The sequence below is a fragment of the Ostrea edulis genome, chromosome 5 (assembly GCF_947568905.1).
Source record: "Ostrea edulis chromosome 5, xbOstEdul1.1, whole genome shotgun sequence".
Taxonomy (NCBI): domain Eukaryota; kingdom Metazoa; phylum Mollusca; class Bivalvia; order Ostreida; family Ostreidae; genus Ostrea; species Ostrea edulis.
In genome coordinates, this window is record NC_079168.1 from 1,486,816 (window position 1) to 1,548,369 (window position 61,554).

Consider the following 61,554-nt stretch of genomic DNA (forward strand, 5'->3'; position numbering starts at 1 on the left):
ACGTTTGATTTTGTCTCTAAACGTTAACAATGTTTCGCTTTAATGTTTTGGGATAAATTAACATTACCATGATTTCCCGAGTATAGAATCTGATAAACTGTTTACTGGCTACATTTACTAAATGATTTAAATCTCAGTACCGCGTCAAATCTAAACTGTTTAATATATAGGTAGTGATTGTTCCTTAACTAAGCGCTCATTGGGACTTTGTTTATTTCTGTGAAAGTCGCACATCACTCACATACATGTAAGTTTATTTGGAATTTTACACGAGATAATAGCGAGAAGAAATTTACAACGTCGCGCCAGCATAGTCTTTGGCACGATAAACAACCCTCAATGCAAACTAGTCTTTGGCACGATAAACAACCCTCAATGCAAACTAGTCTTTGGCACGATAAACAACCCTCAATGCAAACTAGTCTTTGGCACGATAAACAACCCTCAATGCAAACTAGTCTTTGGCACGATAAACAACTCTCAATGCAAACTAGTCTTTGGCACGATAAAAAACCCTCAATGCTACGTCCGTAAGTGCTTCACCTAAATCAAGTGTTGTCTCTATATAAAACTGTCCAGACTGATACAGTAGTAGTGATTACTGTGTGTATTTCTGACTGTTTTGCATTAGGATACACGGTGGTACTGTTGTGAATTACGTGGTATAAATATAATAAAGAGTGCCCAGTTAGTGTAGTAACTACATAAGTCGTTCACCATAGGCTGAGTTGTATAGATCTCCGAGATGATGGTCTCTAAAGGTCTGGTCTGGTCTGTGACTTGAATACAACTAACCTGACAGCTGATCAGTATGGGGAATGTCGAGCCCGATTTTAATAACATCGAATATTACTACATTCCTCCCCGTTTTATTTAAAAGGAGTGTGGATTATAGAATCGCACAATACTGTTCCACTGATTAAAACTATTTATTAAACACCTTATTTATATTGCATAACTGTAAACAATCAGAGAATCCGACCGTAAACAGCATCGCCTACAGGTGTTTATATGATTAAAAGATACATACACATAGATACAAAACCACTGGAATAAAAATACATCAACCTAAACTCAAGATAATGCATTTTATTTAATTTTCAATCGGAAGTCCTCTAATAAATAATCATTACCTACATCTGATAAGTGAACCCCATCATCTCCAAACAAGTACGACTTCCTCATAATTCTATAATGTTAAACACAGTTGTCTTTACCTAGAAAGTTCCTGATACCTGTGTTAATTGAATTCCTTTCCTTTTCCCCTTCCTCCCATCTCAATCTTCTCCAAACAAGTCTACACAATAATACATTTCTCCCTATTTTATTTATAGTTATTGCATTACTAAAACTTGTTGAAATGTTTTGTGCTTTTAAAACATTGATAAAAGTGAGCAATGACACGCAGTAATTAAAACTGCTGTAAAACAATCAGACAATCCGATTGTGTACAACATCCTACAAGTGTGTATAAAATATAACTTAAATCAATGTAAGTGAGAATGTTTCCCTAAAGCAACATGTTTAATTTTTACCATGAAGAAACAAACTCTTCCCTGTATAGATAAATGTAAAAGATAGAATCTGAAGAATTCTTCAAAATATTTTGTTGCTAGGTGACAATAACAAACATGAAGTAATCTTTACCAAGATATTTTAATTTCATTTTAATAACTCCTTTCTTTCCCCCTCCTCCCGCTTAAAGCTTCTAAAAACCAAAAACAATTAAACTGAGTGAGAATAACATGGTTTGAAAAATGAATAATTATATTTAAAATGTCTGAAAACAGCACATGAACTGCTTAAAATAGGCATAAAATATTTACTAATGCCATCTTATATAGCATGATTAAATAATATCACGGTTAAAATATATGTTCATGATTGCATTAAAACAAATTGATTTAGTGATTATATGGATTTCAACATTACATTTCAAGACAGCCTAAAAAAAAATTGAATGATTACCCGATATGCCATAAAATATTTTTTTTACTGTTATATTTTTTTCCTGAGTGTTGATCCTCGCCATGTGCAGGTATGACAGCGTCGTCGGTTCAAAAAGACACTCTAAAAAGGTTAAAGCTTAAACAATTTTACAATAAGTGACCTTATGTAAACAGATGTTGGTTCTACCTACCTACATATGCATTTGATAAAGATTTCATAATGTACTGAAGGAAGCATCAGACAATCCGACACTCCTCTATTAGTACAGTTTGTGAATGTGTCTGCCTACAAAATATATGAACTAGCTAGTTTTGAGTTTGGTTACTTAATGTTACATTTGTTTTAAATTTTACATGTGGCTGGGGCCTTGGAGTGTTTGACTTAGCTGACGAATGGCCTACTTCCTCAGCTACTGAAAGTTTAAAGCACGATTTCTGAATGTAATTGAATGTAGGAAAGGTGTTCTTGATCTTGACTGAGAACAGTTCCTTGCGCAATGTCCATTTTTTCCACATTGATAACCTTCGCTCTGTTTCTGGAATGTTGAAGGTAATGGAGATGTATGTCTTTGTTGTTTGGTCTCTGGTGATCTGTCTCTTTGTTGTCTGTCTTCAGATAATCTCTTAAATATTTCTTTGATTAATATTCTGTGCTCTTTCTGCTCATCCTCTAATGTTGCCAGTTTATTTTCTAAAGTTTCTGTTGATTTTGATGGCAGTGAACAAATTTCTTCAGGTGAATTTAGTTCCTCTGTTACAAATTTATCCTTCCTTTCTACAGGCTCATCAACACAGTCCAGGGTAACATTTTTCACTTCCTTATTGGCTTCAGTATCCAGATTCTGATCAGCAATGGCACACTTCATGTGTTTAATGGCTTCATGCAATGTTTCAGGATCTTTATTTGAAGTTGCAATCACAGCTTTCCTGTCATTACAGCCCCGGAGAAATACATCAATTGTAACTGTGCTCTTGAAATAATCTGGTAAACTGTTGTAACCAATTTTAGCCAAAATTTCAATTCTTTCTGCAAATTGATCAATTGTTTCCCCTTTATATTGTTTTATATTTTGTAAATGTTGTCTGATACTGTGTGAACAATCTTTTTCGTCAACAGATTCTAAGTTTGAACTAAAGAGCTTTTTATCTGCATTATGATTTTGTGCATGTTCTATTTCTTCCCGGCTCTTACTCAACAGTTCCTCTCTTTCCTTCAACTCTCGTTTTCTACCACCCATTTCTCTGATCAACATTCCCGTGTCTTTAGCTAACCTAAGACTGTTTCTTAATACTGCACACTCACTGTTTACGCCTTCTATAACTATATATCTCTCCTTAATCTCTACCTTCATCTCCCTTATCATTTCTTCTTGTTTTCTGATTTTATCTCTTTGAACATCTAACACATGATCTTTTATTCTTAATTTATCCTGTGACATTCTTATTTGAAATTTTAACCTCAGATCCTGTATCATGGCGTGTTCTGTATTTGCTTCATCTATTTCTAAGCAAGAGTCTATTTCAACATCACCTATTTCTACCAAAGGTTTACACATTGAACTTGGTACGTTTGCATCAGTTTCCAGATCTTCTATAGTCTGTTTCCCTTTGATGTTGCATGGTTCTACAATGGCATAAGATGTCAGTAAATCCGCACACATTGTTTTATTGATGGGTGTACTAATAGGGGTAGTCATGGTTGTGATCTTTTACCACCTTAAGCAAAAACATTAAACAATAGGGGTAGTCTTGATTTTTTTTTTTTTTTTTTTACCCACCATTTAAGCATATACAATATGGTGCAAATTATTAGAGGTAGTCTGGTCTAGCTCTGTTACCTCCTAATCATACACAAAAATAATATTAGGGGTAGTCCTGATCTTGCTCTTTTACCGCCTAAGTCTACATAAAAACAGGAAACATATCCTAATTCAAATGTGTATTGATTGTATCATCAGAAACTCCGACGACAAAATCAAGTGTATGCATGTAAAAAATATGTTTTATGTAGACTAGAACAATGACAAAAAATACACAAAGAAAGTAATATATACAAAAAATACACACAAAAAATGCAAAATACCACGTAATTGTATTAAATAATTCCCAGTGTATGGTTTACACCAAGAATAAGATATCCCAGTGCAACGTTTTACACCAAGACAAGGAACTTCTCGATAAAGAAATTCAAATTTGGCGCCAAAGTAAACGATCGGCGTGATTTTATAAAACCGACTTCTGACACCAATGTTGTGAATTACGTGGTATAAATATAATAAAGAGTGCCCAGTTAGTGTAGTAACTACATAAGTCGCTCACCATAGATCTCCGAGATGATGGTCTCTAAAGGTCTGGTCTGGTCTGTGACTTGAATACAACTAACCTGACAGCTGATCAGAATGGGGAATGTCGAGCCCGATCTTAATAACATCGAATATTACTACATGAGTATCGTTCACAGTCAAATCACTCAGGCACTGTTGTGTATTCTGATTAAATTGTTTAAACATACAACTTTATTCACTTTAAATTCGCATAACACTGAAGGAAAGTAATTTCTAAAACATATCCTACCACATATTGAGTCTTGTGAATTTTATAATCCCAGTTTTTGGTGAAAAACTATCGCTCGATCGAAAAACACAACCTTACATGTCGAGCATGCGCAAAGAAAAAAAAAACTCGGGTGATTCTGACCGACACCAGTTTTGTAGATTTATTTTATTCATTGTGTTTGTGAGTAGGTATGCATGCGTGTTTTTAAAATTAATTTTTACATAAAAGGTGCAGTCCACGCTCGGTTTGTAACAATTTGTTACAAAGCGTAGATACAAATGACCACACTATGCCAAAAAATAAAAATTAAATACAGTCTACTCCGGATATAATGAAATCCATGAGACCGACCTGAATTGTTCATTATATCCAAAGATCAATATAACCAATGCTGATCTACACAAATATTGCTACTGGGGGATTTATTTTAACTTCCATATAACAGATATTTCAATATAACCGACTTCAATATAAGTGGAGTGGACTGTAGTGTTGCATAGCCATTCACCTCGTTGTTACTTACCGTGTCGTTGTTACATACTATGTCGTTGTTACATACCGTGTCATTGTTACATACCGTGTCATTGTTACATACCGTGTCATTGTTACATACCGTGTCGTTGTTAAATACCGTGTCGTTGTTACTTACCGTGTCATTGTTACATACCGTGTCATTGTTACATACCGTGTCGTTGTTAAATACCGTGTCGTTGTTACTTACCGTGTCACTGTTACATACCGTGTCATTGTTACATACCGTGTCCTTCTTACATACCGTGTCATTGCTACATACCGTGTCATTGTTACTTACCATGTCATTGTTACATACCGTGTCATTGTTACATACCGTGTCATTGTTACTTACCGTGTCATTGTTACATACCGTGTCATTGTTACATACCGTGTCATTGTTACACACTGTGTCATTGTTACATACCGTGTCGTTGCTACATACCGTGTCATTGTTACATACCGTGTTGTTGTTACATACCGTGTCATTGTTACATACCGTGTCATTGTTACATACCGTGTCCTTGTTACATACCGTGTCATTGTTACATACCGTGTCCTTGTTACATACCGTGTCCTTGTTACATACCGTGTCATTGTTACATACCGTGTCATTGTTACATACCGTGTCCTTGTTACATACCGTGTCATTGTTACTTACCATGTCATTGTTACATACCGTGTCGTTGTTACATACCATGTCATATTTACATACCGTGTCGTTGTTACATACCGTGTCATTGTTACATACCGTGTCATTGTTACATACCGTGTCATTGTTACATACCGTGTCATTGTTACATACCGTGTCATTGTTACATACCGTGTCATTGTTACATACCGTGTCATTGTTACTTACCATGTCATTGTTACACACCGTGTCATTGTTACATACCGTGTCATTGTTACATACGTGTCCTTGTTACATACCGTGTCATTGTTACTTACCATGTCATTGCTACATACCGTGTCATTGTTACATACCGTGTCCTTGTTACATATCGTGTCATTGTTACATACCGTGTCCTTGTTACATACCGTGTCGTTGTTACATACCGTGTCATTATTACATACCGTCTCATTGTTACATACCGTGTCGTTGTTACTTACCGTGTCATTGTTACATACCGTGTCATTGTTACATACCGTGTCATTGTTACATACCGTGTCATTGTTACATACCGTGTCATTGTTACATACCGTGTCATTGTTACATACCGTGTCATTGTTACATACCGTGTCGTTGTTACATACCGTGTCGTTGTTACATACCGTGTCATTATTACATACCGTCTCATTGTTACATACCGTGTCGTTGTTACTTACCGTGTCATTGTTACATACCGTGTCATTGTTACATACCGTGTGATTGTTACATACCGTGTCATTGTTACATACCGTGTCATTGTTACATACCGTGTCATTGTTACATACCGTGTCGTTACATACCGTGTCGTTGTTAAATACCGTGTAGTTGTTACATACCGTGTCGTTGTTACTTACCGTGTCATTGTTACATACCGTGTCATTGTTACATACCGTGTCGTTGTTACATACCGTGTCGTTGTTACATACCGTGTCGTTGTTACATACCGTGTCATTGTTACACACCGTGTCGTTGTTACATACCGTGTCGTTGTTACATACCGTGTCGTTGTTAAATACCGTGTCGTTGTTACTTACCGTGTCATTGTTAAATACCGTGTCATTGTTACATACCGTGTCATTGTTACATACCGTGTCCTTGTTACATACCGTGTCATTGTTAAATACCGTGTCATTGTTACATACCGTGTCCTTGTTACATACCGTGTCCTTGTTACATACCATGTCATTGCTACATACCGTGTCGTTGTTACATACCGTGTCATTGTTACATACCGTGTCATTGTTACATACCGTGTTGTTGTTACATACCGTGTCATTGTTACATACCATGTCATTGTTACATACCGTGTCATTGTTACATACCGTGTCGTTGTTACATACCGTGTCATTGTTACATACCGTGTCATTGTTACATACCGTGTCATTGTTACATACCATGTCATTGTTACATACCGTGTCATTGTTACATACCGTTTCATTGTTACATACCGTGTCATTGTTACATACCATGTCATTGTTACATACCGTGTCGTTGTTACATACCGTGCCATTGTTACATACCGTATTGTTGTTACATACCGTGTCATTGTTACTTACCGTGTCGTTGTTACATACCGTGTCATTGTTACATACCATGTTGTTGTTACATACCGTGTCCTTGTTACATACCGTGTCGTAGTTACATACCGTGTCGTTGTTACATACCGTGTCCTTGTTACATACCGTGTTGTTGTTACATACCGTGTCATTGTTACTTACAGTGTCATTGTTACACACCATGTCATTGTTACATACCGTGTCATTGTTACATACCGTCTCATTGTTACATACCATGTTGTTGTTAGATTGATTGATTGATTGTATCTTGCTTAACCTCTCGCTCGAGAATTTTTCACTCATATGGAGACGTAACCAAGACCGGTGAAGGGCTTTAAATTTAGGCCTATGCTCGGCGCTTACGGCCATTGAACAGTGAGGGTTCTTTAGTGTGCCACACTTACTTCGACACGGGAAATCCGTTTTTAAGGTCATCTACGAGGACCCGTGACATTCACACCTGATGCCGAGCGTTTGACTATGAAACTATTACTACCCATTTTAACGACTTGGGTCTGTCGCGGCCGGGATTCGAAGCCCGGCCTACCGCATGCGGGGCGAACGCTCTAACCTCTCGGCCACCGCGGCGGTGTGTCGTTGTTACATAATGTGTCATTGATACAAACCGTGTCGTTGTTACTTACCGTGTCGTTGTTACATACCGTGTCATTGTTACACACCGTGTCGTTGTTACATACCGTGTCATTGTTACACACCGTGTCATTGTTATATACGTGTCATTGTTAAATACCGTGTCTTTGTTACATACCGTGTCTTTGTTACATACCGTGTCATTGTTACATACCGTGTCATTGTTACATACCGTGTCATTGTTAAATACCGTGTCTTTGTTACATACCGTGTCATTGTTAAATACCGTGTCTTTGTTACATACTGTGTCATTGTTACACACCGGGTCATTGTTACATACCGTGTCATTGTTACATACCGTCTCGTTGTTACCTGTACATATCGTGTCCTTGTTACCTACCCTATCGTATCAGAACAGATCTGCATGCTTAAGATCAGGTATGTAGAATCAGGGGATGAGGGTATCCCATACATTTCGACAACAATTATTTCCCGATATTCCAATGTGCTTATAATTAAGGAGGTATGCTGCACCAGAGAAATTTGATATGGGTGAAATTAAAGTGGCGGATATGTACAATATTGTGAAATTAAAATCTTTGAAATCTACTTTATTTAGTCAAACAATGCAGTTTTAGTTGATACCAAACTGTGGAAAATGTATGAACCCTGCGGGACTCAAACCCGCAATCTACAGCTCAGCAGTTGACGTGCTAATCTACTGAGCTACTCAGCTATGCAATGATTATTTAAATGAATAGGCAAATATTGCTGATTTTTAATATATAAATATTTATATTTTCATCCATGTTTTAAAAGGAAGTCAACCATCAAGACGATGTAGAGTACCCCTCAAATGACCCCTCTCTGCTATTTCCTAAGGACAACCCACTATTTCATTCAATTCGAACAAAAATCTAACTATAGATTTAAAATTAAGAATGTTAACCTTTTGGAAATATTTTACCCAATATTCTTCGTAATTTTTTAGTTGTTTCTGCTCCCAATTCAATGGTCAAAATGTGTCATCTTTTATGAGAACTTCCCAGGGTGAGTTGACATAATGTACAACAATGGAAAAAAATTGTGAGCGAATGCGTTTTTAAAAAAAATTTCAACTCGAAGCGCTGTAGCTTTTCAGCGGCTAAAGCAATGATACTATTGCGTCATAGGCTGCTTGATAGGAGAAGTTTTCTAAATATTCCCATGAAAAACTCTTACCTCTTATTGTGGTCTCTGACCGTCTCACCTTACACCCCGGGTCCTGACTTTTAACTATCCCGGGTCCTGACTTTTAACTATCCCGGGTCCTGACTTTTAACTACCCCGGATCCTGACTTTTAATTACCCCGGATCCTGACTTTTAACAACCGAGGGTCTTGACTTTTAGCTACCCCGGGTCCTTATTTTTAATTACCCAGGGTCTTAACCCCAGGTCCTGCCTTTAACTACCCTGGGTCCTGAACTACTCGGGGTCCTAACTTTTAACTACCCTGGGTCCTGACTTTTAACTACCCTGGGTCCTGACTTTTAACTACCCTGGGTCCTGAGTCTTAATTGTCCAGAGTCCTAACTTTTAACTACCCCGGGTCCTAACTTTTAACTACCCCACGTCCCGACTTTTAACTACCTCAGGTCCTGACTCTTAACTTCCCCGGGTCCCGACTTTTAACTACCCCGGGTCCTGACTTTTAACACCTGTAGATATTTATATAGCACTACGATTAATCATGGACCTTCTGTTGTTTTTAACAGTGCATCTCTATAATTCTCACGTGGCCCCACCCTATTTCATTGGAGGAGGGGGGGGAGGTAGTATGGAGAAACAAATCTACCTAGGGATTAACCATGGTTTTCGTCTACACTTGAAGAAAATTCTAAACAAGAGATGTTTGTAAAACACATATGCCCCCATGGTGCAAAATTGAAAAGAGTTATACACACACCTCATATAATTGACAGTAGTATCATCAATTCCAAATATTGAGCAGACAATATATTCCTATGTCAAGAGTGGATTGACCATGCGACCTAAAAATAAATAGGGGTTATCTACTCCTTTTGCTGTAACAATGAACCAAGTTTGGTGTCAATAAAGCAAATAATTCTGAAAATATAGGAGTCAATATATTACTATGTCCAGTTCAACCATTGACCTTTAACCACGTGACCTCAAAATCAATAGGGGTCATCTTCTCCTAAAGATATACCAATGTACTAAATTTGATGTCTGTCGAGCAAAGGTTTCTCAAGATATTGAGTGGTCAGTATATTACTATGTCCAGTTTGACCCTTGACCATGTGACCTCAAATTCAATTGGGGTCATCTTCTTCTGAAGATGTAACAGTGTACCAAGTTTGATGTCTGTCAATTAAAGGATTCTCAAGAAATTGAGCTGACAGTATATTCCTATGTCCAGTTTGACACTTAACCTTTGACCACATAGCCTCAAAATCAATAGGGGTCATTTTCTCCTCAAATTGTACGAGTGTACCAGGTTTAATGTCTGTCAAGCAAAGGGTTCTTAAGATACTCAGCTGACACTATATTCCTAAACTATTTATGAAATAAAACTCAAACACCCAATACAGGATAAACTCACATACGCGAGTACAACAGAAGTTTAATCCTACACGTGTAAATGTACATAGATATCCGGAGGTTCATTGTTCCACTCAACTCAATCTACAACAGAAAAAAGAGTAATAATACAAAAACATGTAACGTATTTCGTGTCATTTCCTCACTAGAGGGCGCGTAATGCAAGCTTCACTCGCACTTCAAAAATACACAGGTAATTTACCTATTGTTTACCTGTACACAGGTAAGCTTTGCATTTGCAGGGAATGAATAATATGTAAGTGAAAGCTTGAGTGACGAGCCCTCTGGTAAGACAATGCTTTCAATAAGCAATACAATCTTATTCACTGATAAAAGAAATAGCTGGCGTGTGGATTCAAATTGTTGAATTTTAAAAAAAAACTGTGGGCCATTAAAACGACAGGAACACTTCAATCACGGATATATGATTTCCGATCATTTCTAATTCGCTCTATATTTACATTTCCGAAATCAAAGTCGCATATCATTTCAGCACCCCCCCCCCCTTCCAGTCCGTGAGGATCCTAGATAGAATAGATCCCTAGTAGCCCTTGCTTGTCGTAAAAGGTGACTAAATGAAGCGGTCATTCGGATAAGAACGCAAAAACTGAGGCCCCGTGTCACAGCAAAGGTCATAAGGTCCGAGCATAGGCCCAAATTTCACTGCCCTTCATCGGCAATGGTAATATCTCTATACTATACAGTGAGAAATTCTCGAGAGGGACGCCTACACAATAACCCCCCCCCCCCCCCCCCCCGAAAAAAAAATTAGGTGAAAGGTGAAGACAACGAACAGTGATCAATCTCAAAACCACTATACAAGCAATACAAAATTGAAAATAGAGAGATGTGCAAACACGGACCCCCGGATATACCAGAGATGAAATCAGGTACCTAGGAGGAGTGAGCATCCCCTGTCGACCGGTCACATCCGCCGTCAGCCCCATATCTCGGAGTTATCCGTAGTCAAAATTAGTGTGCCAAGAACGGCCTAACAATCGGTATGAAACAAGTGAGACAGAATTTAACCCAATGTATTATAGCTCTACACATGTGAGAATCTCCTTAAGTCTATAAAATTCTGATTAGCGTGTTCAATTTATTGTCAGTATACACAAAAGTTTGTAAAATTCTGCTGAGCGTGTTAAGTCTATTGTCAGTATACACAAACGTCTGTAAAATTCTGTCGAGCGTGTTAAGTTTATTGTCAGTATACAGAAAAGTTTGTAAAATTCCGCTACGGTCCCTCCGATGAGACCGCAAAAAACCGAGGTCCCGTGTCGCAGCAGGTGTGGCACGATAAAGATCCCTCCCTGCTCAATGACCATAAGCGTCGAGCATAGGCCCAAATGTTGCAGCTCTTCACCGGCAGTGGTGACGCCTCCATATGAGTACAATATTCTCGAGAGGGACGTAAAACAATTTTCAATCAATCAATCTGTTTAGCCTGTTAAGTTTATTGTCAGTATACAGAAAAAGTCTGTAAAAATCTGTTTAGCCTGTTAAGTTTATTGTCAGTATACAGAAAAGTTTGTAAAATTCTGCTTAGCTTGTTAAGTTTATTGTCAGAATACAGAAAAGTCTGTAAAATTCTGATTAGCGTGTTAAGTTTATTGTCAGTATACAGAAAAGTCTGTAAAATTCTGATTAGCGTGTTAAGTTTATTGTCAGTATACAGAAAAGTCTGTAAAATTCTGCCGAGCATAAAAAGTTTATTGTCAGTATACAGAAAACACCGTCCTGATTGCTGTACATAATTTACAGTAATAGTACAGGGTTTGACATTTACTTTTTTCAGCACTAGACCAGTCGGGCTACTTCAAATGATTTTTACTAGACCTGACTTTATATCAACTAGCCCTGACCAACTTTCCAGGAACCCCCCCACCCCCCTGATAGTTTCTCCATATTTAAATATTTCATTTAAATGACAAACGTTAAGTTTGAACCAAAACGTATTTAATTGTCTCAAAAATATCTTCATTAATTCTCGTCATTGCATTTGATTTTCAAACACGTTTTCTGTTTCTTTAAATTCTACCCGACACGGATATGCCTTAGTCTATTTAGCATAAAATGACCTCAACCGGCTTTTTATTTAATTTACATTTCATAATCCCTGCTTTGTTTCTTCCTAACCTTTTCTTTTTTCTCCTGGGACGTCTTTCCTTGTGGACGAGAAGTCGTATTTAAATATAGAGACATTCCCGCACAGATGTCAACACTGATAAATAGCTGTTTACGACGTAATTTATTGACTTGATAAACACTTTATTATAGTAAATTCAAATAAACCGTTTAAAATTAACATCTAGTAGATGTCGTAAAACATCACTTCCGACCGCGACTTATTTGTTAGAACTAAAAATAAAGATTATTCCATCACACGGTTCAAGATTGCTTGCAAACTCTTTACAATTATTTTCTTTTAGTTAAGAATAAAATATCTTACGGTTTAAAGTAAAGCTTCTTGTTTATTTTTTAACACGACCAGTCGGACTAGTAAATCAACATTTTACCCGACCGGGCCTATCATTTACTAGACTCGGTCAGTCGGACGTGCCTTAGTGTCAAACCCTGTAGTATGTAGTTTTATGATTATCGCAATGATACAGACTATTTCATCCCTATCTAACTGCGATGTCATGTTATAAATTTGAAAAAAAAAAGGGCTTGGGGTTTCTTAATAAGATATTTATTCAGTTTTAAAAATTCAACTTCCACTTGTTAACTCCCTCTAGATCCGCCACCGTGGTACTACAGGTGATCAGAAGGATACAGGTCGATACGCGGGGAATAATTTACCTGTATAATATTATGTTGTAAACCATATTGACCTGGGAATGTGTAACCCTCAATTGATATCTATCTATCTATCTTTCTTTCTGTCCATTGGGATGGGCATCCGTGGCCGAGTGGTTAGAGCATCGCGCTCAAAATCACACGGCCTCTCACCTCTGTCGGTGCGGGTTCAAATCGCTCGCACCGGTGAGAAAGTTTCCCAGTTTACTTGCGGAAGGTCAGTGGTCTCTTCCCAGGTACATTGTATCTGGGTTCTCTCTTCCACCAATAAAAACTGGGCGCCACCAGATAACTGAAAAATTGTTGAGTGTGGCGGAAAACATCAATCAATCAATTAATCAATCAATCTATCTATCCATTGGGTAGAATTAGGACAGTGTGATTAATTTTATTTATTTATGATACAGGGAGTAAATGATAATTAATTTAATATTACTATGCGAGGCTGTCAGACGTTTGATTTAGCCTCTAAATGTTTATAATGTTTTGTTTTAATTAACAATACAATGTCCTTCACTAAGCGCTCAACAGAACTTTGTTTATTTCTGTGAAAGTCACACGTCATTCACATACATGTAAGTTGGTTTGGAATTTTACACTGGATAATAGCGAGCAGAAATTTACAACGTCGCGCCAGCATAGTCATGATAAACAACCCTCAATGCAAACTAGTCTTTGGCACGATAAACAACCCTCAATGCAAACTAGTCTTTGGCACGATAAACAGCCCTCAATGCTACGTCCGTAAGTGCTTCACCTAAATCAGGAGTTGTCTCTATATAAAACTCTGTCCAAACTGAAACAGTAGTAGTGATTATTATATACCCCCCCCCCCCCCCCCCCCACACACACACACACAGGCGCAATTGATACTGTACGTGGACAACAATGAAGGGATTCTATTTTACATAGATTGAAACAATTCTACCTTGTGACGTCAATGTTGACATCGCTACCCAACATGAACTAGGTCAAAACAAACTTTAAAACTCTATTTAAACAGATAGTGTATACAGGCTGACGCACCGCACAGGTATTTTATCACAGGACTAGACGGAAGGTCGAAATAACAGGGAGGCCATGTTGGATTTTCAGGTGAGACAAACTTAATATCCAAATTTGTGTGATCAATAAGATAGATCTACTCATTTTTAAAATAATCTCATACATTTCTGAAAAAGGGGGGGGGGGGTAATTCATTACATTCATGTCTGGTATATAAGTATATATAACATACTGTAATTCTAGCTGGTCATGTGATTCAACATATCTAAATCTTTAATCTAAATTCCCTATTTTAATTAACAGTGAACTCCTCATGTGACACCGGACATCAGAAATGGATCCATTCCGCAGAGCCCAGATTATCCTATTGTGTGACCTCTGTAAAACTGCCCACCTACAGAGTCACTGTGAACGTTGTGATATAAATCTATGCCAGACCTGTGTTGGGAAGCACCTCTCGGATTCGTCTATAAGACACAAAGTCGTGCCCTATAAATACAGAAAGTCTCTTAACTACTCAAAATGTCCAGACCACGCCGACGAACTCTGTAAACATTACTGTGAGAAATGTGACATTTCTGTCTGTTCTACCTGCGTCTCCTCAAGTAAACATGAAGGTCACGATATATCAGATATTCTGGAAAAACTCAGCTCTAAAACAGAAAGTTTACAGAAAGATCTGGACGAACTCGAGACCAGAATTTACCCGCGATATGAAGAAATGGCGTCCGATGTGCAAACTGAGAAAGCCCAGTTAGAAACGAATTACGGAGAACTAACAACAATTGCCGATCAACAAGGAGAAATCTTACACCGGGAGATTACCGCCATTGTCAACCAGCGGAAATCCGACATTCAGGAGATGAAAAACAAACACCTATCAACCCTGAATAAAAATACAGATGAAATCACACAGAAAATGGCGGAACTCAAACAGATCATGTCCGACTTGAAATCAATCCTAAAATCAAATGACGTCTCCTTAACCTCTAGTTACAAATCTAGGAATTCCGAATTTAGAACATTACCGCCTAAAGTCCGAGTTACATTACCCAGTTTGTCTGCTCAGAAAATAAACAAAGATCAGCTCAATGAGATGTTTGGTTCTCTGTCGCCATTATCCATTAACACAGAACATGGCGACACAATCAAGTCAGCAGAAGCTGTATCGTCTCCTCCAGTCAAACCACTGCTTGATGAGCCGCGCGTCACCGCCACCATAGACACTGGGTATGAATATCTAGCCAGTGTTAGCTGTCTGAGTGAAGATCAAGTCTGGACACGCGGGGATAACAAAACCATGAAGCTGCTCAACCTCCAGAGTGAACTACTGACATCAATACAAACCAAGTCAGGGAACGAACCGAGGGACATAGCAGTGACACGGGACGGATATCTTGTTTATACTGACTATAGAGAAAGAACTATTAACTTAATAAAGAATAAACAGATACAGACCGTGATCACACTACAGGGGTGGAGACCTCTCTGTGTCTGCAGTACCGCCTCTGATGATCTCCTGGTTACCATGATCAGTGATGATGTCAAACAATCCAAAGTCGTGCGTTACTCCGGCTCCACAGAGAAACAAAGCATTCAGTTTGATGATCAGGGTCGTCCTCTCTACTCATCTGGTGATTACATTAAACACCTCAGTGAGAACAAGAACCTGGATATCTGTGTGGCTGACTATAGTGCAGTAGTGGTGGTCAATCAGTCAGGAAAACTCCGATTTAGATACACTGGTCATCCCTCTAATACCAAGCAATCATTTTATCCATACGGCATCACTACAGACAGCCAGAGTCACATCCTGACAGCAGACTTTTACAATCAGCGTATCCACATCCTAGATCAGGACGGACAGTTCCTCCGTTACATTCACTGTGATTTATACACTCCATTCTGTTTATGTGTGGACATCAGAGACAACCTCTTTGTGGCTGAGCGTTACACTGCTAAAGTGAAGAAAATCCAATATCTATAAAATGTTAATTACACAACTCTACAGTGTTAATTACACAACTCTACAGTGTTAATTACACATCTAAAAACCCTGTTCATTACACATCTAAACACAGTGTTAATTGCATCTTTGTGTTGATTACAGCTGCTTGTTGATTACAGCCCTGTGTTAATTACAGCCCTGTGTTAATTACAGCCCTGTGTTAATTACAGTCCTGTGTCTGTGATGTGTAATTAACATGTCCTTGTGTTTGTGAGTTTAACTGATAGAACATTAGTCTCTCACTGCTGTTTAGTAATTATATCTTACAATATCTGTATTATTATATCTAATCTTAGTATACTAATTAATAATTAGATTGTGTTACTAGTTAATTATCTATATACAATTAGACACATGTTAATCATGAAATGTAAATAAAGGTAAATCAGTTCTTGTGATGTACTAAGTCACTTTGTCAGTATTTTGTGTGTAGCCTTGAATTATAGTACATCTATACATGTACACATATACTTGTTTGTGTGTGATAAACTACTAATTATTCTGTTTGTTAATTATGTATTTCAATATGTGTTTGATTTTACAATGTTTATATTAGATAAACATGATACAGAGTTCAGTCTTACATTATTACTGAGTACTTACTTAGATTTGTAATACTGTAACAGAGAGTGACCCCAAACGTCCAGTCTTCATCACAGATCTTCAGATTCAAGGTCACAGTCTTCTGTTGACCATCAATAACATCACAACACTCCACAGTCCTACAAAACACAAAGTGTAATTATATCTAACTGTATTGTCAACAATTGTCTGTATTTCAGAACTTAATTATCATACAAAATGTCCAGTCTATTACAGTGTGGTATATTTACATGTTTATATATATGTAAATGTAACAGGAAGGAAAAACTCGTGCTTCAACTGGAAATCAAATCCGAGACCCCTGTATAACTAATCAGGTGTTCTAACTATTGAGCTACAGTGACCGGTCTAACAGAGACCCCTGTATTACTAATCAGGTGTTCTAACTATTGATCTACAGTGACCGGTCTATCAGAGACCTGTGTATTACTAATCAGGTGTTCTAACTATTGATCTACAGTGACCGGTCTATCAGAGACCCCTGTATTACTAATCAGGTGTTCTAACTATTGATCTACAGTGACCGGTCTATCAGAGACCTGTGTATTACTAATCAGGTGTTCTAACTATTGAGGTACAGTGACCGGTCTATCAGAGACCCCTGTATTACTAATCAGGTGCTCTAACTATTGAGGTACAATGGCCGGTGTATCAGAGACCCGTGTATTACTAATCAGGTGCTTTAACTATTGAGCTACAGTGGCCGGTCTATCAGAGACCCGTGTATTACTAGTCAGATGTTCTAAGCACGGAGCACATGGTTTGTAATACAGGGGTCTCTGAAAAACTGGGCACTTAACTAGTAATACAGGGGTCTCAGATAGACCGGTCACAGTAGCTCAATGGTTAGAGCACCTGACTTGTACAACATGGGCCTCTGATACACCGGTCATGGTAGCTCAATTGTTAGATCATTTGACTAGTAATACAGGAATCTCTGATAGACCGGTCATGGTAGCTCAATGGTTAGAGCACCTGAATATTAATACAAGGGTCTACGATAAACTAATCACGGTAGGTCAATGATTAGAGCACCTGACTAGTACAACAGGGGTCTCCGATAGACCAGTCATGGTAGCTCGATGCTTAAAGCAACTGACTAGTAATACAGGGGTCTCTGATAGACCAGTCATGGTAGCTCAATGGTTAGAGCACCTGACTAGTAATACTGGGATCTCAGATAGACTGGTCATACGGTAGCTCAATAGTTGTTTTTTTTTTTTTTTGGTAGCTCAGGGGTCTAGGATAAACCGGTCACGGTAGCTCAATGACTGGAGCATGTGACTAGTAATACAGGGGTTTCGGATAAACCGGTCATGGTAGCTCAATGGTTAGAGCACCTGACTAGTAATACAAAGGTTTCCAATAGACCAGTCACAGTAGCTCAATAGTTAGAGCACTTGATTAGTAATACAGGGGTCTCAGATAGACCGGTCATGGTAGCTCAATGGTTAGAGCACCTGAATAGTACAACTGGGGTCTCTGATAGACCGGTCATGGTAGCTCAATTGTTAGATCACCTGACTAATAATACAGGGGTCTTTGATAGACCGGTCACTGTAGCTCAATGGTTAGAGCACCTGACTTGTAATACAGGGATCTCTGATAGACTGGTCATGGTAGCTCAATGGTTAAAATATCTGACTCATACAGGGGTCTCAGAAAAACCGGTCACGGTAGCTCAATGACTGGAGCACGTGACTAGTAAAACAGGGGTTTCGGATAGACCAGTCATGGTTGTTCAATGGTTAGAGCACCTGACTAATGAAAGAAAGTAAAAGTGATCAAGTTCACATACCCCACGCTCCAACATTGCTTAACAATGTCTCACATAATGAATGGTAATGCTATGCATTACTGCAAGAACAGCACAGACGGGCTCAAAATTCAAAAGGGGCATAACTCCAAGAAAAATAATTGAATCAGAATTTTCTGGGAATATGCACATCTACACAGTGTGTCCTTATTAACTACAAATTTTCATCAAATTCTGTTATGCGATCTCTGAGGAATTGTACTGACAACAACAGGACAGACGGACTTGAAATTCTAAGTTCAAAAGGGACAATCAGAATTTCCTGGGAATATGCACATCTACACAGCATGTTTCTATTAACTACAAAGATTCACGAAATGATGTTGAGTGTTCTCAGAGGAGTTCCGCTGACAAGAAAGGTTCAATAGCACTTAAGAAGATGTCATTTAAGTGTTTTACACACCAATACTATATAACATGTTTGGCATCGCCCTGAGGTCAGAACCCCTACCCCAGGGATCATGAAATTTACAATTTTGATGGAGGCTTTCCTGCTCTACATCCCTATGCATCGAGTTTTTCTTACACATGTATAGTCGTAAAGAAGATTTTTTGAAAATTGGTCAAATTTGGACAGTTTTTGCCCCGCCCCTAAAGCCACAGGAGTCCAGGAATTCTGAAATTTACAATTTATTTCCCCGTTGTCTTGAAGATGTTAACACACCTAACACGACAGGCAACGCATGACAACGGATGCAGACCAATTGCAATAGGTCACCAGAGTTTCATTAAAAATATTAATGCTATATTACATATGCCCTGGCCATTACATGGAACATTTCACATGTAAATCCATTAACACATCTGACATTTCATGGAACATTTACATGTAATTCCATTAACAAACCTGGCATTTTGAACACCAGTAGAGCTATCCAGGTCCTGCAATATGTCAGAGTCTCGGGAAAATTATCCTCATCAATCAACAGCATGTCTCCAGTAACCGTTACCCTACAATATTTATTTTCACATCAAATATTGGTTAACCACAAACTGATCCTTTACACCATTATATCATGCTTTTAGATCACAAATTTATACTCAAAAGATCGATACAATGATACTGAATGTATCAAAATGAGACCAAACCAGTGCACATGTATGAATACTGAGTCCTAGAAGTTCTATGAAAGCTCTATCTTAAATAGTTCAGGAGATAATGAAGAGGTCAGATTCTTATCAAAAGTAGATTTAGGTCATAAGGTCAAACACTAAATCAAAGTCTTGCCATAAAAATCTATACACAAAATATAAAAGCTTTTTCCTTAAATAGTTTAGAAGATATTAACTAGGCCATTTTTTTGGAAAGTAGGTGGAGGTCAAAAGATCAAATGTGATTGTACCACAAGGTCGTTTTGTCAACAAGAACCTATAAACAAAATATGAAAGCCCTACCTTGAATACTATTGAAAATATTTGGTAGGTTACATTTCCTTGAAATAAGGTCAAATTTCAATAATCATTATTTTTTTTTTTTTTGTTATCTAGGTCACAAAGTCAAAGGTTATAGTATGAAAAAATAGGCATTGTCATAAAAATTTAAATACAAAATATGTTCAGGAGATATTGAATACGTCAGAATGATCGAACTCCCAGGTTAAGGTCAAACTTCACAAAATAAGGTTTTTCCATAAATAATCTATATACAAACAAGAGGCCCATGGACCATATCGCTCACCTGAGTCACCTTGGTCCATATCAGACGACTTTCCATATATATTTGCATGCAAAAACGTAGTCCCTATTATGGTGCCAACCTACCCCTGAAGACAATGGTTTTTGCAAACTTGAATCTACACTATGTCAGAAAGCTTTCATGTAAATTTGAACTTCTTTGGCCCATTAGTTCTTGAGAAGAAGATTTTTAAAGATTTTTCCTATATATTTGTATGTAAAACTTTGATCCCCCCTTGTGGCCCCATCCTACCCCCATGGGCCATGATCTGAACAAACTTGAATCTGCATTATGTCAAAAATCTTTCATGTAAATATCAGCTTTTCTGGCTCAGTGGTTCTTGGGAAGAAGATTTTTAAAGATTGTCCCTATATATTTGTATGTAAAAATTTGATCCCCTATTGTGGCCCCATCTAACCCCCGGGGGCCAGGATTTCAACAAACTTGAATCTGCATTACGTCAGAAAGCTTTCATGTAAATATCAGCTTCTCTGGCTCAGTGGTTTTTGAGAAGAAGATTTTTAAAGATTTTCCCTATATATTTCTATGTAAAACTTTGATCCCCCTTGTGGCCCCATCTGACCCCAAGGGACCATGATTTTTACAAACCTTAATCTGCGCTATATCAGAAAGCCTTCATATAAATCTCAGCTTTTTTGGCTCAGTGGTTCTTGAGAAGAAGATTTTTAAAGATTTTTCCTATATATTTGTATGTAAAACTTGGATCCCCTATTGTGGCCCCATCCTACCCCAGGGGGGCCATGATTTGAACAAACTTAACTCTACACTATGTTAGGAAGCTTTCATGTAAATATCAGCTTTTCTGGCTCAGTGGTTCTTGAGAAGAAGATTTTTGAAGATTTTTGCGATATATTTGTATGTCAAACTTTGATCCCCTATTGTGGCCCCATCCGATCCCCGGGGGCCATGATTTTAACAATTTATAATCTGCTCTATATCAGGAAGCTTTCATATAAATCTCAGCTTCTCTGGCTCAGTGGTTCTTAAAAAGAAGATTTTTAAAGATTTTTCCTATACATTTGTATGTCAAACTTTGATCCCCCTTGTGGCGCCATTCGACCTCCGGGGGCCATGATGTTAACAATTTAGAATCTACACTATATCAGGAAGCTTTCATATATTAAATCTCAGCTTTTCTGGCTCAGTGGTTCTTGAAAAAGATTTTTTAAAGATTTTTCCTATATATTTGTTTGTAAAAATTTGATCCCCTATTGTGGCCCTAACCGACCCCCGGGGGCCATGATTTTAACAATTTAGAATCTGCACTCTATCAGGAAGCTTTCATATAAATCTCAGCTTCTCTGGCTCAGTGGTTCTTGAAAAGAAGATTTTTCCTATATATTTGTATGTAAAATTTGAATCCCCCCTTGTGGCCCCATCCGACCCCCGGAGGCCATGATTTTAACAATTTAGAATCTACACTATATCAGGAAGCTTTCATATAAATCTCAGCTTTTTTGGCTCAGTGGTTCTTGAGAAGAAGATTTTTGCGATATATTTGTATATAAAACTTGGATCCCCTATTGTGGCCCCATCCGATCCCCGGGGGCCATGATTTTAACAAACTTAACTCTACACTATGTTAGGAAGCTTTCATGTAAATATCAGCTTTTCTGGCTCAGTGGTTCTTGAGAAGAAGATTTTTGAAGATTTTTGCGATATATTTGTATGTCAAACTTTGATCCCCTATTGTGGCCCCATCCGATCCCTGGGGCCCATGATTTTAACAATTTAGAATCTACACTATATCAGGAAGCTTTCATATATTAAATCTCAGCTTTTCTGGCTCAGTGGTTCTTGAGAAGAAGATTTTTAATGATTGGTCCTATATATTTGTATGTAAAACTTGGATCCCCTATTGTGGCCCCATCCAATCCCCGGGGGCCATGATTTTAACAATTTAGAATCTTCACTACCTAATAAAGCTTGTCTATAAATTTCATCTTTTCTGGCCCAGTGGTTCTTGAGAAGAAGATTTTTAAAAGATGCCACCAAAATTTCACATATTCTTAATTATCTCCCCTTGAAAAAGGGCATGGCCCTTCATTTGAACAAATCTGAATCCCCTTCACCCAAGGATGCTTTGTGACAAGTTTGGGTTCTGGAGAAGAAGTCGAAAGTGTGAAAAGTTTACAGACGGACGGACGGACGGACGACGGACAAAATGTAATCAGAAAAGCTCACTTGAAGCTTCGGTTCAGGTGAGCTAAAAATGAAAGCCCCACCTAAAATGGATCCAAATATATTTGATAGATTATGTTTCAAAAGTAGACCAAAATCCTAGTTGAAGGTCACAAGGTCAAAGGTCATGATATAAAATGAACTGTCTTGCCACAGGAAATATACATACAACATATAAAAGCTGTCATGTAAATTTGAACTTGTCTGGCCCAGTGGTTCTTGACAAGAAGATTTTTAAAGATTTTCCCAATATATTTGCATGTAAACTTTGATCCCCTTTTGTGTTCCTAACCTATCCCAGGCCCCTGGGGCCATGATTTTCACAAAACTTGAATCTGCACTATGGCAGAGAGCTTATGTGTACATTTCAGCTCTTCCGGCTTACTGATTCTTGAGGAGGAGGTTTTTAAATGACACCACCCTATTTTTGCATTTTCGGCATTATCTCAGCCCTTCATTTGAACAAATGTAAATCCCATTCATCCAAGGATGATTTTTACCAAGTTTGATTGAAATTGGCCCTTTAGTTCTGGAGAAGATTTTAAACTTTGTCAGTGTAATTTCACTATTATCTTCCCTTGGAGAAGGATGTTGCCCCTCATTAGACCAAACTTGAATCCCCATAACGCAAATATTATTTGTTTGAAATTTGCCAAGTTGTTCTGAAGAAAATGAAAATTTGAAAAGTTTACAACGACGCAAATGACAGACAACAGAAAGTTTTAATCAGAAAAGCTAACTTGAGCCTTCAATTTGCCTGTTACTTAGGGGCAAGTATCAAAAGATCGATGTTGGATAAAAAAATAAATTCAAATAGTTAGGGGGAGGGGGGATAAAATAACCCATAAGTTCCTGTCATCCAACATTGATTACACTTTAGTGGAAAGAGAAAAATGACAATTAAGCTATTGTTAAAAACCACATAATAACATTACATTTTAATAAACATCTAATAGTTTTAATGTGCACTTTCAATTGTGAATAAACAGTAGAAAATTACACAGAGTGTTATTTATAATCGTATGTTTATACTTGTTAATCAATTAGTTTCAACATTCTAAAGGGGGGGGGGGGGGGGTCTTGGTGAAAACTATTTGAATTTAGTTTTTTGTGAAACATTGAACGTTTGATCTCCCCCCTTACTTGTGTGATATGTGATCAAAGGCTATTCAACAAGAGGCTCATGGGCCAAATCGCTCACCCGAGTCACCTTGGCCCATGATTTTTACAAACTTTAATCTGCATTATGTCAGAAAACTTTCATGTAAATTTGTACCTATATATTCGCATGTAAAACTTTGATCCCCTATTGTGGCCCTACCCTACTCCTGTGGGTTTTGGTTTGAACAAAATTAAATTTGCACTGTTAGAAAGCTTTGATGTAAATTTCAACTCTTCTAGCCCAGTGATTCTTGAGAAGAACTTTTTAAACGACCCCACCCTATTTTAGCATTTTTGTGATCATTTCCTTTGAAGGGGGCATGGCCCTTCATTTGAACAAACTTAAATGATCTTCTCCCAAGGATGCTTTTTCCCCAAGTTTGGTTTGAAATTGGCCAGTGGTTCTGGAGAGGAAGTCAAAAATGTAAAAAGTTTACCGACGGATAGACAGATGACGGACAACAGGCGATCAGAATCAGGTGAGCTAAAACAGTTGAAATAAGCATTTTTTCCTTCTATAAAGTACATGTTCTGAGTGTCCTTGACTTTTCAAAAATGACCTTGAACCAAACGTCCCGTCCCAAGAACTATTGCTGATCAATTTCTGATGAATGGTTTAGGAGACGGGAATCAAAAACTGTTGAAATAAGGAACTTTTATTATCTGAGTGACCTTGGCCTTTCCACAATGACCTTGATAGACTTTGGTCCACAAGTCCTTACCTGAACATTTGTGATCAATTTGATCAATTTCTGATGAAAAAGTTTAGGAGATATGAGGTGGAACAGACATGACAGAGAATGTATTAATGCTCCTCAAATTTTTTGGGGATCATAAAAGTTTACATAAGAAAGGACGGATGGACCACAGATAAGGGGAGATCAAAAAAGCTCACATGAGCTTAGATTTCAAGTGAACTAAAAAGGAAAACAAAATTACCAGCTCCATACAAAAGGCTATCTCCAAAAATGGATCAGATCTGATGGTAAGAGAACTGCTTTCTGCTTCTAAGAAATAGGATCTGCTCCATCAGCAGGGTGTCAACATCTTTTAAGGTCCAGAAAGCTGAAAAACCAAAGTAGCATTGAGTGCTGGAATCACCAGAAATCAGACAGGCAAGTAAAATTGTCTGCAAGTTGAAAATGCTCAGTAAATTTTTGGAAGAAAATTTTGTCAAGCGACTTTGTTCTCTGTTTCATGATAGAATATGAATAAGAACTCTGCAACGCAGGGCATATGCTTCCGTAATGAATTTATACTAGCTTTTCTATGAAGTCCAGTAGTGACCTTGACCTTTTGGACCCCAAAATCAACATATACAAATAATTTCAGATAAATTGTTAGAAACATACTTTATAACCTTAGAGTTTAAGCCCAAAGAAGCCTTTAGGCCACATCACTCACCCGAGTCACCTTGCTCTTGGTCAGCTGTTTTGATTTTCAATTTTTTTTTTGTATTTTCAATCATTATTCCTATGAAATATGTTGACACTATTTTGTGGTCCCACCTAGCCCCTAAGTTCACGACATAAAGCAAACTTAAATTCACACAACACAAGAATGCCTCAATACCAATATGACTATTCTGTAAAACGTTCAGGTCATTATATGTATACAAAATGTGAAAGTCCTACCTAAACCGGTCAGTAGATGAAACTCTAATGTCAAGGTCACGAGGTGAAAGACTTTATGGCTATAAAAAAGAATGCAAATATGAGAGCCCCATTGCTCATTATTTAAAAGTTATGAGGAAGGTTAAAATTTCAGACAGACAGGACAAAAACAATTCCACCCCATCCTTAGTCAGGGTCATAAAAAAAACCTTGTTTTCACACAACTTGGGGACATTTGCATTTGGATATGATTTAGTGTGGCCCTGCTACTCTTGAAAAGTCTTTGTTTTAATAAATTTTCTGCATATTACCATATAAAACTCTGATTTCATATTCTGCCCCCACCCTACCCCTGGGGTCCTTGTGTTCAACTTCAATTTGAATTAAATGCAGCTACTTGCATACTAATAGCGAGCGCAGTGCTCTGGCTCATACTCCAAGCTCCAATGACTAAAGAGCACAGAATAATCCGAGCTAAATCTGAACCTTTAACTGAGGATCATCCCAGAAGTCCCTTGTCAAAAATGGCGGAAATCTCGATAAGTCACATTTTGGACTATATGAATTTCTTTGAAAGGATATGTTAAGATTCCTACAGAGACTTTAAGAATTGGGCGATATTCAGAGAGGAATGGTTTTCTGAGGGGCCGATTTGGAGAAGTTTCACTGTATAATTTCCCCTTTCAAGTTGACACGCTGCTTCATTTGAACAAACATGAATCCCCTTTTCCCAAGAATGTTTTGTGGCAAGATAAAAATCCCTCCCTGCTCAAAGGCCATAAGCACCGAGCATAGACCTAAATTTTGCAGCCCCTTCGCCGGAATTGATGATGTCTCCATGAGTGAAATTTTGTTGAGGGGGGTGTTAAACGAATCCATATATACAATTGACAGATGACAATAACGAACGGGCAGATCAATAGCAAACGATCACCTGAGTGACTAAGGTGACCTAACAATGCATTCCTGGTGAGTCAGGTACATAGAATATACTGGTAATATAAAGAGAAGATAACGAACAGTGATCATAAATTCCACAAAGTATACAAAATTAAGAGAAGGACAATTTATACTTATAGGTATACAGTATAATCTGTCTAAACCGGCTATGTGTGGTTCCAAAGAAATTGGCCGGTTTGCACAGAGTCCGGAGTGCAGAATGTTGACAAGAATGAGAGTTGCTTCCCTTGTATTCACTATCTATGCATACGTGTGTAATGATTGCTAACGTTTTAATATAAAATCACAAAAGAATTCAAAATGTAAAATATAAATATCAGTGTTTTATTGTCGTCCTCATTTGAAAAAGTTTCAATTTTTATTAAACAGTTTAAAATCTGGGAATTATTCGCGCAATTTTCTGTTGGTAAATTGTCGATTTCGTCTACATCATCGCCGTTATCAGGTGCTACATTATGTACGTTCGTCAAGTTTGTGTTGTGTTCGTTTAAAATTTGTCTTTCCCAGCTTTCATTGTAAATGTATCGCTTTCAACTGTCTCAATTTGTGAAACGGAAACTAATACAATGCCGAGTGATCGACCGGACATTGCGAGTTATGCTAACTAACTGCATATCATCACTGTCTGACTTGCCGTAGAGCTCCGAGAAGTCCACGAGGGGAAACCCTGCTTTTAAAAAACATAACGGAATTGTTGCCGATTTTGTTTCATTCCAAGAATGTATCGAATCCATCGATTAATTGAATTTTGTCTTTTAATGTCAGTTCTCGTCTCTGTCGTTAGGGGGAGGGCACCATTACCTCGAGCGTGGTGCTGTCATAATTGAAAAGTGCACCCCATAAAAATCAGGTTTTATTTTAAACTGATCGCGACTCATCGCCAGTTGCACTCTTTTACTTACCTGTGGCTTCTCTTGAGACACCTTTTGTGTACACCGCGTGTGATCGACTGAATACCGACAGGTTGGTCATCGTGGGGTGGCTGGTTTAAATGCGATAATTAGAGCTAATTACGAGCAGTTGGGACCTTGTGTACACCGAATACAATTGACCACAACAATTAGGGTGGTGTATCATCGAGGGGCCGGTTTACAAGGATAATTAAAGTTAATTGATAGCAGTTGGGACTGTGTGAGCCGGCCGATATACAGAATACGCAGTATCCGGAGTACAGGGAATTATTAATAAAGGATTTGTTAAAGAAATGTTATAGACTATATTTTATGGCCAGAATTGACAGAGCACCGGAGTACTCAGAGGCCGGTTTGGACAAATTATACTGTATATTATAATTGTAAGTAAACTGAGGCAATACATGTGGTTATGTCTTTAACTAGTAACCGTAGCCAAATTCAGAGAATTCAAACAGCATTATAACTCTAAACTTCGATGATTTGAAAGTGTTGCATTGTAATTCATCTAGTCTAAGGGAGATAACTGTAATATCTGCTTTCATGCTCTCTACAGTCTGAACTTATGAGAAAATTGAATACTTCTCTTGAATCTTCTTTGGAAAATTCCCATGGATTACTACATCTCAGCAAGATCACAGTTATATTTATTAAAGCGTTCAGCCTCTACCAGCACTCCAGCAGGTAATGATGGGCTGAGGAAAAGTCATATATCCAGCATCAACCACTGTCTCTACAAATATCCAGCAATCTGTTATGAATTAAACTTCAGAATGTAAATGAGGCTGATATGAGTCACAAATATTGCCAGCTAGTGAACGTCAAGACCATCAGGAAAAATGAGTCTCCACGTGCCACCCTTGTTTAGAGCAATAGGTAACCACTGACCTGGACAGTGCTGCTGGTCAAGCGGCATATTCCATCTACCAGGGCGGGCTTCTGGAAAAAAAACCATTGACACCTGTCACTAGTCCAAGAGGATAAAAATGAGTTCAACAAGAGGCCCAGGGCCACATCGCTCACCTGAGTCACCTTGGCTCACATTTAAAGATTTTCCCTATATATTTGTATGCAAAACTTGTGACCCCATTCTACCCCTGCGGCTATGATTTGATCAAACTGAAATCTGAAATATGTCAGAAAGCTTTCAGGTAAATATCAGCTTTTTTGGCTCAGTGGTCCTTGAGAAGATTTTTCAAGATTTTTCTATATATTGGCATTTAAAAATTTGATCCCCTATTGTAGCCCCATCCAACCCCCGGGGGGCCTTGATTTTAACTAACTTGAATCTGTATTATATCAGGAAGCTTTGAAGTACATCTCAGCTTTTCTGGCTCAGTGGTTCTTGAGAGGAAGATTTTGAAAGATTTATCCTATATATTTGTATGTAAAACTTTGACCCCCTATTGTGGCCCCATCCAACCACCGGGGGGGCCATGCTTTGAACAAACTTGAATCTGCATTATGTCAGGAAGCTTTCATGTCAATCTCAGCTTTTCTGGACCAGTGGTTCTTGAGAAGAAAATTTTTTAAATGACCCCACCCTATTTTTGCATTTTTGCGATTGTCTTCCCTTTGAAAGGGACATGGCCCTTCATTTGAACAAACTTGAAAGCCCTTTACCTAAGGATGCTTTGTGGCAAGTTTGGTTGAAATTGGCCTAGCGGTTCTTGAGAAGAAGTCGAAAATGTGAAAAGTTTACGACGACGACAGACAACGAACAAAATTTGATCAGAAAAGCTTACTTGAGCCTTTGGCTCAGGTGAGCTGAAAAGCATCAAGTCTAGGTCCCCATTTTTGCCAAAAAATACATGCAACATAAAACAAAACCTGTATATACATGTATAACAATAATATCTGTAATTTAATTACTTATAAAGAGTCAGACTTCTGAATCCTGTTTGTGATTCTACTTACCATCAACTGTTCGAAGGCCGATTCTGAATACCCGTAATTTCAGTTGGATTGTAGGAATGCAGTAAATTGAGTACTGCTGTCTGCCGACTGACCAGACTTCAGTCACCACCTATAAGGGAAAAAAACCTCACATGATTAATGAACATATTTGATACATATTTTCAATAGTATGTTCCTATTGCGATTAAAGAGCTTGAAATATTAGAATAATGAACTGCGTTTCATCTACTACCTCTAGATATGCATATGCCCTACCATGGAACAAGATCCCGATGAATGTAAAAACATAACAATATAAACAAGAGGCCCAGTGGCCACATCGCTCACCTGAGCCACATTGGCTCTGCTGTTGTTCAGGGTCAACACCAAAGTATAACAAGGTCTTGCCATAAACATGATAAAGAATTCATATTCAAAACAGTGCTCCAAGTCACATCTACTATCAGGTCACAAAATGGCCACCTAGAAAAATTTCTCGTCGCCATTTTCATATATCTAGTCGCCATGTTCAAAATTTCTACTTGCCATGGTAAAAGATTTTGTAAATAAGATCTACAAGTTTTTTTTTTAATTTGAATATCTTTCAAGAAAAAAATCAACACCCATGTATGCGATTTGTTTGTTTTATTTTTAAACTGAATAGAAATGTGCTGTGAAACATGCTGGATGCTAACAAGTCAAGTATTTACTCTGGCAAAAGTTGTATTGCATTGGGCCATCCTGTATATTTTACAGTACGCTTCTGGGGAAGAAAACCTAGCGTTCCAAACAAGGATTTACTTTAAAGTCCTCAACTAGAAAACTGACACGGTCAGCAAGGGCCCCGCCGAGGGTTATTAGAGGAAAGTGACATCTGTATTTGATATAGCAATGTTTGGGGCTGGTATATATGTTAGAATTAATAATATATAAAGATACACTGGAATGCCAATTTGTGAAAAAGGAATCATGAAGCATATTTTTGAGAGACTAATGCAATTTAAATTACTTCTGTTTGACACACTCATGACATCCACTCAAACACAACAGAGTGCAACAAAATCCCATTGTAATAGGGGACTCAAAATGGATAACTGGTACAAAATATGGTACATATTATTAGAAAAGGATTATGAATTTGACATATTGATGTCTTGGAAAAGGAAATTCTGACATCGTGGCTCTAAGCGTTTTCAAACACATTGTCATTTGATAAAAGTGTTCTACATTTTTAAAAACAGAGATTAATATGTCTTTACATACATAGGTGAGAAAGTTTCCATTATTCCTAGCCGAGACATACCATGTATGCGCAAAAAATGCATAAGTAAATATCAAAATACTCACATAGAAAATGTGGACGAAGCGCCGCGAAACACGCCATTTCGAGATTTTCACCGACGAAAGCTCGGTAACAGTAATGAATAAGGTACACTCATTTTGTATCTATTTTGTGACTTTCTTTATCAAAAGGAACAGTTCTCTAATGTGTAACGTGCAATTGCTACATAATTCAATAACTTGAAGCATGAAGCAGTTTCACTTTGCAACCGGATATAAGAAATTTTATTTCGTATTCCGACCCCGATCGAAAGTTGTTGACTGGGAATGACGTGTTTTAATTCAATATACATGTAACATCAAGCATTTCTTATATTACATAAAAAAAAAACAAATAAATACACATACACAAAATTTGAAAACTACGATAAAAACTGTTTGAGTTATCGTGTCACAAAGAAAGTGTTGACGGACAGACGGACGGACGGTCGAACGGACGGACAATGTGATTACTATAGGGCTTCCCGCATTTCATGCGGGGCCCTAATAAGTGGGCCTTCACTGCTTATGCGAATAAGAGCTTCTACTTTTGTTGGATATTTTACTGAACAATCAGTACCAGCATCAATAAGAACACTACATCCCGAGTTTGTAATTGTCTGTGAAAATTAGCTGCAACAGTTGCCTCGCTCGACTTACTGCTAATAATGCAGTCAAGGACAAAGACGTGTCTCTTACTGTTACCGTGAATAGTCACACTTCCACATCTGAAAGATGTACACCAGGTCGTGGTGAAATCGGACAATGGGTGTCCAGAAATGGTGGACGTTGCTGGCTGATTGGCCTCACAAATTCTGCAAAATATTTTGCAATCTCTATATCAACCATGAAAATGCCTTATCAAGACTGAGGTTCTTCCTTTACTTTTGCATTTTTCTTTAGACACAGAGCGATTAAGAAAAATAATAAAAACGCAAAAAAATTGATGGAATTCGGCCGGATCAAAAACATTATTTCTTAAATCTTTTTTTTTTCACGTCTAAAAATAAGAACTACTTAAATCTATTCCCTTGGCTCGTCCGGTAATGCAAACCATGATGACCCCCCCCCCCCCCACTGATAACCAGCCATGCCATTTCATGACTGAAAAATCAGTAATTATAATTCTAGTTTTGTGAATAAATTTCAATGTATCCTTACAAAAACAGTGGAGAGGGTCTCAAATATGTTGCAATTTATTCAATATTATTTGAGAGTGCTGAAATATTTCATCATTGTGTTACAACTAGGATTATGTACAATATTATAAATTTTGTTCAAATTTTCTCTTCTAAAGCATGCCATTGCTGCAAGGAGATTATTATATGAATTTCATTTTTAAAAATCAAATAGGTGTGTATTAGTGACTTGGAAAGATAGAAAGTAAAAATAGGGAAAGTAGCCTCTATTTTCGAGAGCATACAGTTCAGAAGAAGTCTCGGGTCAAAGGTTAAGTAAGTCACCGTGAAGGCGGCAGAAATAAAATGTATAGGTATAAAAATATTTCAATCCCATTCATGTATACGTTTTGTTTTAATGACTTGATATAAAAGTTTAAACCATGGGAGAAAACTAGAATGGGCTGTTTCTGCTGCCTAATTTTAGTCATATACTGAGTATTTGGCAAATATATATTGTTTAAATTAAACCTGATCAAAGCATGAACATTACAAAATATGTACATACCTAAGTAGCTGCGCTCGCTCAAACGGTAGCACCGTCAACATATTATTGATTATCGCACTTGAAACAACAGATGCATTGCTCGACTGCCCCTGACACAATTCTACAAACATACAGTTTACCAGAGGACGGATCATCTAGGGACGGTTCAACTGTAGGACGGATAAACCTGACACCGGATGGTCTGACATGGATGCAATTCGAGGAGTTCCGATTGATATGGATGGCATTCAACCGTCCGAATTTACTCTTACTTTACTCTCACATAAGGCTGTGAATATTTTGGCTTTAATGATTAAGTTTTCTTTTTTCTATTTAAGTAACAAAAACGCTGACCGGTAAATATTTCTTCAAAACAGTCAATTTCATCTATTCACAGGTGACCCCCCATAACATCACTGCATACAATATTTTCCGTTCCATTTTCTGTTCCGCGTTTTAGCAACACCCATGAAATTTGAAAAACCCGTCTGTCCTGAATATTTCTTTCATGGAACTCAGGCTAAACCAAATAACCAGAGGAATCTAAATAAATGGTACCTACGTGTCATAGTACTGTACCCGACAGTCATTTTCGCTAAGTATCCGCAAATATAAGCTTTCTGTCTGATCACGCTGATTCGGCATCCATCTTCGTTTCCGCTGCAAGTGTCTTCTGCTTCATCAAGAAAGACAACTCTTGTTTTAGCAATCGCACACTCTCGGGCCTTTCCGGCAGGTGAAATACAACACATTCATATTCCCGAGCTTACGGAATGACCCGAGAAGTTCCTTTCAAGATTTTTTTTTTTTTGGTGGCGGATCAAGAAAATTTTGCAACCAAAGAGAAGGAAGGGGAGATCTTTTTATATGACACCCCCCCCCCCCCCCCAACTACCATAACCAAAGGGGGGTTGGGGTACACGTACTCCCGTATCTTTTAGATCTGCAAACGTAAATTCTAAAAAATCTAAATTGTATAGGCTATAACATCTAAATATAAATTGAAAAAAAATGTCAGCGTACATTTTCATTCTTGACACCCCTCCCCCATTTTTACTCACCCATGGCGTGACGCCATTGTGCAACATGATTTCAGGTTTGCTCCTATATATATGTGTAATCTTCAATATATTTTCAAAATTTCTACAATAGCGGATCTGGACCTTTTTTTTAAATGAGAGAGATGCAACCCAAGTGTGTACCTTTTTCTCCTACCCCCCCCCCCCCCCCCCCCCCCCTGTAAACGTGGAGATCCCAAAATGGCAAAAATGGACTATTTAAAAAACAAACATAGGTGCATGCCTATAAACAAAATTGATATGTTTTATTTTAAATCAAGCCCCGCTACTCCCCCCCCCCACCCCTCCCCATCCACCCCGTCCCGCTAGATCCGCCACTGCTGTACAACAATATGCGATCAAGAGAGTAATTCATTCACTTTTTTGTATAGAAATATAATCAAGTGGCGTAGCGACCTTTGCACAACACCACAAATGAATACACAGAATTTTCATTGTTCATCTTTTATAGATCCCTTTTGTTTTTATAATTTTAATGTCAAACTTCATACTATCAATTCAAAGCAATATCAAATCATTTACAAAAAGTCAAACCAAAACTGGAGAAAGTTTCTGAGGTCAGTATAATTCAATTTGTGGAAAAAAAAGAAAGATTTCATACAGAAAATTGAGACGGACTGTTTGATTTTCGTTCAAGGTAATTTGATCAATAATTATTTAAATTATGTTGCTAAAAGTAGAATGAGATATTTTTATTTTCTAATTGCCTCGATATTATTTATTTTGTTTTTTTATTCATTTTTACTTTCTTTTGGATATGACCTTAAAAACGGAGGTCCCACTTTGGCGAGCATCCAACTTTTCGTTGAGGGAAGTAAACGTATACTTTATCCCCTTCTTTGAATTTCTCATACGACATTTTCATATCGTGATAATGTTTCTGTCTAAACATTGCGCCCTCTGCATGGCGTCTGACCAAAGCATGTGCTCTTTCCATCCGATCTTTTAAGATCCATACCCATTCATTCCTAGGTACTTCTTTCCAAGAGGATGGCATATCAAACATGATTTCTAGAGGGGTCGTGACCTCCCTACCTAACATGAGCATGTTTGGACTATAGCCAGTGGATTCATGCTGAGACGCTCTGTAGGCCATCATCACGTATGGAAGGCTTTCATCCCAGTCCCGATGGTTTTCATCCACATAGGCACTTAGCATGGTGGCCAGTGTTTTGTTGAAACGTTCCACCATACCATCAGACTGCGGATGATATGATGTTGTTCGTGTCTTCCGGATCTGAAGAAGCTTGCATACCTCGGCAAAAAGAAAACTCTCGTACTGTCTCCCTTGATCTGAATGTATAGTTACAGGACACCCGAATCTGCAGATTACTTCATTGGTGACAATTTTAGCAACTGTTTGTGCTTCCATATTTCGCATTGGAAACGCCTCAGTCCACTTAGTGAAATAATCTGAAATGCATAGGTCCCAGCCTTGTTTACCCATACCTTATAGGTTTCATTGCTGTGTGTGATTAGGATAGGTAATCCTGAAAACTATTTGTATATATTGAAAAGTTGGATGCTCGCCAAAGTTCACGTCCTACTGGCGCGGACCATTCAAGATAATGGCAAAGGTGTCAGAGGTCTTGTACAAAGTAAACTGTGGTCGGAACGGGAAAGAGCAGGTTGTACATTGTGACCGCATGAAAACTTGTAAATCTCAAGTTCTGAGAGGTGAGGAAGAAATGCAGAATATTGCAGACAATGCCGAACAACCAGATGATCAGTTTGAGCCCGAGGTTATTGATGACAGTCAGTCACAGATAGAGGTCGCTGATGAGTTAGCTGGCAATTACAAGCCAAAGCGAGACAGACGTGTCCCGGTTTGGATGAGGGATTACGTTTCCGAATAGAACAGTACACACTAGTACCTATATACATGTAGATATTTAGTTTGTTGATGTGCAGTAGTACCATTGGTCTGTTTTAGTATGAATAAGATAGTATTTTGTTTGAAATAAGCATAATTGTGACATGATATTTCTTTATCCAATGGTCAAATATTATATTTTACAGATTCAGTATGGTGAACACTAAGACAACACCCCGAAAGGCTAAAGAGATATGCCCTGTGTGTTTTACAGAGCTAGATGACAAAGAAGCTTGGTCAAAGCATGTACTTAGTTGTGCCAGCAGCGTTCTGGTTTGTAAAGCTTGTCATGTATCCTTTAAGAAAAAAGAGTACTTACAGAAACACATGCGACACAAACACCCCGGTACTTCTTCCACATCATCAAAGAGAATAGCTGAGGATGAAGACAGTGACTGGGATGTAGACCCTGAGGTCCAGGTTGGAGAAGAGGGAGTCGAGGCCACAGAGAAGGAGATGGAAACTGGACCGTCCTTGTCTGGTAATGAAGAACTGATTACTGGCCGTGTTATTCGCAAAAGAACATCTCCAAGTCCTTACCTCCAGAAAAGTCACTAGTCGGGAAGAGGAAGTAGTACAGAGGAAGAGTGTTGATACTGGTATTCGGACAGTCTCGTATGAACCCATCCGAGTGAATAAGCCAGCAGATATGAAAGAACAGGGTACTCAGACAGATGGATACCATCGACGGGTCAAAGAAGTCGTCATCACTAAGTATCATGAAAACGGACAAAAAGTCAAGCGAATAAGAAAGAGTGAAGAGGTTTTTTTTAATATGTAAAAGATTATCTGCAGCCGTACTGTAACATTAAAAGACAGTTGTTTCATTGTTGTGACATATCCAATGCTATGCTTGTTCAAATTTCAATCACCAGGAAGGTGCGAAAAATTCATCACTCATCTTGTACATTCTTCATGTTTGTTTACTCATCTATTTTAAATAAAGATTACCATGTATATTGTATCATGTGAGGACACATGAGGCATCGAGGCGTGGGTAATGTGACAAATTGAGATCGGGTTCGGGATGTATCATAACCTGTTGGAGGCTAAATATAACGCTTACGTCAACCGGGCTTTATCGTAGGGCATTACGATAGCATCCGAGGGTAGTTCGGGTGCTCAGTAGTATAAATACGCGCGTTCTGGCAATAGATCGCAGTTCATTTTTCGGAGCTCGACAGGAGAGAAGGTGCGACAATATTTAATACGGTGTGTATTAATGTAATTAAGTATACGGTGGCGAGTATACTGGTCTAGAGGATAATAATAAAGTATTTCCTCTGTTATTGCCTTATTGGTGTCGAGATTTGTCCGGTTGTAGTAGGACGTACATACTACACAAGTATCTGTCCGGTAGTGGATACAGACTAGCATAGGTCCCAGCCTTGTTTACCCATACCTTATAGGTTTCATTGCTGTGTGTGATTAGGATAGGTAATCCTGAAAACTATTTGTATATATTGACTCGTTATCTTAGTTGTTCATTTGTTTTAAATACATATTCATTCATCAATAATCATACTTTCCCCAGACTGGTCCGAATCATCGAACCTAAACACGTTACACTTTCTTTTGGGAATGACCTTAAAAACGGAGGTCCCACATCGCGGCAGGCATTGACACACTAACGAACCTTCACTGCTACGACCCTGAGCGTTAAGTATAGGTCTAAATTTGTGGTACCTCACGTACAGCTGGTGACATCTCAAAAGGAGTGACAAATTCTCGACCGAAAATTCATGTTCCCGGCCTTTTCCGGAAAGACCCGAGAAGTTGTTATTGCTTTCAAGATATAAGATACAGATTTTAAAAGAACTTTTTGTACCAAACAAAGTGAGAGAAAATAGAAGACCCCGAAATGACAAAAGAAAATAAAAAAAAATTGTCTAAAATGTTGAACCATAGGGGGTTGAGAGGCAATTATCGTGCCTTCTACGTCTAACTTCTCTTGCAGCGAAACAAAATTATAAAAAATTCAAAGTGTCATTGACTAGCGTGCAGTTTTACCTGTGAAAATTCCCTCCACATTTTAACCCCCCCCCCCCTCGGTTGTGTATCAGAATATTTTCAGTTAAAGGATTACCCCCCCCCCCTCCTATACAGGGGCGGATCCGAAACATTTACCAAGGGAGGTACGCGACACTATATTGCACTTTTTCCGCCAATGAAGTTTCCTTTTAAAAACAATATCTGCTTTTTAAAATCTACCAAAAGGAGGGGGGGTTAAACCCCTGGTCCGTTATTTCCCGCCCCTTTAGATCCGCCACTGATTAGCAGCAATACGCGATCAAGAGAGTGATCTATTCAGGTAGTTAAAAGTCAGGACCAGGAGTAGTTAAAATCAGGACCCACGGTAGCTAAAAGTCGGGACCCGGGGTACTTAAACGTCAGGATCCGGGGTTGTTCAAAGTCAGGACCCGGGGCAGTTAAAAGTCAGGACCCGGGGTAGTTAAAAGTAAGGACCCGGGGTATTTAAAAGTCAGGATCCGCGGTAGTTAAAAGTCAGGATCCGCGGTAGTTAAAAGTCAGGACTCGTGGTAGTTAAAAGTCAGGACCCAGGGTAGTTAAAAGTCAGGACTAGGGGTAGTTAAAAGTCAGGACCCGCGGTAGTTAAAAGTCAGGACCAGGGGTAGTTAAAAGCCAGGATCCGGAGTAGTTAAAAGGCAAGACCTGTGGTAGTTAAAAGTCAGGACCCACAGTAGTTAAAAGTCAGGACCCACAATAGTTAAAAGTCAGGACCCGCGGTAGTTAAAAGTCAGGACCAGGTGTAGTTAAAAGTCAGGACCAGGATTAGTTAAAATCAGGACCCACGGTAGTTAAAAGTCAGGAGCCGGGGTACTTAAACGCTAAGACCCGGGGTTGTTTAAAGTCAGGACCCAGGGCAGTTAAAAGTCAGGACCCGGGGTAGTTAAAAGTAAGGACCCGGGGCAGTTAAAAGTCAGGATCCGGGGTAGTTAAAAGTCAGGATCCGTGGTAGTTAAAAGTCAGGACCCGTGGTAGTTAAAAGTCAGGACCTTGGGTAGTTAAAATCAGGACTAGGGGTAGTTAAAAGTCAGGACCTTGGGTAGTTAAAATCAGGACTAGGGGTAGTTAAAAGTCAGGACCCGTGGTAGTTAAAATTCAGGACCAGGGGTAGTTAAAAGCCAGGATCCGGAGTAGTTAAAAGGCAAGACCTGTGGTAGTTAAAAGTCAGGACCCACAGTAGTTAAAAGTCAGGACCCGCGGTAGTTAAAAGTCAGGACCCGCGGTAGTTAAAAGTCAGGACTAGGTGTAGTTAAAAGTCAGGATCAGGATTAGTTAAAATCAGGACCCACGGTAGTTAAAAGTCAGGAGCCGGGGTAATTAAACGCCAGGACCCGGTGTTGTTCAAAGGTAGGACCCAGGGCAGTTAAAAGACAGGACCCGGTGTTGTTCAAAGTCAGGACCCGGGGCAGTTAAAAGTCAGGACAAGGGGTAGTTAAAAGTCAGGAGCCGTGGTAGTTAAAAGTCAGGAGCCGTGGTAGTTAAAAGTCAGGACCAGGGGGAGTTAAAAGTCAGGACCAGGAGTAGTTAAAAGTCAGGACCCACGGTTCTTCAAAGTCAGGACCCGGGGCAGTTAAAAGTCAGGACCCGGGGCAGTTAAAGTCAGGACCCGGGACAGTCAAAAGTCAGGACCCGGGATAGTTAAGAGTCAGGACCCGCGGTAGTTAAAAGTCAGGACCCGTGGTAGTTAAAAGTCAGGACCCTGGGTAGTTAAAATTCAGGACTAATGGTAGTTAAAATTCAGGAACCGTGGTAGTTAAAAGTCAGGATCCGGGGCAGTTACAAGTCAGGACCCGATGTAGTTTAAAGTCAGGACCCGCGGTAGTTAAAAGTCAGGATCCTGGGTAGTTAAAAATCAGGATCCGGGGTAGTTAAAAGTCAGAACCAGTGGTAGTTAAAGTCAGGACCAGGGGTAATTAAATGTCAGGAGCCTTGGTATTTAAAAGTCAAGACCCAGGGCAGTTAATTGTCAGGACCTGTGATAGTTAAAAGTCAGGACCAGGGGTAGTTAAAAGTCAGGATCCGGGGTAGTTAAACGTCAGGACACGGGGTAGTTAAACGTCAGGACCCGGGGTTGTTAAATGTCAGAAGCCTGGGTAGTTAAAAGCCAGGACGAGGGGTAGTTAAAAGTCAGGACCCGGGGCAGTTAAAAGTCAGGACCCATGGTAGTTAAAAGTCAGGACCAGGGGTAGTTAAAAGTCAGGACCCGGGGTAGTTAAAAGTCAAGACCCGCAGTAGTTAAGGTCAGGAGCCGGGGTAGTTAAAAGTGAAGACCAGGGGTAGTTAAAAGTCAGGACCAGGAGTAGTTAAAAGTCAGGACCCACGGTAGTTAAAAGTCAGGAGCCGGGGTACTTAAACGTCAGGACCCGGGGTTGTTAAAAGTCAGGACCTGGGACAGTTAAAAGTCAGGACCAGGGATAGTTAAAAGTCAGGACCTGCGGTAGTTAAAAGTCAGGACCCGGGATAGTTAAAGTCAGGACTCGTGGTAGTTAAAGTCAGGAACCGTAGTTGTTAAAAGTCAGGACCCGGAGTAGTTAAAAGTCAGGTCCCGGGGTAGTTAAAAGCCAGGATCCGGGGTAGTTAAAAGGCAGAACCTGTGGTAGTTAAAATTCAGGATCCGGTGTAGTTAAAAGTCAGAATCCGCAGTAGTTAAAAGTCAGGACCTGCGGTAGTTAAAAGTCAGGACCAGGTGTAGTTAAAAGTCAGGACTAGGGGTAGTTAAAAGTCAGGACGAGGGGTAGTTAAAAGTCAGGACCCGGGGCAGTTATAAGTCAGGACCCGATGTAGTTTAAAATCAGGACCCGCGGTAGTTAAAAGTCAGGATCCTGGGTAGTTAAAAATCAGGATCCGGGGTAGTTAAAAGTCAGAACGAATGGTAGTTAAAGTCAGGACCAGGGGTAATTAAATGTCAGGAGCCTTGGTATTTAAAAGTCAAGACCCAGGGCAGTTAATCGTCAGGACCTGTGATACTTAAAAGTCAGGACCAGGGGTAGTTAAAAGTCAGGACCCGGGAGAGTCAAAAGTCAGGACCCGGGGTAGTTAAGAGTCAGGATCCGCGGTAGTTAAACGTCAGGACCCGTGGTAGTTAAAAGTCAGGACCCTGGGTAGTTAAAAGTCAGGACTAATGGTAGTTAAAATTCAGGAACCGTGGTAGTTAAAAGTCAGGACCCGGGGCAGTTACAAGTCAGGACCTGATGTAGTTTAAAGTCAGGACCCGCGGTAGTTAAAAGTCAGGATCCTGGGTAGTTAAAAATCAGGATCCGGGGTAGTTAAAAGTCAGAACCAGTGGTAGTTAAAGTCAGGACCAGGGGTAATTAAATGTCAGGAGCCTTGGTATTTAAAAGTCAAGACCCAGGACAGTTAATCGTCAGGACCTGTGATAGTTAAAAGTCAGGACCAGGGGTAGTTAAAAGTCAGGATCCGGGGTAGTTAAACGTCAGGACACGGGGTAGTTAAACGTCAGGACCAGGGGTAGTTAAACGTCAGGACCCGGGGTTGTTAAATGTCAAAAGCCTGGGTAGTTAAAAGCCAGGACGAGGGGTAGTTAAAAGTCAGGACCCGCGGTAGTTAAAAGTCAGGACCCATGGTTGTCAAAAGTCAGGACCCGGGGTAGTTAAAAGTCAGGACCAGGGGTAGTTAAAAGTCAGGACCCGGAGCAGTTAAAAGTCAGGACCCGTGGTAGTTAAAAGTCAGGACCCGGGGTAGTGAAAATTCAGAACCCGGGGTAGTTAAAAGTCAAGACCCGCAGTAGTTAAGGTCAGGAGCCGGGGTAGTTAAAAGTGAAGACCAGGGGGAGTTGAAAGTCAGGACCCGCGGTACTTAAAAGTCAGGATTAGAGGTAGTTAAAACCAGGAGTAGTTAAACGTCAGGATCCGGGGTTGTTAAAAGTCAGGACCCGGGGCAGTTAAAAGTCAGAGCCCGGTGTTGTTAAAAGTAAGGACCCGTGACAGTTAAAAGTCAGGACTCGGGGTAGTTAAAAGTCAGGACTCGCGGTAGTTAAAACTCAGGACCCGGGGTAGTTGAAATTCAGGATCCGTGGTATTTAAAAGCCAGGACCAGGGGTAGTAAAAAGTCAGGACGAGGGGTAGTTAAAAGTCTGGAGCCAGATAGTTAAAAGTCAGAACTCGCGGTACTTAAAAGTCAGGACCCGGGGTAGTTAAAAGTCAGGACCCGTGGTAATTAAAAGTCAGTACCAGGGGTGGTTAAAAGTCAGGAGCCGGGGTAGTTAAAAGTCAGGAGCAGGGGTAGTTAAAAGTCAGAACCCGCTGTAGTTAAAAGTCAGGAGCCGGGGTAGTTCAAAGTCAGGAGCCGGGGTTGTTAAAAGTCAGGACCAGTGGCAGTTAAACGTCAGGACCTGGGGTTGTTAAAAGTCAGGACCCAGGGCAGTTAAAAGTCAGAACCCAGGGCAGTTAAAGGTCAGAACCCGCGGTAGTTAAAAGTCAGGATCTGCGGTAGTTAAAAGTCAGGACCTGCAGTACTTAAAAGTCAGGAGCCGGGGTAGTTAAAGGTTAGGACCAGGGGTAGTTAAAAGTCAGGACCAGGGGTAGTTAAACGTCAGGATCCGGGGTTGTTAAAATTCAGGAACCAGGGCAGTTAAAAGTCAGAGCCCTTTGTAGTTAAAAATTAGGACCCGGGACAGTTAAAAGTCAGGACTCGGGGTAGTTAAAAGTCAGGACCCGCGGTAGTTAAAAGTCAGGACCTGGGGTAGTTAAAAGTCAGGACCCGTGGTAATTAAAAGCCAGGACCAGGGGTAGTTAAAAGTCAGGAGCCGGGGTAGTTAAAAGTCAGAAACCGGGGTAGTTAAAAGTCAGAACCCGCTGTACTTAAAAGTCAGGACCCGGGGTAGTTAAGTCAGGACCCGTGGTAATTAAAAGTCAGTACCAGGGGTAGCTAAAAGTCAGGAGCCGGGGTTCTTAAAAGTCAGAACTCACGGTAGTTAAAAGTCAGGAGCCGGGGCAGTTAAACGTCAGGACCAGGGGCATTTAAACATCAGGACTCGGGGTTGTTAAAAGTCAGGACCCGGGGTAGTTAAAAGTCAGGAGTCGGGGTAGTTAAAAGCCAGGACGAGGAGTAGTTAAAAGTCAGGAGCCGAGGTAGTTAAAAGTCAGGATCTGCGGTGGTTAAAAGTCAGGATCTGCGGTAGTGAAAAGTCAGGAGCCGAGGTAGTTAAACGTCAGGAGCCGCGGTAATTAAAAGTCAGGACCCGGGGTAGTTAAAAGTCAGGACCCGGGGTAGTTAAAGGTCAGGATCCGGGGTAGTTAAAAGTCAGGAGCCGGGGTAGTTAAAAGTCAGAACCCGTGGTACTTAAAAGTCAGGACCCGTGGTAATTAAAAGTCAGTACCAGGGGTAGTTAAAAGTCGGGAGCCGGGGTAGTTAAAAGTCAGGACCTGGCGTAGTTAAACGTCAGGACCTGACGTAGTTAAACGTCAGGACCAGGGGCAGTTAAACGTCAGGACCCGGGGTTGTTAAAAGTCGGGACCCGAGGTAGTTAAAAGTCAGGAGCTGGGGTAGTTAAAAGCCAGGACGAGGGGTAGTTAAAAGCCAGGAGCCGGGGTAGTTAAAAGTCAGGATCTGCGGTAGTTAAAAGTCAGGACCTGCAGTAGTTAAAAGTCAGGACCTGCAGTAATTAAAAGTCAGGAGCCGGGGTAGTTAAAAGTCAGGAGCCGGGGTAGTGAAGTCAGAACCCAGGGTAGTTAAAAGTCAAGACCCGCGGTAGTTAAAGTCAGGAGCCGGGGTAGTTAAAAGTGAAGACCAGGGGTAGTTAAAAGTTAGGAACCGCAGTACTTAAAAGTCAGGACTCGGAGTAGTTAAAAGTCAGGACCCGCGATAGTTAAAAGTCAGGATTAGAGGTACTTAAAAACCAGGACCAGGAGTAGTTAAACGTCAGGATCCGGGGTTGTTAAAAGTCAGGACCCGGGGCAGTTAAAAGTCAGAACCCGGTCTATTTAAAAGTCAGGACCCGGGACAGTTAAAAGTCAGGACTCAAGGTAGTTAAAAGTCAGGATCCGCGGTAGTTAAAAGTCAAGACCCGGGGTAGTTAAAATTCAGGACCCGTGGTAATTAAAAGCCAGGACCAGGGGTAGTTAAAAGTCAGGAACCGGGTAGTTAAAAATCAGAACCCGCGGTACTTAAAAGTCAGGACCCGGGACAGTTAAAAGTCAGGAGCCGGGGTAGTTAAAAGTTAGAACCCGCGGTAGTTAAAAGTCAGGAGCCGGGGTAGTTAAAAGTCAGGACCAGGGGTAGTTAAAAGTTAGAACCCGCGGTAGTTAAAAGTCAGGAGCCGGGGTAGTTAAAAGTCAGAACCCGCGATACTTAAAAGTCAGGACCTGCGGTAGTTAAAAGTCAGGAGCTGGGGTAGTTAAAAGTCAGGAGCCGGGGTAGTTAAAAGTCAGGATCCGGGGTAGTGAAAAGTCAGGACTAGAGGTAGTGAAATGTCAGGACCAGGGGTAATTGAACGTCAGGATCCGGGGTTGTTAAAAGTCAGGACGCGGGCTAGTTAAAAGTCAGAGCCCGGTGTAGTTAAAAATCAGGACCCTGGACAGTTAAAAGTCAGGACTCGGGGTAGTTAAAAGTCAAGACCCGCGGTAGTTAATGTCAGGAGCCGGGGTAGTTAAAAGTGAAGACCAGGGGTAGTTAAAAGTTAGGACCCGCGGTACTTAAAAGTCAGAACTCGGAGTAGTTAAAAGTCAGGACCCGCGATAGTTAAAAGTCAGAATTAGAGGTAGTTAAAAACCAGGACCAGGAGTAGTTAAACGTCAGGATCCGGGGTTGTTAAAAGTCAGGACCCGGGGCAGTTAAAAGTCAGAACCCGGTCTATTTAAAAGTCAGGACCCGGGACAGTTAAAAGTCAGGACTCAAGGTAGTTAAAAGTCAGGATCCGCGTTAGTTAAAAGTCAGGACCCGGGGTAGTTAAAATTCAGGACCCGTGGTAATTAAAAGCCAGGACCAGGGGTAGTTAAAAGGCAGGAGCCGGGTAGTTAAAAGTCAGAACACGCGGTACTTAAAAGTCAGGACCCGGGGTAATTAAAAGTCAGAAGCCGGGGTAGTTAAAAGTTAGAACCCGCGGTAGTTAAAAGTCAGGAGCCGGGGTAGTTAAAAGTCAGGACCAGGGGTAGTTAAAAGTTAGAACCCGCGGTAGTTAAAAGTCAGGAGCCGGGGTAGTTAAAAGTCAGAACCTGCGATACTTAAAAGTCAGGATCTGCAGTAGTTAAAAGTCAGGACCCGCGGTAGTTAAAAGTCAGGATCTGCGGTAGTTAAAAGTCAGGACCTGCAGTACTTAAAAGTCAGGAGCCGGGGTAGTTAAAGGTTAGGACCAGGGGTAGTTAAAAGTCAGGACCAGGGGTAGTTAAACGTCAGGATCCGGGGTTGTTAAAATTCAGGAACCAGGGCAGTTAAAAGTCAGAGCCCTTTGTAGTTAAAAATTAGGACCCGGGACAGTTAAAAGTCAGGACTCGGGGTAGTTAAAAGTCAGGACCCGCGGTAGTTAAAAGTCAGGACCTGGGGTAGTTAAAAGTCAGGACCCGTGGTAATTAAAAGCCAGGACCAGGGGTAGTTAAAAGTCAGGAGCCGGGGTAGTTAAAAGTCAGAAACCGGGGTAGTTAAAAGTCAGAACCCGCTGTACTTAAAAGTCAGGACCCGGGGTAGTTAAGTCAGGACCCGTGGTAATTAAAAGTCAGTACCAGGGGTAGCTAAAAGTCAGGAGCCGGGGTTCTTAAAAGTCAGAACTCACGGTAGTTAAAAGTCAGGAGCCGGGGCAGTTAAACGTCAGGACCAGGGGCATTTAAACATCAGGACTCGGGGTTGTTAAAAGTCAGGACCCGGGGTAGTTAAAAGTCAGGAGTCGGGGTAGTTAAAAGCCAGGACGAGGAGTAGTTAAAAGTCAGGAGCCGAGGTAGTTAAAAGTCAGGATCTGCGGTGGTTAAAAGTCAGGATCTGCGGTAGTGAAAAGTCAGGAGCCGAGGTAGTTAAACGTCAGGAGCCGCGGTAATTAAAAGTCAGGACCCGGGGTAGTTAAAAGTCAGGACCCGGGGTAGTTAAAGGTCAGGATCCGGGGTAGTTAAAAGTCAGGAGCCGGGGTAGTTAAAAGTCAGAACCCGTGGTACTTAAAAGTCAGGACCCGTGGTAATTAAAAGTCAGTACCAGGGGTAGTTAAAAGTCGGGAGCCGGGGTAGTTAAAAGTCAGGACCTGGCGTAGTTAAACGTCAGGACCTGACGTAGTTAAACGTCAGGACCAGGGGCAGTTAAACGTCAGGACCCGGGGTTGTTAAAAGTCGGGACCCGAGGTAGTTAAAAGTCAGGAGCTGGGGTAGTTAAAAGCCAGGACGAGGGGTAGTTAAAAGCCAGGAGCCGGGGTAGTTAAAAGTCAGGATCTGCGGTAGTTAAAAGTCAGGACCTGCAGTAGTTAAAAGTCAGGACCTGCAGTAATTAAAAGTCAGGAGCCGGGGTAGTTAAAAGTCAGGAGCCGGGGTAGTGAAGTCAGAACCCAGGGTAGTTAAAAGTCAAGACCCGCGGTAGTTAAAGTCAGGAGCCGGGGTAGTTAAAAGTGAAGACCAGGGGTAGTTAAAAGTTAGGAACCGCAGTACTTAAAAGTCAGGACTCGGAGTAGTTAAAAGTCAGGACCCGCGATAGTTAAAAGTCAGGATTAGAGGTACTTAAAAACCAGGACCAGGAGTAGTTAAACGTCAGGATCCGGGGTTGTTAAAAGTCAGGACCCGGGGCAGTTAAAAGTCAGAACCCGGTCTATTTAAAAGTCAGGACCCGGGACAGTTAAAAGTCAGGACTCAAGGTAGTTAAAAGTCAGGATCCGCGGTAGTTAAAAGTCAAGACCCGGGGTAGTTAAAATTCAGGACCCGTGGTAATTAAAAGCCAGGACCAGGGGTAGTTAAAAGTCAGGAACCGGGTAGTTAAAAATCAGAACCCGCGGTACTTAAAAGTCAGGACCCGGGACAGTTAAAAGTCAGGAGCCGGGGTAGTTAAAAGTTAGAACCCGCGGTAGTTAAAAGTCAGGAGCCGGGGTAGTTAAAAGTCAGGACCAGGGGTAGTTAAAAGTTAGAACCCGCGGTAGTTAAAAGTCAGGAGCCGGGGTAGTTAAAAGTCAGAACCCGCGATACTTAAAAGTCAGGACCTGCGGTAGTTAAAAGTCAGGAGCTGGGGTAGTTAAAAGTCAGGAGCCGGGGTAGTTAAAAGTCAGGATCCGGGGTAGTGAAAAGTCAGGACTAGAGGTAGTGAAATGTCAGGACCAGGGGTAATTGAACGTCAGGATCCGGGGTTGTTAAAAGTCAGGACGCGGGCTAGTTAAAAGTCAGAGCCCGGTGTAGTTAAAAATCAGGACCCTGGACAGTTAAAAGTCAGGACTCGGGGTAGTTAAAAGTCAAGACCCGCGGTAGTTAATGTCAGGAGCCGGGGTAGTTAAAAGTGAAGACCAGGGGTAGTTAAAAGTTAGGACCCGCGGTACTTAAAAGTCAGAACTCGGAGTAGTTAAAAGTCAGGACCCGCGATAGTTAAAAGTCAGAATTAGAGGTAGTTAAAAACCAGGACCAGGAGTAGTTAAACGTCAGGATCCGGGGTTGTTAAAAGTCAGGACCCGGGGCAGTTAAAAGTCAGAACCCGGTCTATTTAAAAGTCAGGACCCGGGACAGTTAAAAGTCAGGACTCAAGGTAGTTAAAAGTCAGGATCCGCGTTAGTTAAAAGTCAGGACCCGGGGTAGTTAAAATTCAGGACCCGTGGTAATTAAAAGCCAGGACCAGGGGTAGTTAAAAGGCAGGAGCCGGGTAGTTAAAAGTCAGAACACGCGGTACTTAAAAGTCAGGACCCGGGGTAATTAAAAGTCAGAAGCCGGGGTAGTTAAAAGTTAGAACCCGCGGTAGTTAAAAGTCAGGAGCCGGGGTAGTTAAAAGTCAGGACCAGGGGTAGTTAAAAGTTAGAACCCGCGGTAGTTAAAAGTCAGGAGCCGGGGTAGTTAAAAGTCAGAACCTGCGATACTTAAAAGTCAGGATCTGCAGTAGTTAAAAGTCAGGACCTGCGGTAGTTAAAAGTCAGGAGCCGGGGTAGTTAAAAGTCAGGAGCCGGGTAGTTAAAAGTCAGGATCCGGGGTAGTGAAAAGTCAGGACTAGGGGTAGTGAAAAGTCAGGACCAGGGTTAATTGAACGTCAGGATCCGGGGTTGTTAAAAGTCAGGACGCGGGCTAGTTAAAAGTCAGAGCCCGGTGTAGTTAAAAATCAGGACCCTGGACAGTTAAAAGTCAGGACTCGGGGTAGTTAAAAGTCAAGACCCGCGGTAGTTAATGTCAGGAGTCGGGGTAGTTAAAAGTCAAGACCAGGGGTAGTTAAAAGTTAGGACCCGCGGTACTTAAAAGTCAAAACTCGGAGTAGTTAAAAGTCAGGACCCGCGATAGTTAAAAGTCAGGATTAGAGGTAGTTAAAAACCAGGACCAGGAGTAGTTAAACGTCAGGATCCGGGGTTGTTAAAAGTCAGGACCCGGGGTAGTTAAAAGTCAGAACCCGGTGTATTTAAAAGTCACGACCCGGGACAGTTAAAAGTCAGGTCCGCCCCGCCCCTTTAGATCCGCCACTGGTTAGCAGCAATACGCGATCAAGAGAGTGATCTATTCAGGTAGTTAAAAGTCAGGACCAGGAGTAGTTAAAATCAGGACCCACGGTAGCTAAAAGTCGGGACCCGGGGTACTTAAACGTCAGGACCCGGGGTTGTTCAAAGACAGGACCCGGGGCAGTTAAAAGTCAGGACCCGGGGTAGTTAAAAGTAAGGACCCGGGGCAGTTAAAAGTCAGGATCCGGGGTAGTTAAAAGTCAGGATCCGCAGTAGATAAAAGTCAGGACCCGTGGTAGTTAAAAGTCAGAACCCTGGGTAGTTCAAAGTCAGGACTAGGGTAGTTAAAAGTCAGGACCCGTGGTAGTTAAAAGTCAGGACCCACAGTAGTAAAAAGTCAGAACCTGCGGTAGTTAAAAGTCAGGACCCACGGTAGTTAAAAGTCAGGACTAGATGTAGTTAAAAGTCAGGACCTGGAATAGTTAAAAGTCAGGACACACAGTAGTTAAAATCAGGACCCACGGTAGTTAAAAGTCAGGAGCTGAGGTACTTAAACGTCAGGACCCGGTGTTGTTCAAAGTCAGGACCCAGGGCAGTTAAAAGACAGGACCCGGGGTAGTTAAAAGTAAGGACCCGGGGCAGTTAAATGTCAGGACAAGGGGTAGTTAAAAGTCAGGATCCGCGGTAGCTAAAAGTCTGGACTCGTGGTAGTGAAAAGTCAGGACCCTGGGTAGTTAAAAGTCAGGACTAGGGGTAGTTAAAAGTCAGGACCCGTGGTAGTTAAAGGTCAGGACCAGGGGTAGTTAAAAGCCAGGATCCGGAGCAGTTAAAAGGCAGGACCTGTGGTAGTTAAAAGTCAGGACCCGCAGTAGTTAAAAGTCAGGATCCGCGGTAGTTAAAAGTCAGGAGCCGTGGTAGTTAAAAGTCAGGAGCCGTGGTAGTTAAAAGTCAGGAGCCGTGGTAGTTAAATGTCAGGAGCCGGGGTACTTAAACGTCAGGAGCCGGGTACTTAAACGTCTGGACCCGGGGTTGTTAAAAGTCAGGACCCGGGGCAGTTAAAATTGAGGACCCGGGGTAGTTAAAAGTAAGGACCTGGGGCATTTAAAAGTCAGGACAAGGGGTAGTTAAAAGTCAGGATCCGCGGTAGCTAAAAGTCTGGACCCGTGGTAGTGAAAAGTCAGGACCCTGGGTAGTTAAAAGTCAGGACTAGGGGTAGTTAAAAGTCAGGACCCGTGGTAGTTAAAGGTCAGGACCAGGGGTAGTTAAAAGCCAGGATCCGGAGTAGTTAAAAGGCAGGACCTGTGGTAGTTAAAAGCCAGGATCCGCGGTAGTTAAAAGTCAGGAGCCGTGGTAGTTAGAAGTCAGGAGCCGTGGTAGTTAAAAGTCAGGAGCCGGGGTACTTAAACGTCAGGACCCGGGGTTGTTAAAAGTCAGGACCCGGGGCAGTTAAAATTGAGGACCCGGGGTAGTTAAAAGTCAGGACCTGGGACAGTTAAAAGTCAGGACCAGGGGTAGTTAAAAGTCAGGACCTGCGGTAGTTAAAAGTCAGGACCCGGGATATTTAAAGTCAGTACTCGTGGTAGTTAAAGTTAGGAACCGTAGTTGTTAAATGTCAGGACCCGGAGTAGTTAAAAGTCAGGACCCGAGGTAGTTAAAAGTCAGGACCCGTGCTAGTTAAAAGTCAGGACCCTGGGTAGTTAAAAGTCAGGACTAGGGGTAGTTAAAATTGAGGACCCGTGGTAGTTAAAAGTCAGGACCCGGGGCAATTACAATTCAGGACCCGATGTAGTTAAAAGTCAGGATCCGCGGTAGCTAAAAGTCTGGACCCGTGGTAGTGAAAAGTCAGGACCCTGGGTAGTTAAAAGACAGGACTAGGGGTAGTTAAAAGTCAGGACCCGTGGTAGTTAAAGGTCAGGACCAGGGGTAGTTAAAAGCCAGGATCCGGAGCAGTTAAAAGGCAGGACCTGTGGTAGTTAAAAGTCAGGACCCGCAGTAGTTAAAAGTCAGGATCCGCGGTAGTTAAAAGTCAGGAACCGTGGTAGTTAAAAGTCAGGAGCCGTGGTAGTTAAAAGTCAGGAACCGGGGTACTTAAACGTCAGGACCCGGGGTTGTTAAGAGTCAGGACCCGGGGCAGTTAAAATTGAGGACCCGGGGTAGTTAAAAGTCAGGACCTGGGACAGTTAAAAGTCAGGACCAGGGGTAGTTAAAAGTCAGGACCTGCGGTAGTTAAAAGTCAGGACCCGGGATATTTAAAGTCAGTACTCGTCGTAGTTAAAGTCAGGAACCGTAGTTGTTAAATGTCAGGACCCGGAGTAGTTAAAAGTCAGGAGCCGGGGTAGTTAAAAGCTAGGATCCGGGGTAGTTAAAAGTCAGAACCTGTGGTAGTAAAAATTCAGGATCCTGGGTAGTTAAAAGTCAGAACCCGCAGTAGTTAAAAGTCAGGACCTGCGGTAGTTAAAAGTCAGGACCCATGGTAGTTAAAAGTCAGGACCCTGGGTAGTTAAAAGTCAGGACTAGGGGTAGTTAAAGTTGAGGACCCGTGGTAGTTAAAAGTCAGGACTCGGGGCAGTTACAATTCAGGACCCGATGTAGTTTAAAGTCAGGACCCTCGGTAGTTAAAAGTCAGGATCCTGGGTAGTTAAAAATCAGGATCCGGGGTAGTTAGAAATCAGAACCAGTGGTAGTTAAAGTCAGGACCAGGGGTAATTAAATGTCAGGAGCCTTGGTATTTAAAAGTCAAGATCCAGGGCAGTTAATCGTCAGGATCTGTGATAGTTAAAAGTGAGGACCCGGGGCAGTTACAAGTCAGGACCCGATGTAGTTTAAAGTCAGGGTCCGCGGTAGTTAAAACTCAGGATCCTGGGTAGTTAAAAATCAGGATCCGGGGTAGTTAAAAGTCAGAACCAGTGGTAGTTAAAGTCAGGACCAGGGGTAATTAAATGTCAGGAGCCTTGGTATTTAAAAGTCAAGACCCAGGGCAGTTAATCGTCTGGACCTGTGATAGTTAAAAGTCAGGACCAGGGGTAGTTAAAAGTCAGGATCCGGGGTAGTTAAAAGTCAGGACACGGGGTAGTTAAACGTGAGGACCAGGGGTAGTTAAACGTCAGGACCCCGGGTTGTTAAATGTCAAAAGCCTGGGTAGTTAAAGCCAGGACGAGGGGTAGTTAAAAGTCAGGACTCGGGGCAGTTAAAAGTCAGGACCCGTGGTAGTTAAAAGTCAGGACCAGGGGTAGTTAAAAGTCAGGACCCGGGGTAGTGAAAATTCAGAACCCGGGGTAGTTAAAAGTCAAGACCCGCAGTAGTTAAGGTCAGGAGCCGGGGTAGTTAAAAGTGAAGACCAGGGTAGTTAAAATTCAGGACCCATGGTTGTCAAAAGTCAGGACCAGGGGTAGTTAAAAGTCAGGACACGGGGTAGTTAGAAATCAGAACCAGTGGTAGTTAAAGTCAGGACCAGGGGTAATTAAATGTCAGGAGCCTTGGTATTTAAAAGTCAAGATCCAGGGCAGTTAATCGTCAGGATCTGTGATAGTTAAAAGTGAGGACCCGGGGCAGTTACAAGTCAGGACCCGATGTAGTTTAAAGTCAGGGTCCGCGGTAGTTAAAACTCAGGATCCTGGGTAGTTAAAAATTAGGATCCGGGGTAGTTAAAAGTCAGAACCAGTGGTAGTTAAAGTCAGGACCAGGGGTAATTAAATGTCAGGAGCCTTGGTATTTAAAAATCAAGACCCAGGGCAGTTAATCGTCTGGACCTGTGATAGTTAAAAGTCAGGACCAGGGGTAGTTAAAAGTCAGGATCCGGGGTAGTTAAAAGTCAGGACACGGGGTAGTTAAACGTGAGGACCAGGGGTAGTTAAACGTCAGGACCCCGGGTTGTTAAATGTCAAAAGCCTGGGTAGTTAAAGCCAGGACGAGGGGTAGTTAAAAGTCAGGACTCGGGGCAGTTAAAAGTCAGGACCCGTGGTAGTTAAAAGTCAGGACCAGGGGTAGTTAAAAGTCAGGACCCGGGGTAGTGAAAATTCAGAACCCGGGGTAGTTAAAAGTCAAGACCCGCAGTAGTTAAGGTCAGGAGCCGGGGTAGTTAAAAGTGAAGACCAGGGGTAGTTAAAAGTCAGGACCCGTGGTAGTTAAAATTCAGGACCCATGGTTGTCAAAAGTCAGGACCCGGGGTAGTTAAAAGTCAGGACCAGGGGTAGTTAAAAGTCAGGACACGGGGTAGTTAAACGTCAGGACCAGGGGCAGTTAAACGTCAGGACCCGGGGTTGGTAAAATTCAGGACCCGGGATAGTTAAAAGTCAGGACCCGGAGCAGTTAAAAGTCAGGACCCGTGGTAGTTAAAAGTCAGGACCTGGGGTAGTGAAAATTCAGAACCCGGGGTAGTTAAAAGTCAAGACCCGCAGTAGTTAAGGTCAGGAGCCGGGGTAGTTAAAAGTGAAGAGCAGGGTAGTTAAAAGTCAGGACCTGCGGTACTTAAAAGTCAGGACCCTGGGTAGTTAAAAGTCAGGACCCGCGGTAGTTAAAAGTTGGGATTAGAGGTAGTTAAAAACCAGTACCAGGAGTAGTTAAACGTCAGGATCCGGCGTTGTTAAAAGTCAGGACCCGGGGCAGTTAAAAGTCAGAGCCCGGTGTAGTTAAAAGTAAGGACGTGACAGTTAAAAGTCAGGACTCGGGGTAGTTAAAAGTCAGGACCCGCGGTAGTTAAAACTCAGGATCCGGGGTAGTTGAAATTCAGGATCCGTGGTAATAAAAAGCCAGGACCAGGGGTAATAAAAAGTCAGGAGCCGGGGTAGTTAAAAGTCAGGAGCCGGGGTAGTTAAAAATCAGGATCTGCGGTAGTTAAAAGTCAGGACCTGCGGTAATTAAAAGTCAGGAGCCGGGGTAGTTAAAAGTCAGAATCTGCGGTAGTTAAAAGTCAGGACCTGCGGTAGTTAAAAGTCAGGAGCCGGGGTAGTTAAAAGTCAGGAGCCGGGGTAGTTAAAAGTCAGGAGCCGGGGTAATTAAAAGTCAGAACCCGCCGTACTTAAAAGTCAGGATGTGCAGTAGTTAAAAGTCAGGACCTGCGGTAGTTAGAAGTCAGGAGCCGGGGTAGTTAAAAGTCAGGAGCCGGCGTAATTAAAAGTCAGGATCTGGGATAGTGAAAAGTCAGGACTAGGGGTAGTGAAATGTCAGGACCAGGGGTAGTTAAAAGTCAGGACCAGGGGTAGTTGAACGTCAGGACCAGGGGCAGTTAAACGTCAGTACCCGGGGTTGTTAAAAGTCAGGACCTGGGGTAGTTAAAAGTCAGGAGCCGGGGCAGTTAAAAGCCAGGACGAGGGGTAGTTAAAAGTCAGGAGCCGGGGTAGTTAAAAGTCAGGATCTGCGGTAGTTAAAAGTCAGGACCTGCGGTAATTAAAAGTCAGCAGCCGGGGTAGTTAAAAGTCAGGAGCCGGGGTAGTTAAAAGTCAGGATCCGGGATAGTGAAAAGTCAGGACTAGGGGTATTGAAATGTCAGGACCAGGGGTAGTTAAAAGTCAGGACCAGGGATAGTTGAACGTCAGGACCAGGGGCAGTTAAACGTCAGTACCCGGGGTTGTTAAAAGTCAGGACCTGGGGTAGTTAATAGTCAGGAGCCGGGGTAGTTAAAAGCCAGGACGAGGGGTAGTTAAAAGTTAGGAGCCGGGGTAGTTAAAAGTCAGGATCTGCGGTAGTTAAAAGTCAGGACCTGCGGTAATTAAAAGTCAGCAGCCGGGGTAGTTAAAAGTCAGGATCCGGGATAGTGAAAAGTCAGGACTAGGGGTAGTGAAATGTCAGGACCAGGGGTTGTTAAAAATCAGGACCCTGGACAGTTAAAAGTCAGGACTCGGGGTAGTTAAAAGTCAGGACCTGCGGTAGTTAAAAGTCAGGACCCGGGGTAGTTAAAAGTCAGGAGCCGGGGTAGTTAAAAGTCAGGACCCGGTGTAGTTAAAAGTTAGAACCCGCGGTAGTTAAAAGTCAGGATCCGGGGTAGTTAAAAGTCAGGAGCCGGGGTAGTTAAAAGTCAGGACCAGGGGTAGTTAAACGTCAGGACCAGGGGCAGTTAAACGTCAGTACCCGGGGTTGTTAAAAGTCAGGACCTGGGGTAGTTAAAAGCCAGGACGAGGGGTAGTTAAAAGTCAGGAGCCGGGGTAGTTAAAAGTCAGGATCTGCGGTAGTTAAAAGTCAGGACCTGCAGTAATTAAAAGTCAGCAGCCGGGGTAGTTAAAAGTCAGAATCTGCGGTAGTTAAAAGTCAGGACCTGCGGTAGTTAAAAGTCAGGAGACGGGGTAGTTAAAAGTCAGGAGCCGGGGTAGTTAAAAGTCAGGAGCCGGGGTAGTTAAAAGTCAGGACTAGGGGTAGTTAAAAGTCAGGACTAGGAGTAGTTAAACGTCAGGATCCGGGGTTGTTAAAACTCAGGACCCGGGGCAGTTAAAAGTCAGGACCCGGGACAGTTAAAAGTCAGAACCCGGGGTAGTTAAAAGTCAGGACCCGGGTTAGTTAAAAATCAGGACCAGTGGTAATTAAAAGTCAGTACCAGGGGTAGTTAAAAGTCAGGAGCCGGGGTAGTTAAAAGTCAGGATCCGGGGTAGTTAAACGTCAGGACCAGGGGTAGTTAAACGTCAGGACCAGGGGCAGTTAAACGTCAGGACCCGTGGTAGTTAAAAGTCAGGACCAGGGGTAGTTAAAAGTCAGGAGCCGGGGTAGTTACAAGTCGGGATCCGTGGCAGTGAAAAGTCAGGACATGGGGTAGTTAAAAGTCAGGAAGTTGATGGTGAGTCTACAATAGAAGATGAGATTTTTTGATGTGAATGTTTAGTAAACTTCTATCAAGTGAACTATGACGTAATAGTACCATTGCATTCGCTGCTGGATGGTGGCGCTACAGTGCTGCTTGTGGACAGAACTTCCGGTAACCCCCTTCTTGTATTTTCAAATGTTCAATTCCTTGGGTATTTCGGACGTATTTTTGATCAAATATGTAACTTCAGAGTTTATATATTTCAATGGAATACACAAATCTCGCATAGAAACCGTTTTTAAAAATGTCATATCACCGATCATAATATTAGTTTGATGTTAAGTGCGGGATTTTGAGGTAACGGGTTATATGCGTTTAAGTGCGGGATTTTGAGGTAACGGTATATAGAGTGAGGGATGGCGAAGATAAGGTAAAATATGCATTAAGAGTATAAGTTTTCCTAAATTATTCACGATTGTGAATAAAAATGTTTACGTTGAAAGAGAGATAACTCTTGCAGCAGCTCGTGAAACACTAAACAGCAGTTGAATGGCATTGATATTAGAATGTTTAAAAGGTGCGTTCTTTTGTTTCTGCATGAAATATATTCTGTAGATGGCCTTGATATACTTTTAAAATTTCTGTCCAGTATTCCGTGCGTTGTAAATTACAATGGACTTTGTGAATGTCACGGGTTTCTGTTTTAGGAATTTCAGGGTACACTGTACGTCGCCGTCTGATTCCGTATATTCTCTGTCCGATCAACACGCCGGGTGTTTGGATCCTAAAAACCGGGCCTGACACTAAGAACTCGCGGGTCAAAGATTTCAAAAACCGTTTTGGAATATGTACATGGTATTCACGGAAATAAAGAAACTGAAACACTAAAATAAAAAAAAATAAAAATTATGTACTCTCAGCGATCGTACTCCGGGTCCACAACAGGAATACACCAGACAATCGTCCTAGCTACATATGTATAATCTGGCTTTGTTTTAACCATGTTTGGAGTTTTACAAGCCAATATGAAATGTACAAGACCGTTTTATTATCAGAAGTTTCCGAGAAATCAACGAGTTCTTCACTTTATACACCTACATCTACTGAAGGACAGCGAGATCCAATTCTATTTTTGTTTATGCACTTCAAAAAATATTAGCCCTTGACTTGATCTCTCTCTCTCTCTCTCTCTCTCTCTGAACGATGAAACCTATTTAGTGAGGATGTTTTTCTTGGTCCTCATAGTTTAAATCTGTCCCCACAACTTCTGTCCATTGGTTGAAATTTTCCCTCACTTTACACGTTTTACCCTCTCTTTCGTTCTCTCTCTCTCTCTCTCTCTCTCTCTCTCTGTCTCTCTCTCTCTCTCTCTCTCAGAAATACAATTCTTTTTTTAAATCCCTACATTATTTGACATACTGACGTTACTCGTGTATACTACATGTACGTAATCTCAGCTAAGATCTAATTTATCAAATTACTGATACATAGTACCTCCACATACCTACATGTATATCGCTAATTTAAAAAACCCACTATAGGAACTTTTCAATTTCAGTAGAAGAAATATTGCTCCATGGAAGTCACCATTTGAACGGAAAATTTAGTGATAGTTTATTTTATGGAGTTTACATATTTAGACGGAAAGTAATGCAGCATTAATTTTGATAGAATTAGTTTAATTGTCATCTCACTTACAGCAGCGTCACATAAGTGCACATTAATTGTTAGAACCGGCCGCAGCTGAAAGTAAATTTCAAGACATGGATTAAGAAGGACTACTCCGAGATTTGGTGAAGGTGTCAGTCCAAATGTTCAGCCGAGCCGATTCTAAGCCGAGATTAGTATACGACGCAATTTATAACTACCCCCCTCCCCTCCCCCCGCGCTACATTAAAATGATTATTTCCCTTACCATCAGTAATCTTGATAAATATATCAACAATAGATTGAAATCATCAAATAAAATAATCAAAATGAATAAAACTGGAATTTGTTCACGGTACAAAAATCCGATTCAATTTTTCAACAGCTAGTAACACGATCTAGGGACAGGTAGCTGGCAGTTCGCCCGCGGTTTACCTCATTTGGGAGTTTTTCCGCTGTGGGAACCTGGTAAACAGTGGTTGTCCGTAGTATAGTCCCTGAATCTGTGTCTTCGCTACAAATAAATCTGTCAAATTGCTCATTTTTCTGAATTTTTTGTCTTACACCCATTGTTATAATAATAATGAAATCAACAATTTTCACTTTATGAAGGGACACGTCAATTCCCATTTAATTTCGTTAAGTGCGGGATTGCGAGATAAAGGTATACATGCGGCGAAGATAAGATACTTGCGTTGGGAGGAAGAGTTTCCTAAATCAATCATGATTGTAAACAACACTTGACATGTAATTTTCCTAAATCAATCATAATTGAAAAAGTCATCTGACATGTAATTTATCATTGAAAATTTATCTTTTAATAAAAATATTTACGTGGAAAGAGAGATAACTCTTGCTGCAGCTCATGGAATTCGATTGGCTTTTATCTCATAATCCATATCTTTATAACAACGGATTAAAGAAAGTGGGCACACTAGAGCGCGGGTTCCCTTCTGTTTAGTGACACTAGGATGTCAATCTATAACATAATCGATAATTTTGACTATATATCTAAATATAGATCCATACACCTTTACACGTGCATGTGAAATATAGCATTTACTTGTACATAGGCGTAGCTTGGGTTCGAATATTACCGAGGCAGGGGGTCTGGGGGGCTGCGCCCCCCAGAAGCTATCGACATTTTAACAACGTAAAAGGTGTTGTTTTTTTTTTTTACCGAGGCAGCTGCCTCGGTTGCCTCAATGGAAGCTACGCCACTGTTGTACCGACCGACTGACATGCGTCGATGATGAAGGAGTTCGTACAAAAATAAAGAAGTCTGCGTGTGATAATCGGATATAGAATTTCTAATAAAATTTATTGTTCATACCTGACCCGACTACTACAATCTGCTTCCTTTGTACTCAAACGTCCTAACACAAAGTTGGAAAGGTCCCGCATTGGGGAATACTCACCATGGCGATAGGATATAGGGTACTGTAGAATCATTTAAATTCGCGGGGACCAATTTTTTGTGGATTGCTGAATTTTTACGGGTTCATGGGGACGTAATTTCATAGATTGATGTATTTGTAAGAAAGATAACTCTGGAATGTAATTATGATTTTTTATTCGTTGAGGATGTAAATTCATGGTTGAGGGGTACCCACGAATTCCACAAAAATTGATCCACCACAAATTCTAATGATTCCACAGTACTTAGAATAATCTAACTGTGTCTCGGGACACGTCTTCACCACTGGGTCCGTAGGACAAATTATTATTTTAACGATAGGACATTCTATCTAGGGGGTGGGGGTAGCTGCAAAGGTTTGGTAAAGTAAACATATCTAACCCCTAGAATAAAACTCAAAACAACGAGTTTAGCTAAACACAAAGCTTACAATATTTAATAAAGTGTGTGTGTGTGTGGGGGGGGGGGGGGTTGGATGGATTCAATTCATCAGTTCAAACTTACATTTCATATTTTTAATTGTCCTAACATAGCATTGTATGGATGGACAAGTTGACATGCAGCGGTCAGTTTTAATTGTCCTAACATAGCATTGTATGGATGGACAAGTTGACATACAGCGGTCAGTTTTAATTGTCCTAACATAGCATTGTATGGATGGACAAGTTGACATACAGCGGTCAGTCTTAATTGTCCTAACATAGCATTGTATGGATGGACAAGTTGACATACAGCAGTCAGTTTTAATTGTTCTAGCATAACATTGTATGGATGGACAAGTTGACATACAGCGGTCAGTTTTAATTGTCATCACAAAGCTGGTTAGATAAAACTGGAAATCAATGAAATGTAAGAGCAGCCAAATTCATATGTTTCATGCAGAAATTGGTATCAGAAATATTGTAATTGTCAAAACAGCATTAGATACTAAAACCTTGATTTTTTTTTTAAAATACCATTTTATTGCCTAGCGTTTTTTTTTCTTTCTTTCTTTTGTAAATTGTGTTTGGAACGTCACGTGATCATAAATATTTTTTTTTTAAAGGAGATTTTACTGTCCGACTCCGTGATTAAATAAATAGATAGTAAAATGTACTACATTTTAATCCGATCAGTGATTTTATAATTTTTAGAAAGTATATAACTCATATAACTTGTTGTGAAAAACACAACCACGATTATCCCAGCAATAATATAAATCCATATCACATAGGGGCGAATCCAGGAATGTGCGGTTTGGGGGCGCAACTTTATGAGGCAGGGATGGGGGCACATTGAGGCCCTCAGTGGGTCCAGTGAGGCCCAGGGTACGAAGCCCGTGGAAGCTCTTGTATTCTACAGATTTTATAGGGCTTAAATTATGTCTCCTACGTAGTCATATTTACCATTTTCTGTCATTTTTGATGGAGAGAAATCAATGAAATAACGCAAGTGATAAGGATTTTTGAAAAAAATGTATATTTTCCCAATAAAAGTAATTCAATAAATTAAAAGATTTTGTCATTCATTGCGAGTGAAAGAAATTATTGCCTCTTTTTTTTTCTTTACATTTTTCTAATCAAGGGACCACGATTTACCTTAAATTTGAAAATTTTAAGGGCGGTGGTGGTGTTAAATCCCTGTCCTTAACGATTTGCTATATAATGCATTTGGTCTCCCTGATAAAAGGTATATATTAAGCATTTAGAATTTGGTTGCTGTGTATCTTGTTGTCTATAATTATTTGGATAAAAACAGAAAACATTTTTACAAGTTGTGTGTCAGAAAAATATAAAGCCCGACACGACACCGCGTTTGCAGTTCAAGAAAATACAACACTTAACCTTGCTGTGATTCATTCTGAGAATAGGTACAGTGTAGTTTTATGTTGTTTATTCAGCACATGTACATGTAATATCAGTGATTTATTTTGGAGTGCGTCCTGTATAAATTACGCATTAACTGTGTATCCCAATGGATGCATAATGATTTGGAATTTTGTATTAAACAGGGTATCATTTGATTTGGGAATAATGATATTTCTGGAAAAACTACTAACGTTCTATTCCAGCCTTAGTGACTGGTTATTAGTAGCTAAGTATATCAATTATCATTTTTTCTTGTAGTGTAGAGTATATTTATGTAAGTATATTTCTATGTATGTATATACCTAATAAACATTTATTCAGTTATTTATTTTATCTTATCACCTGGTGTCGCTGTTTCTGTCCGAGGATGGGATATATGCAAATATGTGACGAGGATGTGACTTACCATCTGTCCAACAAACGTTTGAATTATTACCATGTTTAGACTTATCATTCTTATGCTAGTGCTCAGCGTTTTGAATTCATTATTATTGCTTGGTACATTTATCATATAATACCGAAGGTTGACGGAATATTGTAAATTCTTTGCAGTCCTATCTTATATATTTTAATACGTACAATCGCTTTCAAACAGTATTTTCAATCAAATAAAACTCAATTGGAGTTCTGAGTATGTCTTTTCTGTGTCTGGATATTTTTCATGATGTTAAGAAAGAAATTGTTTTAAGGAAAGAAAGAATGTGCGCGTTCTATATAAAAAGAAAAAAAAATGTTTCGTACATTGAATTGAATGTAAATTATACTATGCAAATTGATCTGTTCTTAAATTGTTGCATTTAGACATACACCTTTTGCGTAAATTGTATCTTGACATATTTGATATCCTATACTAGGACTCTCTAATGGTCTACTAAAATTTCGCAATTCGGTGAATTCTTGTATTATACAATGTTTTAATAATGATGCACCATATGTAGATGCACAAAAATATTAATCAGAGGTACATAAGAATAATCTTTTCAGCGAACTTATTTCATTTACTGCGAATTAAGACAAAAAGTCCAATACGCTACGAGGGAAAATAGCATAAAATCATCCCCATAAATTGTGAAGTCGCCATGGTTACTACTTGTACAATCTATATCAGAGATATGAATCTATTGTTTTATGATTGTTTTTTTTTTATGAATAAATCTGATCAATGTCATTCATAAATGGATTGTGTTCTTTGTTGCGAAATACAATCGGCTACGTTTTCGTTAAAAATCGGGTATCGTAAAAGTTTCCAGCATTCTGATTCTTTATATCTCATACAAGGAGTACATTTGTTTTTGGGATGACATGTGGATGAAATTGGCGGCAAGATAAAGAATACCAACGCAGTGAAATGATCCCCAGACAATTGTGTTTTACAAGTGAAATGTAATCATTTACCAATTACAACAGCATAGAGGAAAGTAAATCAACGTGAAATGTAATCATTTACCAATTACAACAGCATAGAGGAAAGTCAATCAACGTGAAATGTAATCATTTACCAATTACAACAGCATAGAGGAAAGTAAATCTACGTGAAATGTAATCATTTACCAATTACAACAGCATAGAGGAAAGTCAATCAACGTGAAATGTAATCATTTACCAATTACAACAGCATAGAGGAAAGTCAATCTACGTGAAATGTAATCATTTACCAATTACAACAGCATAGAGGAAAGTCAATCGACGTGAAATGTAATAATTTACCAATTACAACAGCATAGATAAAAGTAAATCAACGTGAAATGTAATCATTTACCAATTACAACAGCATACAGGAAAGTGAATCAACGTGAAATGTAATCATTTACCAATTACAACAGCATACAGGAAAGTGAATCAACGTGAAATGTAATCATTTACCAATTCCAACGGTATACAGGAAAGTAAATCAACGTAAAATGTTTCTATTTAACATCCATAATTTTGTATCACTATCACCGTCTTTGAAATACATAATTTACATACTTAGTCATTAATGCATGGTTCATGTGGTGTTCCCGAGATCGCAATACCCGTATCAACTAGCCCCATACAAAATAAAAACACCGCACGTATTCACATCCACTGAAGGAAAATGAATATTAAAGTGGAAACTTGATAAATACACAAAAATTCTACTACTAGATGTATTCCGTTCAAAAGCACCATTTATTTCAACAGTAGTTATAAAAAAAGAAGGAATTGGTTGGGAGTTTAATAAACTTCTGAAATTCAAGATTTGATCGTAGATTTAATGATAAATATTCGTCCTATCAAACTTCTTCACTTAAGCTACGGTGGAATATCGTGACTTTACGACAGCCTATGGGATATATTGTGTGTCCAGGGGTCCGTGTT

General features: G+C 40.4%; 2 protein-coding genes and 1 long non-coding RNA gene across 3 annotated transcripts; 1 reads left to right on the plus strand and 2 right to left on the minus strand.

Annotated features, from left to right (window-relative positions):
* Positions 1-10,398: 10,398 nt before the first annotated feature.
* On the minus strand, positions 10,399-26,031 carry LOC130055191 (uncharacterized). The gene is made up of 6 exons (XR_008803476.1): positions 25,320-26,031; positions 24,625-24,750; positions 19,495-19,598; positions 16,832-16,950; positions 15,679-16,178; positions 10,399-10,497 (listed from the first exon to the last, which is right to left on the minus strand). It is a non-coding gene; the product is annotated as an uncharacterized LOC130055191 (long non-coding RNA).
* Positions 14,079-16,801, plus strand: LOC130055189 (uncharacterized). The gene is made up of 2 exons (XM_056166982.1): positions 14,079-14,310; positions 14,524-16,801. Exon 2 carries the CDS (start codon positions 14,555-14,557, stop codon positions 16,205-16,207), a length of 1,653 nt encoding a protein of 550 aa, XP_056022957.1. The 5' UTR covers positions 14,079-14,310; positions 14,524-14,554; the 3' UTR covers positions 16,208-16,801.
* A 1,797-nt stretch (positions 26,032-27,828) lies between the features above and the next one.
* LOC130054495 (uncharacterized) lies at positions 27,829-34,501 on the minus strand. Its single transcript, XM_056164459.1, has 3 exons — positions 33,956-34,501; positions 29,087-29,195; positions 27,829-27,902 (listed from the first exon to the last, which is right to left on the minus strand). The coding sequence occupies exons 1-3, from the start codon at positions 34,499-34,501 to the stop codon at positions 27,829-27,831; spliced, it is 729 nt and encodes a 242-aa protein (XP_056020434.1).
* Between the last annotated feature and the right edge of the window lie 27,053 nt (positions 34,502-61,554).

What these genes read in the sequence shown, in the direction of transcription:
- LOC130055189 (XM_056166982.1), top strand. Translation starts at nt 14,555, where the DNA reads ATGGATCCATTCCGCAGAGCCCAGATTATCCTATTGTGTGACCTCTGT.
- LOC130054495 (XM_056164459.1), bottom strand. Translation starts at nt 34,501, where the DNA reads ATGGAAGCACAAACAGTTGCTAAAATTGTCACCAATGAAGTAATCTGC. An exon ending in AATTCAAAGAAGGGGATAAA is followed by an intron (nt 29,196 to 33,955) that starts GTATACGTTTAC and finishes TTTCCCTTATAG; the next exon opens with GTGGTGACTGAAGTCTGGTC. An exon ending in CGGCCTTCGAACAGTTGATG is followed by an intron (nt 27,903 to 29,086) that starts GTAAGTAGAATC and finishes GGATATTTGTAG; the next exon opens with AGACAGTGGTTGATGCTGGA.